General features: G+C 43.5%; 1 protein-coding gene across 6 annotated transcripts; it reads left to right on the forward strand.

Annotated features, from left to right (window-relative positions):
* Positions 1–17,511: 17,511 nt before the first annotated feature.
* On the forward strand, positions 17,512–56,660 carry SFXN1 (sideroflexin 1). 6 transcript variants are annotated; one of them, XM_041748984.1, is made up of 13 exons: positions 17,558–17,575; positions 25,792–25,893; positions 31,418–31,592; positions 36,093–36,263; positions 37,004–37,102; positions 38,593–38,668; positions 39,235–39,320; positions 40,699–40,826; positions 43,079–43,128; positions 48,603–48,675; positions 49,574–49,623; positions 49,956–50,003; positions 54,506–56,660. In XM_041748984.1, exons 3-13 carry the CDS (start codon positions 31,429–31,431, stop codon positions 54,533–54,535), a joined length of 975 nt encoding a protein of 324 aa, XP_041604918.1. In that variant the 5' UTR covers positions 17,558–17,575; positions 25,792–25,893; positions 31,418–31,428; the 3' UTR covers positions 54,536–56,660. The 6 variants fall into 6 exon arrangements, with proteins under 6 accessions (XP_041604919.1, XP_041604917.1, XP_041604918.1 ...); XM_041748985.1 differs by lacking the exon at positions 25,792–25,893 and having other exon boundaries at positions 17,512–17,566; XM_041748983.1 differs by lacking the exon at positions 25,792–25,893 and having other exon boundaries at positions 17,521–17,575.
* The last annotated feature ends 15,429 nt before the right edge of the window (positions 56,661–72,089 follow it).

Raw genomic sequence — 72,089 nt, forward strand, 5'->3', positions numbered from 1 at the left:
CTCTCTCTCCTCCCCCGCCCCTTTCTTTTTCTCTGCAGGTCTCTCCTCTCCAGTAGTCTGTTTTGCAACCTCTAGATGGCTTGGTGTCCCTGAACTTGCAATTTTATCTCTTCAACTTGATGAGTCCACCAGATTCCACCTGTGTTCTTCTCCCCTGTACCATGGCCTGGAAATCCTCTCAAGTCAGTAAGCTAAGGTGGTTGTAAGGCTCACTTCATTTGTTTCCCATCTCTCCATAATCACTGTCCTTTGTTGCCTGATGTCTGGTATCTTGAAAACCAGTGTTTTGTATATTTTGCCCATTTTATTAATTCTTTCAAATGAGTGGATTGATCCAGGCCGTTACTCCATCTTATTTGGAAATAGAAATACTGACTGTTTTTTTCATTGACCCTCTTCTCTCAGGAGTCTTTTATTTTATTTATTTCTGTTTTATTTTTTTTTAATATTTATTTATTTGACAGAGAACATAAGCAGGCAGAGGGAGAGGCAGACTAGACTCCCTGCTGAGCAGAGAGCCCAACGTGGGGCTCTGATCTCAGGCCCCTGGGATCATGACCTAAGGAGAAGGCAGTTGCTTAACTGATTGAGCCACACAGGTGCTCTTACTAGCAAAATCATAAACTAAAGCAAAGATGAAAGACAGGCTAATTCAAGAAAATTGTTTATAGTGTGTAAATATAGAATCTCTTTGAGCCACCTTAAAGAGCCTTCTGTAGGCCATTTACAGAAAACATGAAGCCCAGGGGAGCCGCTTAGCAGAGAAAATGCCTCAACAGGCTCTTGAGGCTCTAAACCAACACTGTGTAGAGAAACAGAAGCTGCGGATTTGTCTGTTGGGTCCATGAGACAATACATGATTGGAAGGCCTCAGAGAATCCTTCACAAGAGAATTCATGGGCTGAGGCCCTTCTCCCAGCCTCCTGGGAGGTGGCACATTCAAGTGCCCCACCTGGGTGAGAAGACAGCACGGGTTATAGTGGGAGCGATAAGTCAAATAGGCCTGGTTTTGAATCTTGGCTCTGCTAATATCTAGCTGTGGGACCTTAGTCAAGTTTCTACATTTTTCTGGCCTCCTATTTTCACCTCCCTGAAGATGCAAATACTACCATTTACCATACCAAGTTGTTGAGATGAACCAAGATCCTGGTATGTAGGCAGAGATCAGGAAATGTTACCTCACTTCACGTTCTGTCCTCCCAAAAACTGTTTGTCAAGTGTCATTTGTCAGGGTTTGCTGGCACTGCATCTGTTTCACCTTCTCTCGTAAGGAGCATCCCAGATTTTGAGGAGGGACTTGCCTGTCCTTTACTGACTACATTCTTCTGACATGATAAGGTAACTTGCCCCTCTGCAACTAAGCAGATGGACGATGATCTGAGGATGCTTCCTTCCTAAGATCTGAATGTTAAGCAGAAGGATGGAGAGGCTGAAAACATCTGGCAGTCATTCATCCCATTGGTATCACCATGACTGGACTATTTCTGTGCTGAGACTCTGTGCAACTCTTGCTCCCAGATAGCACTTTGCTCCCCATCTACTCCAGGCCTGTCTTGCATTCTCATCCCTGTCAAGTGTTACCTTTCCAGCAAATTTCCTTTCATTTAGGTTAGCCATAGTGAATTTCTCTTGCTTACCACCAGAGAGCTCTATCTAATGAGCAAAACAAAAAGCAAAAAACAAACGAAAACCCATATTTCATGTTTTATTCAGATTTAAGTCAACTAGAGTCAGCACTTTTACATACCTGGCCAACAAGGAGGAACATTAGATTCAGGAAGTGTCAGCGTTTTCCCTAATTAACAGAAGAGCCTATATATTCCATATAGCAGTAGGTCTTCCCAATGACATATTTCATTGAAAGCCACCCTTCCCTATAACAAACATATCCAATAGATTAAGTGAATGATGTAGTCTATTTACTTGCTTGCAGCAATCCTTAGAGTTGCTCCAGCTACCTCCACCTGGAATCCTTAGAGCTAATATGCACTGAAGCCCCACATTTTGGACACTGGAACTTAGCTGATTGACTGCTTCTACAGAGTGGAAGCACCCATTCCAGCTTTGGGAGGCTGGTTTGAGATTAAGGGAGACTTCCCAGAGAAGACAACATCCAATCTCATTATAAAATAAAGGTGGGAATTATCCAGATGAAGAAGGAGGGAAAAGTATATATGGCAGAGGGAACAATATATGCAAAGACTTGGAGGAAGTGAGGAGGGATGGGAGAGGAGGGGAAAATGACAGATGAAGTTGGAAGATTGGAAGACGTGTAAAAGGGCCCACCCTGGCATTCAAAACCCAAAGCATTTTTAAGGTCGCTGTGTTTTTACTCAGAGGCCTATGGGGGTCTCAACATATCCAACAGGTCTTGTGTTCATGAGGTAGAGAGCTAGAGCAGAAGCCCCCATACACCTCAGTGGCTCCAGTTTGGAAGAGATGGAGAACTTTGAGAAGTATTGAGAGAATGGCCAACAACCTTACAGACAGAATCCTAGGGGCCTCAAAAGCAGGTTTCCTTTCCATATGGTCATGAGTTGTGCAGGCCCAGTCTTCAGCCACCCACGTCTTCAAAACTCTTATGTCGCCAGCTATCTACTCAACATCTCTACCAGGTCATACAGTTATGTTCTTTGTTAAATTTATCATTCTCCTTCAAAATCTGCTGTTCTTCTTGTGATTCCTCTCTTGATGGAAGGTAGTTCTACTTTCCCAGGCACCACAGCACAGAATCTATGCATTATCAGATGTCTTCTCGAACCTGCTCCCACGTTCAAAGTCATATACTCCTGCCTGTCCTTCTGGGATTCATGGAGACATCTGCCCCCTTTTCTCTACTTCTACAACTACTCTTCTGATCCAATCTCAATATCTCCCACTTGGTAACCACAGCTAGCCTCTCAATCATCATCCCAACCTATGCCTAGGACACCAGTTACTAGGTCATGGGTTCTATAGCTTTAATCCTCAGACACACCTTGTAAAGTGGGATTAGCAGAGATGAGCAGAATCTTTCATTGATCCCTCCATGGTGCTACCTGAGGCTACCAGAAATTGTAGCAAGTATTATTCACCACTTAACCCTTTTTAAAAAAATCTATTACTTCCTTATGCATTCTTGTATTAGTCCTTATATTTCTTTAGGCATCACCCTGTTGGATTTAATTCTAGGAAAAGGAATTTGATCTGCAGCCTTGCAAAAGAATCTCTCTTGATTAAAGGTAAAGGAACAAAAACAGCTGGCACAGTTGTGCTCAGGGAAAAAACTCTAAACGATACAAACTTTTGCAAAACAAGTTTAAATATAGTTGGAGGCAAGAAATATTTACAAGAATCTAACTCAATTTACTGTTTAAAAACCACACAAGGGGCCTCAAATATCTCTAAAATCTCTTTGGAGATGCCTGGACCCAGTGTCTTTCTGGTGTAATGTAACTTTATTCACACAAGGCCTTTTGTAATGATTGGTCATCACAGGAAACACTAGTCGAATTTGCATCTATCATTCTTGGAAGGTTTATAAACTGCAATTTTTCTTAGCCAGATGTCATTTTTTAAAAGTTAGCAGGTTAACTAGAGAATATGAGACACGGGCAGAACCACATATCTCTAAGATCCACTTGAGTCAAATTATTGCAAAGCACAGTCAATGCAAAATCAATGGGGTTTCTGAATCAAAGCAGTATATTTAAAAAAGTATTTTATATTTACTGTGATATAATAAAGGTTGCGTTGATGCTCCTCTGCTAAATCAGAACGATAGCTACTAAAGCAACAAGGTAGGAAAGAAACTGATGTCTCTAGCGCCATCTTGAGGCCAGCTTTGGTGGAAGTTTTACTGTCCTTTTAAATAGAAAGAAGCAAGCTCAGTGATTATTTGTCAATTTGCCTGACATCCGTAGAGACAGGTCTGGGCTTCACACCTGATTCTATCGATTAAACAGACTGGGATCTTTCCAGCTTCTTCACATTTTTGTGTTCATTCATTCCATAATAATTTACCAAAAATCTACCCTGAGTCAGGCCTCTCTCTCTCTCTCTCTCTCTCTCTCTCTCTCTCTCTCTGTGTGTGTGTGTGTGTCAAACACACACAGTTTCTAAATAAGTGTGGATGTATTTAAAATTTACAACATAACTTGTTATGAAAGAAAGAAAAAATAGGAAATAATACAGGCTTTTTGGTAGGTTATATTATCATATAAAATATTTGCCCTTCCCTAGGAAAATATTGTACTTCCCCAGCTCATTGACTTCATGCTAGGCCATAGGACTCATGCCCTCCATATAGGAGCATTAAGCAACCACGCCTTGTTGCACTAAGGAGTGTCCATGTGACTTATTTTGGCCAATAGAATATAGCTGGAAGTGATCAGCATTTTTGTCAGGAAGATGCCTTAAAACCAGCTCACAGTTTACCATCTCTCTTCTCTCTGCCCACAATGTCCCAGGTAGAAGCTGTCCACCAGTTGGTCCCAGAATGAAACCATTGTGGATCAAGCTGATCCTTGATGGACATGCGGCTGCTGTAAGCCACTGAGATCTGGGGGTCATTTGTTAATGCAGCATCACAGAACCTATCCTGACTTATGCACTTTCTTAATTGAGAGTTGGTCAGTGAAGAGTCCTTTGAGGAAGTAACATATGAGCTGAGACCCAAATGAAGGATCCTGCTAGATAAAGAGCAGGAGAGGACAACTTTCCAGAAAGGACAAAATAGCCAGGGCACCTGCCTTAAGGTGAGAAAGAACTTGGCACATTTGAGGAAACAAGGCTTTGGTGTCTGGAATGGACAAGAATGGTGAGAGATGAAGCTGGAGAGATGTCTTGGCTTTAGCATAGGGACCTTGAGAACCAAGTGAGAAGGCTGGATTTCATTCCATGTATGACAGGAAGCCACTGAAGGTTTCCAAACAGTGGGATGAAGTGATCAGATTCAAGTATTTATAGTTTCATATATTAGGTTTATTTTAAATATACTGATACAAAGGATGTATAAAACAAAATTTATAAATGATAATACATTATATAATATTTGTATAAGTTTCACAGAGTTGCTTCTCCCTCGGTCTTGGTCTCTCTTTCTGTGTCTCTCATGAATAAATAAATAAAATCTTTAAAAAAAAAAAGTTTCACAGAGGTAACTGATTTTTTTAAGATGCTTCATTGATTTTTGCCAAATTATTGTATTCTTAGCCTAATTATGATGCAATTGATCAACAGATTTAGTTCTGATATATTGGTTGACATGGTAAAACAAATGTGAACTAATTGCGATATATGTTTGAGCTTTACTTAGGTAAGAATGTAAGCAATTTCCATAATTGAATTAAATATCTATTTCAAGCTCCTGTTCCAGTGAGGTGATTGAATGTTTATCTTCATTAAAATTTTACCTACCTTCCCATTTTCTTGGGATTGCATCTAAATTCCAAGGCCCATTGAGCGGGAGGGCCCATTGAGCCTTCATTATTTCAAAGAAGCCACTATTCACACATTTATACACCTCATTGCAAATGTCAACATTTACATATCCTCATTCCTGTCTTCCAGGACTCTTGAGGTTAGAGCTGTTTCCACCACTCATCCTCAAGAGCTTGACAATCTCTACAAAACAAAGATTCTATCTCCCTATATTCATTACAGAGTCTTCCAGGAAAGCAGGAGACAGGTTCCTCTCCCTGGAACATATTAATATCTAGATTTTCAATGCTTTCCCTCTTCTTTCCTCCACTTTCAGCCTGATGAAATCATTCCCAGTCTTGGGGAGAAGTAAATCCCCACACTCCTTAAATATCCTGACCCTATCCCAATTCTATCCTACTAGATAGAATTGTAAAACCTGGCTCATTCTTTGGAGAAAATAAGATTGAATTCCTACCTCACACTATATTCAAAAGTAGAATCTAGATGGATTCAAGACCTAAAAGTGAAGCATAAAACTACACAACTAAGAATTAAATATTGAAGAATATCTTCATGACTTAGCATCTGGGGAGACCTTCTATATGAAGAAACTCAAAAACTCAAAACATAAGGCAAGTTGATGGATATAATTACATTGACATTAAAAATTTCTGCTCAGAAAAACACACTATGGACAAAGAGAAAGATGACAAATTGGGAGAACAGTCATGGAACACCTGCAAAGTAACAAAAACAGGAAATGAATTTTTAAAAAAATAGGCAGAAAATATGACCAAACAAGTGCTAATAACAAGCAGATGAGAAGACTCTCAAATTCATTAATAATTAAAGAAATACAAATTAAAACAGCAATATAGCACTTTATTCTCATCAGAGAGGCAAAAATCAGAGAGAAGAATAACATTAGTTCTTGGTGAGGTGTGGAGAACCATAAGTACTCTCGCACATTGCTGGAGCCACCATTCTGGAGAGTTCTTTGGTAACGTTTATCTAAATTAAGCATGTTTGTATGTGCGGAAATCTTACCCTTGGGCATGTTTCCCAGAGTCTTTATTAAACAGGATTATCACTAGACATATGAGAAGGTATTCATCACAGAGTTGTTTATAGTATTGAGAAGTGGAAGGCACCCTGGGTATTCATAATGGGTAGTGGATAAATAAAATATAGTGGCTCTACATCAAAGATTTTATCAGCAAGACATATATAAAATAATATAAACATACAAATAAGGACATGTACAAAATAAGACATGTCCAAGAAAGAACAGACAAGACATGTACAAGACAATATAAACAGATCCCAAATACTTAGGGATGAGTGAAAAACAGAAACCAAATGAGATCTACAGTAGAACATCATTTGTACAATTTAAAAACCATGCAGCCAAAACATTACATGTTTTACAGGATATTGGGACGCTTGGGTGACTCAGTGGTTGAGCATCTGCCTGCGGCTCAGGGCGTGATCCTGGGGTCCTGGGATCGAGTTCCACATCGGGCTCCCTGCATGGAGCCTGCTTCGCCCTCTGCCAGTGTCTCTGCCTCTCTCCGTGTCTCTCATGAATAAATAAATAGAATCTTTTAAATAATAAAAAAAAAAAGGATATAGAGTAACTTGTCAGAGTTGTTGCCTATGGAAGTGAAGAATGCGGATAGTGAATAAATATAAGGAGAGTATTTAATTCAAACACAGTGTGTCCACTCAACCTCTCTCCATCCCACTAAGGGCTCAAGTTTGTTGAAGACCAGAGTCTAAAAACTTCCTTTCTGCCTTGTAGCAACTTTCCACTGAGGAAACTAATCTAGAACGGCCTAGTTATTTGAAGAGAAATGGTGGGGGTGGAGGGAATACTTGAGTGACTCAGTGGTTGAGCACCTGTTTTCGGCTCAGGTCATGATCCTGGGGTCCTAGGATCAAGTCTCACATTGGGCTCCCCATGGGGAGCCTGCTTCTCCCTCTCCCTATGTCTCTGCCTCTCTCTGTGTCTCTTGTGAATAAATAAATAAATAATCTAAAAAGAAAAAGAAGAGGAATGAGGGAGACTGTATAGAGGGTTGAGGATAGAGATCAATTAATTAGCTAACTAGCTAATCTCTCAAAGTATTATCCTACTTCACTGTTTCAGGCTTCTCAGTGAGAGATTTAAAACCCATAAAAAAGAATCAGAAAAAGAAAGTCTATTCCATCCTGCCATATTCCTATAACTTAGGTTAGTCAGTTTTTTTGTTTGTTTGGTTTTTTTTTATAGATTAGTCAGTTTTAAATGAACCTCAGTGAGAGTGGCTATATACAGTTGTATAGTCTGTGCACTGCACAGATACGCCCCCAACCAAGGGAATACGGAAGAGCTAGAATCGAGCAGGGGCTCTGTTTATGAGCCAGGTGACCTGGGGTTGCTTCAGTCACAAGTATGAGTGGCTTTTTGTAACTCATTTGCCAAAGAGGGTGACCACAAAGGCACTGTATGTGCCAGCTGGAGCCCCAACTCCGTCTCATCCATATTCTTCTCAGAAATTCCCATACCAACAACTCAAAGGTTTCTTTGCAGCCTCAGCTTTCAGTTCAGTTCTGAGGCTTTTTCACATGGCTTTACCTCTGTCTGGATGCTCTTCTGATCTCTGCAAGGCTCCTTCTCTCCCTTCATTCGATTCTCTGTTCCAACATCACCTCCAAAGAAAAGCCTTCCCTGAACACCCCCTCTGATTTACTACCCCCATCCTCACCTTGCTCTGTCCTCTTAACCAGCTTTCTTCATTCCACTTATTACTCTCGGAAATCCCCTATGTCTTCGTTGTATGCCAACTCCCCCATGGGGGATGTAAGCCCCACAAAGGGAGGGACTCAGCCTTACTGGTGCCTGTCTGTGCTGTCACAGAGTTTAGGTGCTCAGTGAACAGGTGTTGGGTGAATGAATGTGTTGGATCTAAAGAGCAAGCCGGATATGGAATTCTTGAGTTTAAAAAAATGGAACAGTGAGTACTTAACCAGAGCAAAAAGAAATGTAAAGTATTATTTCTTCCTCATTTCTGCCCTATTATGTTAAGATTAATTTGACTAATGAACCAGTTCTTTAAAACTCATAATGGAGTGAGTCAGCTTTCTCAGAATAATCAACATTGTGTTTAGCCTCCAGGACCTATTTAAAGACATAATTGGCTTTCAAGTGATATTTAGTGTTGCTTTATTTTTGAACAAAGAGCCAATTCATGATGTGTTTTTCAGATGCTTTGTGTGTGAGACACACTGAACTTTCACTCCCAAACAGGAATGCTTTTAGGATTATTGTCTGCATATTTGAGGAACAAAAGTCTAAGGCCTGTCTACCTGCTGACCAGAGTCTGGCCCTATTAATGGGCAGACGTCAGGTCAACTCTACAGTTGCCACTAGGATCCTGAGGCAAACCCCCCTGTGTCTCAAGAATGGACAGGCCACTTTATATCAACTGAAGGATGATTTTGTTGATTCTTTGGTGTTTGGTCCATCCTGTGAAAGCAGCAATTTCCATCCTTGACTGCACATTAAAACTTTAAGAATCCAGATTTCAGGTCCCACCTTTCAAGATTCTGATTTAATTTGTCTGGGGAATAGGAAGAAAATACGAGAATTTCCAAAAGCTCCCAGGTGATTCTAAGCTGGCACTAGGGTTGAAAGTCATTGTTTTAAAAGATTCCTCCATAGGACTTGGGCAAAACAGCATGAAATCTCACTGCCATCTTCATTCTGCCTGGAGAAATACCCTTGGTTTCCCATTTGTCCATTTTTCTGCTCATGCCTCTCTTATTTGCTGGCCCTTCCTGGTCCTGACCTCTGGCCTTGACCCCATTCTCTCCCTAACCTCCTTGGCAAAGGAACCTCAGGAGGATACTTCTTCCAGCTTTGACCTCAACCCCAGGCCTGGTCAGACTTCCTGCATGTCACCCAGCTATACAACCTCTATCTGATGGGGAAGGGCTCCCCCTGTCTCTTCTCCACCCCCCCCCTCACCAACCCCCTCCAACCCTGCCCTTTGAGACCCACCACCAGGCCTACTCCACATTCCCCACAGGAGTCACAGCTCTCCCATTAACAGCTGATTTGGCCTTTCTGCTATTGCATATGCTACTCCCTCTGCAAAGAATGTCCTTTTGAGCCTCTTCACCTCACTTTCTCTTACTTATCCTTTGAGCCCTTACTTATCCTTTGAGTCCATCTCTCACCTCGGCCAGGAGCCCTTCCCTGACGCGGACCCATAACAGGCCAGTTGTTCCTCCTTCTGGACTCTGGGTTTACCGCTTAGACTACCTGGCCCCTGCCTGTGTTGTGCTCACTGCCTCACTGGACCCTGAGGTCTCACCAGCAAGACTGTGTCTAACTTGCCTCAGGGCCCAGAGGACCACTTGGGCTCTAACTCAACACACCGTCAGAGAGCATGGAGAGTGAACCGCTAAGCTAATGGGGCATCAGGGAGAACTAGGAGATTTGGTTTGGTTTACAGGTGAATCTGTGTTTGGGCCACAAGCAGTAATTTATCATTTTTATTTTTGACCTTCTAAAGGTAAGAATTATCAGAATGCAGGCTTCATGCAATAAAGCTTTTGTGCAAGGAGCATATTAGTGAGCAGTGGCATTAATACAGTCCACAGATGTCTTTTGATTATCTTACCCAGTATTTAAAATAATAACTGAGTTGTTAATATTCAAAAATTAGGAAATTTTACAGATTTTACAGATTTTTGGCTTCTCAGAAAAGGAGGCCCCACAGAGCCCATATTCCCATGGTGACAATTTGCTGGGCTGGGCGGACTCCGCCCCGTCTGATGGGTGTGCCCTGTTCCCTTGGCTCAGCTCCATGCTCTCTGCTGCTCTCATGACCAGGACCCAGCTGACCCTCGAGGGCCTTTGAGCTTGAGCCCCCAGTTTCCATGAACTTTGTGCATGGCGACTGGCATGCACTCACCCTGTGCCACAGAGTTAACAGCTCTGAGCCTAGAGTCACAGTGGCTGTGTGGCATTAAGTAGGTGACTTCTCAGCTCTGAGCACCCTCTCTGTCTTCCAGCAGCTCAAAGAGGAGAAGACAGCCCAGGATCACAGAAATGTATATGATGAAATAAATACTTTAACAGTATTAATGCCAAAGCAAGATTAATGCCAAAGATTCACACCAAAGCACCCAGTGGAAAATACAATAAAGCACCTGGCAAATTGAAGTGAAGATTCCTGGAGGAGATATCTTTTGAGCCAAGCTTTTGAATGTTGTACATCAGTTCGTCCAAGAATCAAAACTCCCTGGGAGAGAGGCATTCCAGGCAAAGTGTGTGCAAAAACAGGAGGAAGAAAACAACCTGGCATATTCTGGAAACAGTAAGCTGGTAGATGTGCCTGCAGCAGGTGTAAGGCAGGAGGTGAAACTTACTAGAGGTTGAGGTCAGTAACAGAAAGCCTTGAATGCCATATCAAGGAGGGTGGGCTTTATCTGGAGGGCAAGAACAGGCTTCTAGTTGCAGAGTAACATGAGCTTCGTATCTTGGAAAGATCACTCTGGAAACAGAACTTACAGTTCAAACCACATCCACCAAACATTGAGAACGAAATGCAAAAAAAGACAAAATTCTGCTCTCATATCTATAAGAAGTTTGTATATGAATGTTCATAGCAAATTTATTCATAACCCTGAACTAGAAACAGTGTAAACTACCCAGAAATTGTAAATTCTTATGAAACCGAGTTCTACACCATGAGAAAAACAAACCACAACTAAATCCAATAACATGGATAAATCTAAAAAACATACTGAGTGAAAGAAGCCAGACACACACACGCGCGCACACACACACACACACACACACACAAGCATACACTGTACAATGTCATTTAGATGAAGTTTCAGAACAGGCAAACCTAGTTAGAAATGAGTGATAGAAATCATAGAAAGCAGGTAATAAGATATCAGGATAGTGTTACACCTGGAGTAGGAGAGTATTAACAGTGAAAGGGCATGAAGGAACTTTCTGGAGTGATTCAGTTTCCCATGATATGTGTGACTGGGGGGCAGACAGCATCTGCCCTTCAGGTTTTTGCTTCAGATTCTGTTGGCACATGACCTCAGGTCAGCCAGTCAGTGGCACCTGCCTAGACGGCGGGGCATTCCTTCCAGTGGTGACTGGGGCAAGCAGTTCCCAGAGCAGGAGTTACTCTTGTGTAACCTGCAGTATCCAGTGGTCAGGGTGAAGGCCACAGGGTCCTTACCACAGTGGTGCTGTGGCATGATTTGGGTAGGTTACTGGGGCAGACACTGTTCAAGGAACTGAGAATACAGTGGAGGATACAGCAGAAAGAATCCTTGCCCTTAGTAGAATGCTAGCTGAAGACACAGAGAAGAAACAAGTCAACAATAAACAAGGTAATTTTGGATAGTCACAATGTAGTAAAAGAAGTAAAAGAATGAATGAGCTCCAATGTCAGTGGGGAGGCTACTCAGATAGGTGGTCAAAGAAGGCTTCTCTGAGGATGTGACATTTGACCTGAAAGCATTCCAGGCAGTGAGAACAGCATATGCAAATACCCTGAGATAAGAATAAGTTGGCCCTGTTCAGGTTCAGAAAGTGATATTAATATGAACAAGGGGGAGAGCGGCATATGGTCAAACCGGAGAAATAGGACAAGACAGAGAATGAGGTTTCATAAGCGATGGTGAAGAGTTCAAATTGTATTGTTAGCAAAATTGGGAGATCCTGAGGATTTTAAAACCGGAGATGACACGATCTGATTCACTTTTTCAAAAGATCAGGGAATGGATTACTAGAAGCAAGAGTGGAAGCAGAGATGTAAAATCAGGTGAAGAGTAGTGTGATATTTAGTTTTATGTGTCAACTGGGCTAGGTTACCGTCCCAGGGACTCAACAAAACTGCCAAAACAGAACTCAACAAAACTGCTAGGTACTGCAGCGAAGGTACTTTGTAGATGTGATTAACACCTACCATCAGTTGACTTTATATAAAGATTGGCCTTCTTAAGGAGAGTGGGCCTCATTCAATCAGTTTGAAGGCCTTAAAAGCAAAAACTGATTTTCCCAGAGAAGTTCAGCTTCTCAAGACTGCAGCATCAGTTCCTGTTGGGGTTTCCAGCCTACTGTCCTGTCCCACAAATGTCAGACTTGCCAGCACCCCACCCCCGAATCATGCAAGCTAATTTCTTACCAGAAATTTCTCCACAGATAGATAGATAGATAGATGGATAGATAGATAGATAGAAATAGAGATCTATCCTATGGGCTCTAATTCTCTCATGAACCATAACTGACACAAGTAGTTCGCCCCTCAGGGTTTCTGTGCCAACTAGAGAAGAGGATTGTGAAAAAGACTTCTATGTGCCCTGCTCACAGGGGCACACAAATACTGTTATTCCCTACCTCCTTTTAATAAAGTTCTGCTGAGTTGCTGAACAAAGGATCTCCAGATCCTTCCCTCTCCTGAGGAAAAAAAAAAAAGCCCACAAGATCAAATACACCTGAATGGATAGTGTCCCCTATCCATAGAAGAGTTGCCTCACCAGCTTGAGGGAATGAGGATACAATTGCTCAATGGAATGTTCTACTGTCATTCAAATAACTAAGGGCCCTTTCCCCAGAGGTCTGCCCCATGACACTCCCTGCCACCTCTCCCTGCTTTATTTATCCATGGCACTTCCCATCACTATACACTGTACTCATTCACTGTTTATTGTCTGTCTCCTCTTTCCAGAATGTCAGTTGCCTGAGGACAGGAGGTTAAGTTGATTCCTTTCAATATAGAATCCCCAGCCACTGAAACAATTACTAATATACGATTGGTTTTCAATAAGTATTGAATGAATAAAAGCATAAATGAATGAATAATGAAGATTATAATGCAATCTGAGAAAAATGTTTATACTCTAAATGAAGTCAGCAGATCATAAAATATGCACATCATGATCTAACCACATATTCAGCAGACACATACTAAATCCACCACATGCCCTGCATTGTGCTGGACTCTGGAGATAGGACTTTGAGTAAGATCATGTGTTTTTGTTGATGGTGTTTTTTTTTTTTATTTTAAAGGGGTTCATGGGCTAGAGAGAAGACAGGACATTAAGACTATGATGGAAGTTTGGCAGGTAAGTGCCCACATGAAATTTATGATGTGCTGACAGAGTCATGAAACTGGGACCCTTATGACAACAACTCTAAAGTGTTGAGCCTCACTGAGGCCAGGCACCCTGATAAGCTCTGCATATACATCATCTCATGTCATCTCCACAAGAGCACCTTCAAGGCTTTATAGACAGAGAAGCTAAGGCACAGAGAAGTTAAGGAGTTCTTTGGTCCAGGGTCTCATAAGCAATCAGGGCAGAGATGGAACCAGAAGCCAGGTTGGTCTGCATGCAGAGCCCGTGTTCTTAAGCACTGGGCTTCATGCTTCCGTCATATGTACAGAGAATGAAAATTCAAACAAAGGATAAACTGAAATTCTATGGGTCAGAAAACAAAACAAGTGCTAGAAGAAAACTTACTCAAAAAACATCTATCAGGGAGAGTGCTGGGGAAGAGCATGGAGTATATGCATGAACTTTTCCATTCTTTTCAAATTCAAACAATTGTGTATTTATTTTATCATCATAAATACCTGCCTAGTAAAATCTGGAACTTAAAGTTTTCACTAGATTGTTAATATAAAAGAAAATGATTCTCATCAAATTCCCTGTGCTATCATGAGGAAAACTTCATCTTGTGATATACTCAGTAAGATCTTTCTTCAGCTCACTGAACTTTTACTATGCTCAGAAATGTATCTCCTTCTTTGCTGACTTAAGCATTGTTTTATTTTTGCCATGGCCTGACCGGTTCAAAGTCCATATTAAAATGTAAGGGTTTTGCAATCTTTGTTGATGCAACCCTAGCAAGAATTCCCAAGCACTCAGTCTCCTCATCCACAAAGCTGAAAAACCCTATCTTAGCTTCCATTTGAAGCTGTTTCGGAAGGCTGTTTATTTGAAACAACAGTAAGAACACATGTAGACACTTTTCATTCTTGCATCCTCAGCTCCTTTCTACTTCCTTCCTCTGACTCCTTTTCCTTCTTTTCCAATTCAGTTGCATTCAGCTCAAATGTCAGATCTGTGAAACCCCACCCCAAGTCAATCAAGGAATAGAAATCTAACTCAAAATACCTTTGTGATCTAAGAGAGAGAGAGAGAAAGAGAGAGAGAGAGAGAGAGAGAGAGAGATGCTTTATTGGTTCCCATAGCTGGAAGCCCAGGAGCCCAGAGTTCATGTCATCTGAGCTCTGTTTCTTTTGCATCTTTCAACTTAGTTTCTTTTCTGCAGAGTGGCAGAAAGTCCACCCTGACAGATGGCCCCTGATCCACATTATCCCAGCTCAGTAACCCCATTAGGGGCAGCAGAGAGGAGATGAGTCCACATGCAAATTCAGGACGGGATTCTGTTTGGTCCAGCTTGGGTCTGGTACCCAGGACTATGGCAGGTCCAAGAAGATAGATGATTGACAATCTGACCAGGATCAAACAAAGTGAGACTAGGGAGCTCTCCCCAAATAAACTGGGACTCTGGGAAGGCTAAGAAGCACACATAACAGAATTTTTGAAAAAGGATGTCCCCAATTCTCCACCTGCCTGTATATCTATACCTATTTGCAATGTCACTTTACAGCTCCTCCCATCAAGAGATAAAAATCTATTTTCCCTTGAATCTGCACCGGACTTGTAATTTGGTTTGACCAATAGGATGAAGTGGAAGTGAAGGTGTGTCAGTCCCAAGCCTTGGCCTCAAGGGGCCTTGGGTTTCCTTCCCCTATTTCTCTCTCCTTCCCTCTCTTTCTCCTCCACCCCCTTTTGGGTTCACTTGCTCCAGCTGAGGCCCAAGACAAGTGAGAGCCCTGCTAAGATCCACAAAGTCACTCACAGCCCATAGCTGACCAGACATATGAGTAAGCCTCGCTAAGCCCAGCTTCATCAGCACAACTGCCAGTCAACATAGACTGCAGAACAATAATTAAGTTCCTTGTTGTATACTCCTGAGGTTTTGTGGTTGTGCTGTGACATTACTGTAGCAACAGATAACTGATACATTCTGCATCTGCTATCCCTCTCTTGCAGCCTGATTCTGCAGGCAAGCTAGGCAGTCCTTCCTCCAAGCTCTCTAGCACTTAGCTATACAGCCGACATTATACTGTTGCAGCTTTTACATTGAATTGTAATCATTTCTTGTAATTACTTGTTTACATGTATATCTCCTTGCCAAACAGCTCGCGAGGGAGTGACTTTTTTAATCTTTTTGCGACAAACAGTTGGCACAGGGTATGGTAGGTAAAGAACAAAAAGTGGTTCAACATTCATAGGAATTCTGAGGATAAAGAGTGTCACCAGAAAGCTGTTGGTGAAACCTAGACTGAGTGCCCAAATGACTGACCAGTTTGAATATCTTTACTTATGTATGGGGTCCATTTGTTTTTCCTTCTCTGTGAATTGTATATTCATGATTTTTGTATGTCTTATATTCATGATTTTTGTATGTCTTTCCATTGGGTTATTTCGTCTTCCTAGTTTGTAAATGGTTTTTTGTAGTATTTTCTGGAGAGGCATTCTTTGCCATATCCATGCATTGAAAATATTTCCTCCCAGTCCGTGAACTTTTCATTTTTCTTTACTACCATCAGTGAGTATAATTTTTGAGTTTTAATGAGGTCTAACTTTTCAATCTTTCCTTTATATTTTGTACTTTGTGTTTATTTAAGAATGCCTCCTTATGTAACAAAACATGAGAGACACCTAACTCTGGGAAATGAACAAGAGGTACTGGTGGGGGGGTTGGGGTGACTGGGTGATGGGCACTGAGGGGGGCACTTGGTGGGATGAGCACTGGGTGTTATGCTGTATGTTGGCAAATTGAACTCCAATAAAAAAATAAAAATAAAAAATTAAAAAAAAAAAAAAGAATGCCTCCTTATCCCAGGGTCATAAATATACCCTCCAACAGAGTCTGTTAAAAACTTGGGAGTTTTGTTTTTCACACTTCAGTCTTTAATCCATCCAGAGCTGTTTTGTATGATATAAGGTAGGGATTCAGTTGCCCCAGCATTACTTAGTGAATATTTATCCTTGCCCCGTCACTTGGGATGCCAGCTCAGAGCACATTTCTGATTCTGGGTCCATGTCAGGTATCTCTATGTGGCTGCACTAAGCTCTTTGTTCATGCCTGCACAAACTCACTACCTCCCTGTGTTTGTAGGATGCGTCACCTTAACCTTGCTCTTTTTCTTCAAAATTGTTTTGGCTATTTCTGGTTCTTTATTTTTCCGTATAACACTTTAAAGTCATCTTATCAAGTTGTACCCTTATCACGTTGTACACACTCATACACGCTAGATTTGTTAGAATTTTGTTTGGAGTTGATTTGTTTTTATAGGTTATTTGGGGAAGAATTTATGACTTTACAAATGGAATCTTCTCCATGAGCATGATGTTTTTCACCACACAGTAGATTTCACCTGCCCGCAGGATACCCGCAGAACGCAGCAGTTCTCACCACCCTACCAGGCCGGTCCAGCCCCCATCCCATTATATCCTGGTTAACCAGAGTAGCCTCCGTCCTGGCCTCCTTGGGCCTCCACATGGCCTCCCCAGGAGCCTGTTCTGCACCCCGGAGTCGGAGCCATAAATCAGTTGGGGGCACTCGCACGGCCTACAGTCGTCTCGTGGCCCCACGGGGCCAAGCTGCACACTTCGGGAAACACGGGTCTAAACGCACGAGTGAGCGAGCGAGTGAGCGGCTGCGGGCGGTCTGCAAGGGCCCGGCAACAAAGAAACGTGGAGCAGGGCGCAGCGCCGTCGGGGAAGCCGCGGCCCGCGGGGCTGCGGGGAGCGCGGGGCGGGGCGGGGGCGGGGCGGGGCGGGGCCGGGGAGCCAGCGGCCGCGGCGCGGGCACGGGGGCGCGCTCCGAGGGCGCGCGGGGCCGGGCGGGGCGCAGAGCGCGGCGACTCGGGGGCGGGCCCGGGGCTCCACGCGGCCGCCGCGCTCCGCACGGGGGCGCGCTCCGAGGGCGCGCGCGGGGCCGCTCCGGCGGGAGGAGCCTTCCGGCGGCGGCGGGGAGCGGCGGGGAGCGGCGGGAGCGGCGGGAGCGGCGGGAGCGGTGAGTCGCGGGCGCCGGGCCGCGTGGCGAGCGCGCGGGGAGCCCGCGGAGGGGCGGGGGGGGCCGGGGCACGCGCGCCCGCGGGGACCCCGTGCCGGCGGCCCTGGGGCGGGGGCGGGGCCCCCGCATCCCGCGGACCCCTGGTCGCCCGCGCCTGGCAGCCCCCGCCTGCAGCAGCCCGGCCTGCGGCGGAGGGCCCCCGAGCGCGGCCGGTGCAGCGCGCCCTGCCCGGGCCGGGAGGGGGCTCGTGCCCCCGCCGCGCCCCGCCCGCCCCGCCGCCGCGTGACCGCGGTCCCCGCCGTGAGGGCCCAAAATGGCTGCCGCGGGGACCGGCCCCGCGCTACGGGCGCGAGTGACCGCGGCGACCGGCGCTGCCGCCCCCCGGCCCCCGCCTTCCGGGCCCGCGGCCGCCGCGCCTGGTGGGAGAGCCCCCGGCCCCGCCCCGGAACTCGCAACTTTGTGGGAGAGAGAGGGGAGCCCGCGGTCCCAGACGAGCCCGCGCCCCCTCGACCTTGCCCACGGGGCACAGGCCTCAGCCTTCCAGAAGGACCGCGGTGGCAGCGACTGAGGTCCCTTTACCTTTGCATCCTCCCAGCCCTGAGGCTCTGGTTCAACCTCCATCATCCTGATGCAAAAGGTCACACGGCCGGCGTCTGTAGAGCAAGGCCAGGTCTCAGCTTCAGCGCCACTTGCTCAAAGATGCTTTTCTTTGTGCCTCCTGTGGGCTCCTGAGACTATCCCTGTGATGTTCCTTTATTAGCGTTTCTCATCAGTTGAAGAACTAACTGTGTCCTTGCTCCTTTTATTATCGTCCTGTGATCGGGGCCTGCGTTTGTCTTGCTCACTTACCTGTCCCTGCGTCCAGCAGTTGCCTGTACCAGGTAGGCCCTCGGTGAATATTTGTCGAGTGCTTGAATGAAAAAGGCTACTTCTGAGTGACTTCAGAGCTCAGGAGGCACTTAGCCACCTCAGGGACAACTGCCTTCTGGACCCCCACTGCATTTTGTTTGTACTTTTCCCAAACTCATCATCTCTCTTCTGCCTTGCCCTCTAGATTCTGACTTGGGCACCTCTTGATTTTCTCTTTCATTCTCCTACCCCCAGGTAGGACAGTTTTCAGTATCATGCCAGCTTCCAGGTATTATAATAGGTGGAAAGTGGGTATGCAGGTAAATAAAGAGGCTTTGCCGCACTTACGCTGCCAGACTCAGACTTGACGTACAAGATATTTGAGAGAGGAACTCCTTGGGAGGATGGGTGGAGACTATCAAGAAGTCCTGGGACCTTAAGCAGGTTCCTTTCTCCCCTTAGGACTGCAAGTGTCTGGCTTGCAAAAATGACAGTTTGGAAGGAAAGGTCTATCAGTTCCTATCTAGCCTAACCCTGTGTATAATTGCTCAAAGTATGCATTCAAGTATCAGATTGAGTGTGCAGGTTTTAAGCCCCATGGGTCCTCAGGAAAGGGACAGTATCCATGGTTGTAGGTGTCAAAGAGGAGTCTGTGTAGCAGCAGAGGTTGGCTGTATTTCATGATCAGTCAGATATTAGGATCCTCTGAATACCCTGTAGAAATTTTAGGAAATCTCATACAGATGGGTATAGAGAGGTGCCAACTGGGAAGAAGCATCCCTCTCCTTCCTTACTTCCTGGGGAGAACGCTTACAGGACAGCCAGAGCAGCAGTGACCTTAAAAGCATGTCTATCATCCAACGTTTTTGCTGTCCAGTACCTTAGAATAAAATAGGGCATCTATGTCCATCCTCCTGTGCAAACAGTGATCAGATATATTTAGTTGGAATATAATCATGGGTGCAACTGACCTTTGGTGTGAGGTTAAAGGTAAGAAATCAGTAGCAAGAAGTCATTAAAAAAAAAGGCTGACTTATTTAGAACGTGAAAAATTGTTAAGTTAAAATAAGTATCAAACCTATACTTAATTATACAAAGTTCAAAGTTATGTTTAGTTAACTATTTGTCAGATGTTTTCAGAGACAGTATATGTAATTTGATTTGAGTCTTTTTTTTTTTTTAAACATTTTTTTAAATCATTATTTATTTATGATAGTCACAGAGAGAGAGAGAGAGGCAGAGACACAGGCAGAGGGAGAAGCAGGCTCCATGCACCGGGAGCCCGACGTGGGATTCGATCCCGGGTCTCCAGGATCGCGCCCTGGGCCAAAGGCAGGCGCCAAACCGCTGCGCCACCCAGGGATCCCGAGTCTTTATTTTTTTTAAAGATTTTATTTATTTGTTCATGAGAGACACAGAGAGAGAGGCAGAGACACAGCAGAGGGAGAAGCAGGCTCCCTCTGCGGGGAACCCAATGTGGGACTCGAACCTAGAACCCCAGGGTCACGCCCTGAACCAAAGGCAGATGCTCAACCCTTAAGCCACCAGGTGTCCATGATTTGACTATTTAAAGTGGGTGGTAAAACACTCAACTGAATAATCCAAAATACTACAGTCTGGCAGTATTTTAACATTTTTATAAGCCGATGCCACCATCTCAAGTAAAAACCAATAGAATTAAAAAAAAAAAAAAAGATTAGAACATCATTCATCCTAAGGAATTCACCCAAGCCCAAAATTGATCTTGTGGACTGGAATACAGCCGATGATTGCATTGTCATTAGGATGTCTTCAAACCAATCCAAGAGTGGGATCTACATTGTGGAATGGGAGATAGGGGGTGAGGAGGATGCTGGCAGGGAGACAGGTAGAAGGCAATAATTCTCCATGTCTTCTTGATTCTAGAAAAGCCCCCTGGAATAGAGGAGAGTATGTGCCACAAAGCCATTGATAAGTGGAAACTTGCTTTGCAGGAGTCTAGTTCTTTGCCTAGGATTCAACTTTCTGGTCTAGAGTTTGATCTCCTGTGTGGCCACGCCCATGAGAAAGGAATGCTGTGTGTGGACAACCAGCCCAAAGCCAAACAAATTAATAAATGTGGCATTTACTAATGCTCCTTGAGTTAGGATAATTGCCCTTGATAGCCACATCACCTCTGGCCTCCTATGGGTCAGAAGCATGGCAGAAAGTCAGGCAGAAGGACCACTTCCTGGCTCTGCCATCTTGGATGTGATGCTTGATTTTTCTGAGCAGCTCTACAAAACAAGAGATGTTTTCTTGGAGGACTGAAATGAGGATTTGGCATATAATAATGCCAGGAAAACCTAGTGTCTGGCACATAATGGGCACTCAGTCATGTCCCCCAGATAGCGACTTTGGCAGGGTGTTTCACACCTGCCTGGCTCTAACTAAACAAACCAGGGCAACCAGACTTTCTTTCAAACCTCTTTCAAAGTTGTTTTAATCACCAGCAAGATTCCAGTTTAATAATTTAATTTCCATTGTTAATCTTTAGCCAGGGTTAAAGGTCTTTATTACTAAGACCCTGATGAAAAGCACATTCTGTGCTAATATTCCCTGCAAAAGTTTGGGAGAATTTTTTTCCAGTTTAAGCATTTACTCGGCATGTAGCTAAAAGTTGGAGAATAAAGTTTATCTTGGTGAAAAGTTATTTTTGTTAGACATATCATCTTCTTCAGGCAGCCAGGCGCCAGTCCATTTCTACCCCAACCACATCACCACCACTGCCACCAGTGACTGTATTTATGGGCGGGACTTTAGCCAGTGAGGACAAGAGCTTCCACTTATGGGCAAGTGGCTTCTTAGAAATGTTCCCTACCTTTGGTTAGCATTTTACAATTAATAAAGGTTTAAAAGTTGTCTTGTACACCTCAGCTTACTAATCTTACTCACTCTGTGAGCCAACTCTCTCCTCCATTTTATTAGACAAAAATTTTGAGGCTCAGAGATGTGAAGTGACTCACATGGTGACATGCCTAGAAAGGAAGTGACAGAGCCAGGACTCCAGTCCACACTGCATTTGATCCAGTCCAGTTCTGATTCCATATGCCATCAGGGTAGGTGCTCACAGGACCAGGCAGCTCCTCTCAACAGGAACCTGCCAGAAAGAACAGGTCCAGCAACCAGCATTAATGTCCAGGGAGTCATTTAAATATCCATACTGGCCCTGCAAGAGAGTAAGCATCTTCCCTCAACTGGCAGGGTATTTGGTCATTATTTATTTATTTATTTTATGCAGTTCTCTCCAGCATAATTTCCCCAAACTTACCTGATTATAGGATACCCCTGGTGTACTTCTTAAAAATCTAATTCCTAGGCCACCATAGATCTCCTGAATCGGAATCTCTAGGGAAATACTTTCCTGGTCACAGCTACCTCTCCAGGGAGCAGAGTTCTGGAGCTAGACAACTAAGGTTCACATTCAGGCATCCCTTACTTACTTCAGTAAGTTAGCTACCCACCCTTGGAAACTGAACTATTACGAGGGTTAGATGAGATAAATATATAAGGGAAGGTCTTAGAATAAATGGTTATTAAATTAGTGGTTATTACTAAGTAGTATCCTAATTTTGGTGATAAAGATACAGAAACTTGGAGCTGTAGGCCAATATGTACAAGGTTATAGAGTCATTGTGTGGAGCTGGGATGTGAACTTGGATCTGTTGTCTCCATAAACACAGTCACCTGACCAGTATACACCGCTTCTCTCAGTCCCTCCATCCAGGAATCCCCAGTTACAGGACAGTTAGGAAGGTACAGCTTGGAGCCAGGAATTCAAGCTCAGCTAACCAATCATCCAATGAACTTATCTGGAAATGAAACTGATCCCCATTTCCTAATTCATGTAGACTCCACAAGCCATGAAGCTTGTATATGTGGTGGGAGGTGGTCCTGGGCCTAGGAACCAGGGTGGCCTTCACCCTTGCATAGCTGTGCACTGACTGTGTGACATCTAACCTACAAGGAAGGCAGAAATGCCCTCCCAGAATTGTTCATAAAGATCGTGATGTAGTTTAAATAATGACTTGGGTAAATATGGAGTTCATTAACATTGACAGTAGGCCTGTAATAAGTGATATATTAGTGTATTACGAGTAGAAGATCTTTATCATGCCACTCGTTGTTTTAAAAGCTCAAAAAGTCAGAGCACCTGGGTGGCACAGCTGGTTGAGCAGCCAACTCTTGTTTTTAGCTCAGGTCATGATCTCAGGGTCATGAGATCGAGCCCTGTATTGGGCTCTACACTCAGTGAGGAGTCTGCTTAGGACTACCCTCTCCCTCTACCCCTCACCCTACATGTATGCTATGTCTCTCAAAATAAATCTTAAAAAGCTTATAAACTCTATGACTTAGTTATTGTGGATTTCAGAGCAGGCTTACTGCTATTTTTTTGAAAAGTATTTTTGAAAACTGTGTATGGATTTGGATACCAGAGACATTCTGCAAGATTAGTGATCTGATAACTCAGTTGAAAACTTTATCAACAGAGTTGGATGATGTCCATACACAATGAGCTTTATGTGTGAAGCATGTCTACAAGTTTTTTTGGGGGAAATACAGATTGTATTTATTAAAATATGTTTGTTTTTCAACTTATTGTTTACTGTGTGTTGGGTCTTTCCAAACCCAGGATCAAGCCAGTGTTGGGTACAAGAGAGGTCTTCAGTGAATATTGAATGTATAAAGTAATTTTGTTTATGAATGAATGAATAAAAAGACTTGGAGAAATTTATTTTGATGAGGCTCCATGAGATTGTATTTATACAAAACTTTAGCCACAAAAAAAAACAAAAAAAAAACAAACAAAAAAAACAAAAACTTTAGCCAAAAGATTGAATTTTAAGTTATTTTCTTCCTAAAAGATTATTTCTGTCCTCTTCCGGGGGTTAAGGAATCAACATACATAATATGTAAAATAATCTCTTCAGAAATGACTTTTTAATTTTTTAATTTTTATTTTTTTAAAGATTTTACTTATTCCTTTGACAGAGAGAGACAGTGCACAAGTAGGGCGAGGGGCAGAGGGAGAGGGAGAAGCAGACTTCCTCTTGAACAGGGAGCCCAATGCCAGGCTCTGAGGCTCCATCCTGGGACCCTGGGACCATGACCTGAGCCAAAGGCAGACACCCAACCAACTGAACCACTGAGGCACCCTGAAATGATTCCTTTTTTTTTTTTTTTTAAAGATTTATTTATTTATTTATTCATGATAGACACACAGAGAGAGAGAGAGAGAGGCAGAGACACAGGCAGAGGGAGAAGCAGGCTCCATGTTGGGAGCCCGACGCGGGACTCGATCCCGGGACTCCAGGATCGTGCTCTGGGCCAAAGGCAGGTGCCAAACCGCTGAGCCACCCAGGGATCCCTGAAATGATTCATTTAAATGCAGTCTAAATCTCTAATAGTTAATGGTCCCAGATAGCTACATCCTGAGTTCATTGTAAGTGATTTTGTCTTTAAACAATAAGGCCTTGGCTTTCTTCTGATAGCAAAGTATTGTTAGTCAACCACAGAAAACTTTATTAAATCTCACATTTTTTCTGCAAAAAATATTTTAATACCTTTAAAATATAAATTTTTCTTTAAAATTACTCACGGACAAGATTCTTTTTTAAAGGACACCTCGGTGGCTCAGCAGTTGAGCATCTGCTCAGAGCACTTGGCTCAGGGCATGATCCCAGAGTCCCGAGATCGAGTCCCACATCAGGCTTCCTGCCTGGAGCCTGCTTCTCCCTCTGCCTATGTCTCTGCCTCTCTCCCTCTCTCTCACTCTCTGTGTCTCTCATGAATAAATAAATAAAACCTTAAAAAAAAAAGATTCTTTTTTAAAAATTTGACTTAAATTCAATTAATTAACATATAATGTATTATTGGTTTCAGAGGTAGAAGTCAGTGATTCATCCGTCTTATGTAATACCCAGTGCTCATTACATCATGTGCCAGCACGGAGCCTAACGAGAGGCTCCATCTCACAACCCTGAGATCATGACCTGAGCCGAAATCAAGAGCTGGATGCTTAACTGACTGAGTCACTCGGGCACTGCTCTGAAGCTTTCTTTTGAACCATTTTGGCTTCTTGGTCATTCCTCCTGTCCCCAATATCATCATAAAGTCATACAACGTAATGACTTCGTCCAATGTTCTCTGCAGAAATTCCTAGTTGATAAGTACCTGTTATAAAACTGCCAGAACCATGTGCTCAGCTGTGTTTGAGAACAACTTTATAGAGGTGTCTGATCTTTGACCAAGTTCAATGTGGGCGGGTTGAGGGAACAAGCCCAGGAACCAGAAACCTCTAGAAGGCTGCGCACTTTATGGATGAACCAGACTGCGAGGAAACCAAGGTTCCTTCCCCTTCCTCCCCTGGGGACTTGGCTTCCCTCCCACAGAGGTGCCCGAGGTGGCCTTGGCACCCCCAACCCTCTGACCCAAAAGCTGCTCAGTACCCAGTACACTGCCCACCAGCCAATGGGCACCTAGGACATGGTGGTTTGACCAAGCAGTCAGACCCTGCCACTGCCCAGCCAGCAGATGGAAAGGGCATGCCCAGGGACCCCACCACCACCACCATGTGGTGGTAAAGGCCATGCAGGCACATTCGCCCTGGAGGTGGCTGCAGAGTCAGGGGAGCCTCAGTCCTCTCCCTTAGCACCTTAACTCAGTGCAGAGAGCTGCTGTTTGGTCTCCAATCAGAGCACCCAGGCCTGGGGGTGGACAGGAGGGAGATGAGTGCCCCAGAACTGTGGCAGGACCATTCCTGGCCCCACTATTTCATGTGGAATAGAAAATGGACCATTAAAAAGAAAAAAGTAAAGTAGGACTCCTGATTCTAGAAATGAGTTGATTTATTTAGAGTTGTGAAAGTGAAATGTGCTTGAAGGTTCATGCATGAAAAGGCTGTCTAATTGAAACATGGGAGTCACAGTTAATAATTAAAATTTTACGTGGTTTGAGATCAGCTGCCTTTGTAAGAATGTTACTATCACATTCCTGACTAGGCTTTATGTTTTTGAAATTTGTAGGAGCAGAGACCGGTTCTTGAGGCTGGTTGGTATTTCTTATGCCAGTATATAGTGCTATCTGAAATCCTTTCTAAGTAAGAAAAATGGTGCTGTATTTGTTTTCTATTGCTGCTATAACAACCACACAGTTAATAGTTGGAAACAGCATGTTACAGTTCTGGAGGTCAGAGGTCTGAAATGAGTCTGGGTTACTTCTGGAGGCTCTTTGCCTTTTCCAGCTTCTGGAGGCCGCCCACATTGCTTGGCTCACCGCCCTACATCACCCCAATCTCTGCTTGTCTCATCTGTTCTTCATACTCTACCCCTCCTGCTCTTCTCTTGTAGGAGCTCTTGTGATTACATGAGGCCCACCTGAACAAGCCAGGCTCATTTCCCAGTCTCAAGATCCTTAACTTACACACCAGCAAAGTCCTTTTGCCACAGAAGGTAACATATCCATGGTCTGTGGGGGTAGGATGTGCACGTCTTGGGGAAGAGGCATTATTCTGCCTACCACAAGTCCACACAAGGCCCATCGCTTTTAGTGTGGGGCTTTCATGGGCTCGGCCAGGAGTCCGAAGATCAGCCTCCTTCCTGTCTTGCTGGATAGACAAGGGTTAGTGTGAGTAGCATCTCAGATTCCTCCTTTCCTCTTCCATAAAATGCGTGTAGTATTCATAGAACACAGTGTCGTGAGAGCTGAGGTGGAATCTTCTGCGGTGGGCGCAGAGTAGGGGCTCACACTCCAGGCGGGCATCCAGCCCAGTTCCTTGCCTGCACGAGAAACTCCAAACGTGTCGAGGTTCCTTTCCCCATCTCTCTCCTTTTTCTTTGTTAAACAAAGACTAAGGCTGCGGCCCCCACAGCCTTCTTGTTCACACGTTCTAGAGTCACCACTGGGTCCTTGTAGTTGTAGGACTTCGCAGTGTCAGTAGAAACCTTTGCATGTAAAGGACTTAAAAGGAGGGCCTCAAAGATACCAGTTCTGTGCAGGCATTAGTTGGTATACTTCGAGGGGAAAAATAGCTAAAAGAGAGTGGTAGAGAGGGTGAGCTGACAGACCAGTGCCCAGGAATGCCTGCTTTGGGTCCTCCAGCTTTACTTCTGCCACCAGCACCAGTCATACAACCTGGTCAAGTTATTTGCCCCTCTGGACCTCTGATTCCTCATCTATATGGTGCAGTTAAAAATGGTGTGTCTTATAAAAGATCTTATCTAGCTCTTATGCAGTTAGGACGTCTTTATTTTATAGAGTAACCATGTTTTAAACCTAGCTCATGTTTGTGCCAACTTGACCGAAATGTTGCTATTTCACAAATTGGAAGTGGTTTGTGAGTAAGAACCAGAATTCTGTGAAAGCAGTGTGTTAATTTGGGGGATTATGTATGTTATGTATAAAGGACAAATAGGATTATACCTGAAGACAGATTACTTGGTACTCAGTTTTATGAGAATAATCCATATCAGATATCCATCCGCTGGGGAACACGGTGATTGCTCAGGCCTGAGGGACAGCATAGGCAGCTCAGAGAAACACAGGGAAGGAGACTGCTCAGACTGCATGTACAGCCACAGCTTGGTGCCCAGATTGCTTGAGGGCCGGGCCGAGCGCTGGCAAATCACATGCCTGGCCTTGTGCTTGACCTACTGAATCAGAATTTCCAGACAGGAGATAGTAATTGTCTTTGCAGGAATAAACAGTTCCCCAGGAGGGACACTTAATGTGTGTGTGCAGTCTCTCCCTACTTGATACCACCATGGCTCAGAATTTTTAGAATTTGCCAAGATGACTGTCTCTGCAGTGTTCCCCAACCTCTAGAGGGGATCGTATTCTCCTTTCTTTATGATTGTTTCCTTCTTGGCATTGTATCCTTCTCTCTTCACAATCCCAAAGTAGAAGTAACCACCTACCAAGGTGTTCTTCCTTTTGGCCAGTTGGACTACGGAGAGGCTGTCTTACAGGACACTGCACTCTCCTTGCTTTCTCTCCTGCTGGTCCCTCTTAGTCAGCCTCCTTTGCCATAACCCCACCTGCTGAATCCCCTCCATTTCCTGGGGTGCACTGAGGTATCTCAGCAGGGCCCCAGGTCTCTGCAGACAAGTCTGAAAACTACTGCTCTCCTGGATGTGAATTGGAGTTTTTGTTTTGCTTTTTGTACATTTTGGAAATAACACATGTGATGTATTCTAATTCAAAATTTAGACATTTCTCACACAGTGGCACAGCTCTTTGATGTACATTTTATTTCTTGTATCCCCAGACTTAATGCCCATGATTTGATGTGTTCTAATGTGAAATGTAGACATTTCTCTTCCCACAGCTAAGTCAGCCAAAACCCAGCAGGAATAAACCTATAGTTTAACAAAGTCACACTCGTTGGCTTCTTGCATTGAGGGAGACCACACAACAGAGGAACAGAGTGCTCACCAACATGGGAGGAGATAGATCTGTTAGAGCATCTTGGAGAATAGTGGACTTTTGGTGAAGTTTAATGAAGCTTTGATTGACTTAAACCAGGACTGGGTTTTAAGGTCTAGACTGTGAAGTGGCCCCACTGCCCTGTTTCCTTGGAAATTACCAAGTTAAGAAAAACAGGGAAAGTCATGTCCAGAAACTCTGTAATCTGAAACTCCACATCTAAGCTAGAAATCCAGGTTCCTTTTCTTTGTAAGAGTGGGACATTTCATTCTTTCTATTTTGGTTTCAAATAGCAAAGTTTCTAACAGTTTGTGATTACAGAAGATAAAATGTCTTGATGAGATAAGAGAGCAGGAGTCACTCAGAGAAGGATGGTGTTATGACACTTGATAGCCATGACCTTGGGAGAAATATGGTGTCCCATTAACTTTGCACCTGGCTTTATCTGTGCTTGTTATTCCAGCTGGCTTTCTGAGTAGCAGGGCTGATTGTTACTTTCTCAGTCTCACTGACCAGCTATTTCACATGCTGGATTCTTTGCTTCTGTTTTCCTAATGTGCTTGATTTAGATCCAGTGGGCTGTGATATGTATTAATTTGAGATTTTGATCAAGAGGACAAGTATGCCTAGCATTCTGGCACCTGGCATCTTAACGTACCTAAGAACTTATGAAGTACAAAAATATAACTTTATGAAAAATGACCTGGAAAAGAAAGCTTCTATTCAAACTAGTATTAGAAATATAGGGAAAGGAAACAAATAAAAAAGCCGTGGTTTGAAGTCTGCATGGTAGGGATGCCTGGGTGGCTCAGCGCTTGAGCATCTGCCTTTGACCCAGGGTGTGATTCCCAGCATTCAGAATCAAGTCCCATTTGCAGGCTTGCAGGGAGCCTGCTTCTCCCTCTGCCTGTGTCTCTGCCTCTCTCTCTCTCTCTCTCTGTGTCTCTCATGAATAAATAGATAAAATATTTTTTTAAAAAAACCTTTTGAAGCCTGCATGGTGATTCGATCCTTCAGTCTGCTAATGTCACACAGAGAGATCTAGTCTGAGGAGATCACCAGCTTTGAGGATAAAGATCAGAGACAAAAAGAAACAGTCAACAAAACTAAAAGACAACCTACAGAATGGGAAGAGATATTTGCAAATGACTTATCAGATAAAGGACTAGTATCCAAGATTTATAAAGAACTTATTAAACTCAACAGCAAAGAAACAAACAATCCAATCATGAAATGGACAAAAGACATGAACAGAAATCTCACAGAGGAAGACATAGACATGGCCAACAAGCACATGAGAAAATGCTCCGCATCACTGGCCATCAGGGAAATACACATCAAAACCACAATGAGATACCACCTCACACCAGTGAGAATGGGGAAAATTAATAAGACAGGAAACAACAAATGTTGGAGAGGATGTGGAGAAAGGGGAAGCCTCTTGCCCTGTTGGTGGGAATGTGAACTGGTGCAGCCACTCTGGAAAACTGTGTGGAGGTTCCTCAAAGAGTTAAAAATAGACTTGCCCTACAATCCAGCAATTGCACTGCTGGGGATTTACCCCAAAGATGCAGATGCAGTGAAACGCCAGGACACCTGCACCCGATGTTAATAGCAGCAATGTCCACAATAGCCAAACTGTGGAAGGAGACTCGGTGTCCATCGACAGATGAATGGATAAAGAAGATGTGGTCTATGTATACAATGGAATATTACTCAGCCATTAGAAACAACAAATACCCACCATTTGCTTTGACATGGATGGAACTGGAGGGTATTATGCTGAGTGAAATAAGTCAGTTGGAGAAGGACAAACATTATATGGTCTTATTCATTTGGGGAATATAAAAAATAGTGAAAGGGAATAAAGGGGAAAGGAGAAAAAATGAGTAGGAAATATCAGAAAGGGAGACAGAACATGAGAGACTCCTAACTCTGGGAAATGAACAAGGGGTGGTAGAAAGGGAGGTGGGTGGGGGATGGGGGTGTCTGGGTGATGGGCACTGAGGGGGGCACTTGATGGGATGAGCACTGGGTGTTATGCTATATGTTGGCAAATTGAGCTCCAATAAAATAAAAAATAAAAAGATCAGAGACAAGGCTACAACATTATTTATTATGGTGAAAAGCTGAAAATAATTTAAAAATTAAAGGTGTTGTATATACCCAAAATGAATATTTAGCACTGTGGGGAATGCTCCTTAGGTAAGCGCCTCTCCCCAAATATCAGGAACTTGAAATAGAGAGTATGCTATCAACTTTATTTTTTTATTTCTATGATATGAATAAAAAAATGTCTGCAAGGAATTGCCAAAACATTAAGGATGGTCATCTCAGTGTGGTTAAATTAGCAAAGATTTGTTTCTTTATTCTGTTTTTTAAAATTTGTGTATTTGTGGAGAAAGAGCACAAGCAGGTAGAGCAGCAGGCAGAGGGAGAGGAGAAGCAGGCTCCAGCTGAGCAGGGACCCCTCCCCCCCCCCCCCCCCCCCCCCCGCCCCAATGTGAGGTTCTGTCCCAGGACCCTGGGATCATTACCTGAGCCAGAGAGCAGACGCTTAACCAACTGACCAACTGAGACACCCAGGCGCCCCATTCTGTATTTCCTACAACAAACTTATATTATTCAGAACACTACCATAAGCATGCATTACAGTAATACGCTGCAGTTCTAAAAATAAGTATATCGCTTAGAGAAAGAAATCAGTTACTTTTGGGAAAACAGTAGTGGTTCTTAGCCATGAAATAGGTATTCTATGAGGGAAATGATATGCTACAGTGTGACTTGTATTCACGGGCTTGTCTAAATGTGTTTTACCCACTATGTTCCTGTTAGATTGAGGAATATAACTTTGCATTTTTTTTTAAAGATTTTATTTATTTATTCATGAGAGACACAGAGAGAGAGGCAGGCTCCATGCAGGGAGCCCGATGTGGGACTTGATCCCGGGACTCCAGGACCATGCCCTGGGCCAAAGGCAGGCATTAAACCGCTGAGCCATCCAGGGATCCCCCAACTTTGCATTTTTGATTGGTGGTTTTTTATGCTGAACAGGGCTGACTGAATCTCAGTCTTTTTCCAATTGTAAAATTTTTAGCATATAATCCTTTTTTGCATAATTAGTCACTTCTATCAGTAGAAATCACAAATTTAGTAGACTAGAATGAAGCAGTAGTTTTGGCTCTGGTTGTTGCACCCAGAAAAGGGGTTGCAAACTTCAGACCTTGTTACTACTAATGTTATTTTTAACTTTTTCTATTTCTGTTTTTTCTAGAGTATTTCTGGGCTTCCAAATGTTAAGGAATGATGAAATACTGTGTATTTATAAAGAGAAATATGTGGGAAATTATTGAAATTTGGTTAGGATCAGTTGGGATTTATTGACAAAGTAAACTTTGGATTTAGATTGTCTTTCTGCCATTCATAGCAAAGTTATTTTTGTAAAAAGGAACTTATATAAATCTTTACCAGGAAATTAATGTGACTATAAACTTTCTAAAATGTATGGCAGCATTGTAAGTCTTAACTAGACTTGTCTTTTTGACCCTCTAGAGTCCAGGACGATGTCTGGAGAACTTCCACCAAACATTAACATCAAGGAACCTCGATGGGATCAAAGCACTTTTGTTGGACGAGCCAATCATTTCTTCACTGTAACGGATCCCAGGAATATTCTGTTAACCAACGAACAACTAGAGAATGCAAGAAAAATAGTCCATGATTACAGGTAACATTTATGATTATGCTTTCTGATTAATACAGGAATAGGTCACCATGTTCGCCTGTTGTCTTTAAACCTTCACTTAGTGATTTTACAACTTTTTTTTTTTGCAATGGAATCCTTTTTACCAGAAAAAGAGGAAATAGGAAGACATGTTCTATCCCCTGAGGCTGAGCCTTAATGCAGAGATCTGGGGTTCACAGTAACCTGAAAGTAAGATAGCTGTCCTTCCAACTCCTAGGTACCAATCTTGAGGTCCCCTTTCCCAACACTCTGCCTCCTATTCTCCAGTACGTCCCTGCATCTATAGCACCCCCCTGTGTATCTCTCTGATGGAGATCACATCATGCAGAAAGCAAGTTGTCAAGAATTAGAGAAAGTTGGTTGCTTGGAGATAAAACCTCAGTGAATAAACCTCACAGGTAGGAGCTCAGATGGAAAGATGCTGGTGGCAGGTTTGTAGGTTTGGGCTGCAGTTTGTCAATTCAAAGAGCCAGTCATGAAGTCAGAGAAGAGAGATGCTCTGATAAGGCAGAGTCACAACCGTCTAAAAGACCACATAAGAAATATTTCAGGCTTTGTGGGCCACAAAGGGTTTCTGTTCACTGTTTTTCTTATTTTATTTTTTTAACATCCTTTTAAAAAATTAAAAGCTACTTTTGGCTAGTGAGGCAGACAGGCCACGACAGTAGTTTACACACTCCTGCTCTAAGGGAGAGTCAGTCAGAAGCTGGGAATTAGAACAGTGGATGCTACACACCTGAACATGCCGTGAGCAGGGCACACAAGGTGGGTATTTGATGGACACATGGGTGGTTAGGGAAGGACCCAAGGGCAGTCTGTAAAGTTTGTTGCCAAACACTGAGACTGGCCCAATCTTAGCACACGCCAGTGCATCAAGAGAGAATAGCCAGACAACAGAACACCTCGGAACCTCGTGTGAGAATACTGAAGAACAAGGCAGAACACAAGCAGAAGCACATGTCAGGAGTTCAGGAAAGCAGATGCTCTGTGAATCTGGAAGAAAAGCCATAAAAAGGAGAGGTGGAGAGGAAAAAAGCTAGAGTCGTTGAAAAGATGACATACAAACATTGCAGAGAAACTGTCGCTGTAAGAGCAAGAGGAGGGAGCAGTGCTAGAGGTGGAGCTGGGCGCTAGAGACAGACAACAGTGGCTACATCACTGCACATTTTCTAAAACTCATTAAATCATACACTTAAGATGGGTGACTTTTGTTGCATTTAAATTATTCCTCAATAAAATTGATTTAATTTTTCAAAAAAGGCGATGCTTCCCAATTCATTTGCAACACTGATCCTGTAAATGACAGAAGCACACTAAAAGAATACAGTGGCCCATCTTGCAAATAATGTAAAAATCCAAAATAAAATACTAGCATGTTAAATCTGTTTCGTTAAATTATGAACAAGTCGGATTTGTTCCAGGAATACAAAGGTTATTTATTTTAGGACATCTATTAATGTAATTACACATCAAAGCAGGAAAGCATCTTGATAGATGCCTGAAAGAAGGTAAAATTATCCATGTTTTTCTCAGAAAATAATCAGCGAGGAATAATGTACGGTATTTCTTACATATGATGAAGAATACACATCCCACATTAGCAGCCAGCATCACACTGAATAATGAAACAGTAGGGCTGAACTTTCCAGACAGTTCTGCAGAAAAGCAATCCTGTGGAATATTCCCCCCCCCTCCATACCAGAAAAGAGAGAGAGAAAGAAAGACAGAAAGAAAGGCAGAAGGACAAATAGAAAAAGAAAGAAAAGAAAAGAAAAAGAGGCTTCCAGAGTCAAATTTCGAAAGATTTATATCCCATCTTTTTTTTTTCCCTTAAATTTTTATTTTTAAGTAATCTCCACACCCAACACAGGGCTGGAACTTAACAACCCCGAGATCAGGAGTTGCATGCCTCACTGAGCCAGCCAGACGCCCCTACATCCCTTTCTTCAGGATGTCACATCCTGTTGACTTTTGAAGGATTCCAGGAAGTATTAAAGTAAAGAAAGCTGCCAGTCTGTTTCCCAAACTTGAACATGGGACTGTTTTCTTTCCTTTAACACCTAATAACATCTAAGAGAATACACTCCTAAAAATCTTGTATTACAAGACATTCTCTTAAAGTCAGGAGCAAGTCAGAATGCCTCCATCTTCACTATTGTATAACATTGTTCTGGAAGCCCTAATCAGTTCAGTAAGGCATAAAGAAATAAGGGCACCTGGCCGACTTACCGGTGGGGTCCTAAATTTGAGCCGCACATTGGGTATAGAGATTGCTTAAATAGGAGGGAAAGGAGATCTTACAAACAAGAGACAATCTCTTTTTTTCCTCTCTCTTTTTTTTCGCAAATGATGGTATTCTCACCAATCAACTAAAAAAACCAGTAGAACAAATAAGAGAATACAAGTGGGCTATACAGTTTCTTATACAACAGCAATAATCAGACAATATTTTTCAGATTTCATTCATGAGATTAAAAATATATATATACCTATATATAAAATATCTGGGAATACACTTACCCGGAAGTGTGAAGCAGTTCCAAGACTGCTGGGGGTGGGGAGGGGTCATTAAAAGAAGCCTTTGGTAACTGGAGAAACATGCAGTAAGTCTGGATAGAAAGTCTTAATACAGTAGAGGTGTCAGCTCTCTCCAAATCAATACAGTTTCAGTCCAAATACAATTGTGCTCACCTGTAAAATTGACAGAAGAATTCTGAGCATTGTCCAGAAAATTAATGAGTATAACTCAGGCACTTTTGAAAGAGGAAAGGAGTCTTCCTGGCGGGAGAGACTACTATTCTACTGGGCACAGAATGGACTGTCAGAGGGTGGGCACGGGCCCCACAAGGTGAAAATAGTGGAAATTATAGAAAGCCCCAAAACCAAGCCCAGCATTCAGAGAATCTCAACTGATGATGACTATAGCATTTAAATCTTGGGTGTTAGGATGGCAGAGCAGCTAATGGGAAAGGCAAGTTAAGCAAGTTTCACATGTTCATATCTTCACATAAATTCCAAATAAATTAAGAACTTCAGAGACAATTAAAAAAAAAAACAACTGGTGGGTAGCTCTGGTGGCGCAGTGGTTTAGCGCCGCCTGCAGCCCGGGGTGTGATCCTGGAGACCCTGGATCGAGTCCCACGTTGGGCTTCCTGCATGGAGCGTGCTTCTCCCTCTGCCCATGTCTCTGCCTCTCTCTCGCTCTCTCTGAAGCGATAAATAAATAAATCTTAAAAAAAAAAAAAACTGGTAACAAAAGTGCAAGACATAGAGGTGAATATTTGTATAACCCTGAAGCAGGTCGAAACTTTCTAGGTAGAGACTTTATTTGTTCCTACCTGACTACATAAGATAAAAATGTTCAGGGGAGCAGATTACACAGCTAACAAGATTACCCACAGTGAGTCAAGTTCACATGTGAGCCGCTTAAACAGTGAGGATGCTGCCGCCGCTGACGATCAACAGACATACTCGAGTACAGAAAAAGGACAAAAGGCGTATTCACAGCCTCAGTATTTTACACTTTTGTCTCAGCCAGTGTACTCATTTCTTCCTGATTAACCTTGGATGTGAGGCAAGATTTATTAATAAGGAGATTGACTTCCTCATCCTTTACAAACGGAAAAGATTAGAAGCAATTAAAGTGTCCACCAATAGGGATTGGGATAATCTACTATCTTATAATCGTACCGTGGGAACTGGAGCATTTAAAAGGATGATGTGTTACTTTTAAACTATTACTTCCACAAAGACCCTGATTCCAAATAAGGTCACAGTCTGAGGTTCTGGGTAGATATGAATTTGGGGGGATACTGTTCAACCCAGTATAGATGATATAGAAGAAGATCTGAAGAAACAGAAAAGTGTTTAAAAAATACTATTCATTTTAAAAAGGTCATAAAGCGATGGTATGGGGTTTATAGAGATCCTAAGTGGCTTATACAGATCCTGCAAGACAGTGGCAGTGTCTTCACAAAACAGTATAAGTACAAATGAGTAGTCAAAGGCTTGAATGGTTTTAATTGCACTAAGAGTGTCTATATTTTCTAAATTTTTAGCAATGAACATGTGTTTCTTTGATAACAAGATAAAATAATGAGCCTTTCTAATTAGGATTTCAAACTATAGGTATAAAAATGAATTCATGTTCTTAATTGCCTAACACAATTATCTATCTAATTGGTTGAAAATATTACAAGGTTTGCAAAGTTCAAAAAATGTTTTTAAATATATCATTTAAAACAATATTTCAAAGTTGAATACTTCAAGATACAAGATAAGTTTTGTTTTTCAAAATTACAAAATTTGAGATACATGGGTTTGAAATGTTTTGTGTTACTATCTTTTGTGTTACTAAAATTTCACTGCAGGCATAGTTGTTTTAGGTAAGGGTAAACTTAAAAACTTTCTAGCTATACGTCTCTAGAGCACTGGTGAGATATTTGAAATGAATGGTTCTCTTGCTATTTCTTATTTCCCTAGGCAAGGAATTATTCCTCCAGGTCTTACAGAAAATGAATTATGGAGAGCAAAGTACATCTATGATTCAGCTTTTCATCCCGACACAGGTGAAAAGATGATTTTGATAGGAAGAATGTCGGCTCAGGTTCCAATGAACATGACCATCACAGGTTGTATGATGACATTTTATAGGTAAGTTATTAAGTGTAATAACAGCAATTCATTTTATAGTACAGAAGCTTAAAGTACATTTGTATATGTAAATAGTTTTATTGAAATGAATGTCATTTCACATTGAGTTCCATTTTATATAAATGTCACAACTCTAGGGTTTTTTTTTAAACTTTTCCCTGTGCTAAATGAATAGTATTCTCTTTGTTATTCAAAAGGAGACTGAATTTTTCCCTAACTCTTACATCCAAAAGAAAATGAGATGGAGAAAGAAAATTAAAAAGTCGCTAAGCAAATTCTCTTTTTAATCCATTCATAAGATACAAATATAAGTGTAGGTGTGGCCATAGACAGACATTTAGGCTTGCATGTGCCATTAGGAGGGATCAGGGCTACTTCACCTACAGATGCCTTGTTTTTTCCCCAAGAGAAGGCACCTGATATTTGTTGAGTGCCTACTGTATGCCAGGCTCTCTACAGAGTTAAGATCAAATTTAAGGAAGGTAACTTGATCCTCACTGTTAACCTTTTGAGGTTAGTGTTAACCCTCTCTAAAGAAGGATACTGAGAATCAGAGGATGGACACCTGCCCCACCACACAGGTCCAAAGCCTTCGACGCAGAACGCAGGGTCTTTGACCTAGCGTACTCCCTCGTCAGTCCATCTCCTCTGTGGTTACTGGTGTTCACATTTTCTGTCCTGCACAGCGGCTAGATAGATCACAGGCGATGACCAGTATGTGATGGATCACTCTGTTTTAGGACCACCCCGGCGGTGCTGTTTTGGCAGTGGATCAACCAGTCCTTCAATGCCGTGGTCAATTACACCAACAGAAGTGGAGACGCTCCCCTCACTGTAAAGTAAGACTGGACCAGTTAATGGTTCTCTGTTCCTCAGGGTGCATTTGGTTCAGTGGTATATAAGCTGTTGATTTGTTCAGAATATCATGGGGCATATTGTACAGTAATGTTTCTTCTCCTCCCTTCTTATCAAGATGATTGTTCTCAGCCTGCCTTCTCAGACATAACTCATGCTGTTAGGCAGATTTGTCTCCCACATCCTCAGGCTCCCCCTGCAGAACACATTTCTGGGAGTTCAGGACCCGCCTGTGGCAAATGATAAGCTGTGTCCTCATCTACCCTGAGCCTGTGGCCAGATAACAGCATCAAAAGTAGCAGCGTCCATAGTGTAATTTCTGCAGAAACCAAGGAGATTTGTCTTTACATAAGCCAAGTATAGAGCCAAACAGAAGGTGAATAAGTTTAAAATGTTACCTCCTGTAAAAAACTGTTTGAACAGGCTTAAGTGATTAGTGAACCAAAACTTTTAGCTCAATTTGGAGAATACTTCAAAAGTGTTTTTTTTATTTGTCACCTTTAAATGGCTTTGGACAGTCCATTGTCTTCCCTTGTCACCATATGAAACAAAGGCTATGGAAATCTGCCATTGGCAGTGTTTATCAAACCTTCATTTCTTGCAACCCCTTGAATTAAAACTTATTTTATTTATATATTTTTCTTATACAGCATACAAGGGGGCGGGGTGTGGACAGAGGGAGAAGGTTAGACAATCTTAAGTAGGCTCCGTGCCCAGCAGGGAGCCCAGCATGGGGTTCGATCTTACAGCACTGAGGTCATGACCTGAGCCGAAACCAAAAGTTTTAAGATTTTATTTATTTATTTATGAGAGACACCGAGAGAAAGACAGAGACACAGGCAGAGGAAGAAGCAGATTCCCCTCAGGGAGCCCATTGAGGGACTCGATCCTAGGACTCCAGAATCTCAACCTGAGCCAAAGGCAGATGCTCAACCGCTGAGCCACCCAGGTGCCCCAAGAGTCAGACACTTAACTGACTGAGCCACCCAGGTGCCCCTAAAAGTTACTTTAAAATAGAAGGGAAGAGCAGTGCCTAACTGCCTGTTGAAGATGGGACTTTTAGTACTTCTATACCATAACTTATAATTTTAAGAACAGCATTGTACTTTTACTTCCAGTATGTATATTTATAATTTTGAGAAGTACTTTTTATTTAAGCAGATGCTGCCCACACTTAGGCCAAGATGCTTTTTCCTGCTCGCTCACAGCCCCCTCTGTCCGCCCCCAGGACCTGTTCCCTAGGGCCGCTTGCCGTAGGTGGTGGTGGGCTTGTCTGCAAAAAATGCCACTCTTCCAGGGTCTGCTTGCTTCCCTACTATATGTGTCTGTTTGTGAAGTGATCATGAGTGTTGTTTTGTGGGATCTTCCTTCATAATCATGCTCTTTCACTTTCCCCCTCATTTCTTCCAAAAAATGTCAAACCCGGGTTTCTTGACATGCAACTTGTTTTTCACACACTGCTCTTTCTTTTCAGTGAATTGGGAACAGCTTATGTTTCCGCGACAACTGGTGCCGTAGCAACAGCTCTAGGCCTCAATGCATTAACCAAGGTACTTGGATTTTTATTTCCCTAGTAAGACTTCTTAATTTGTCCTCACCTGCCTGGCTCCAAGTCTCTCGATTATTTCCCAAAATAGTTCAAGTCCTGGGACTTTCTTATTACCATCATTGTCTTCACCTATGTATCTCAACTGGGCCTTCCAATGAACTGGGGAAGGGCTGTCACTGGCGACGTCTGCCAAGCCCCTGCTCCATCCTTGGTACTGGGTCACACATGCTCAGTGTTCCCTGACCCTAACTGCCCACTAGAGGCTGTGTGCCAATGAGTGTGCCAGCACCCGCACCTCTGGAGAAGAGCAGATGCCAGCACCTGAACTCAAGACCCTAGTCCATTAGGCAGGCCAATCTGGCCAGTGTCTCGGAAGTGTGCCTTATCCCAGTTGCCCATACTGGAAATAGACAAACGCCACCAGGAAACAAATTTTCAAAGTACTCCTGGCCTGAGCTTCCGTATAAAGAAGACTGTTTTTAGCAGATTTCAAGAAGAAATAAGTATTTTGCATTTGGTCATACGGGCAAAAGTAAGATAATGCTTTTGGGATTTTTCTTTCTGCAGCATGTCTCACCTCTCATAGGACGGTTTGTTCCCTTCGCTGCAGTAGCTGCTGCTAATTGCATTAATATCCCCTTAATGAGGCAAAGGTAAGGGTCATATGTAGTCTTAGAAAAGACTGGTGCTTGACAAGAGAGCGTTGTAATAAGTTTTGTTGAAACTTTTAACAATTTGTTTTAATTTTTATAGATGGAATTATATGGGACCTGGGGTTGCTTCAGAGTAATGTGTCATGGGCACAGGGATGGGTCCATTTGTGAAACAAGCTTAGCCATCAGTTGCTAATTATTGAAGTAGGCTGATGAGTGTAGGGAGGGTGGTTAGAAGACTCTCCCTGCTTCTGTGTAATAAAAAGTTTAAAACATATATCTCAAACTAACATGTAGCTGTTCTAGAGCTAGGCAAAGAAGGTCTATATACAGAAAGTTTATTTCCTAAAATAGGTTCTCCCCTTCCTACCCTAGAACTGTCCTATTGGGTTTAAAGTAATATTAATCCATATTTTTGGAAGTATTCTATAGAACTGGCAAAAATTAAATGAGAAGAAAGAATAAGAAAAAGCATAATGAAAAACAGGGTAGCAATAGGAGCTATAATTTTAGTGTTAGTAACTAGAATTAAATATCTAGTAGTGCCATATATTAGTGATTCCTATGTCAGGATAGTTAGTTTACTTAATAATATATTTATCTCTCATTTGGAAAGTTGTTCAGATTTGCACATGAGCATAAAAATTAGCCTTATCTTTAAGTTAGCATATCCACCCTTTAAGTTATATTGTTACTAAAAAGGTGTAACACCTTTTAAAAAATAAATAAATAAATTTTTTAAAAGTAACATTTTTTTTAAATGGAGTTTACTAGTGTTATTTTACTTTTTTTTTTAAGATTTTATTTATTTATTTATTTATTTATTTATTTATTTATTAGAATGCACGTGCAGGGAAAGGGGCAGAGTGAGAGGGAGAGAATCTCAAGCAGACTCCTTGCTGAGTGGAGCCTGACACCAGGCTTGATCCCACAAACCCTGAAATCATGACCTGAACTAAAATCAAGAGTTGGATGCTCAACCGACTGAGCCACCCAGGTGCCCTGTGTTATTTTACTTTTATGCCTATCACATAAGGATTAGACTTGTTCATGGTATTAAAAATAGACCTATTAGGGCAGCCCCAGTGGCTCAGTGGTTTAGCGCCGCCTTTAGTCAAGGGCCTGATCCTGGAGACCCGGGATCAAGTCCCGCGTCGGGCTCCCTCTTCTCCCTCTGCCTGTGTCTCTGCCTCTCTCTCTCTATCTCTCATGAATAAATAAATAAAATCTTTAAAAAAAATAGACCTATTAGTGCTAAAAATGACACTTGAGTGGGTATTAGGATTAAGTAAGGACTTGATCTTCCATGACCCAGTGCTCTTTCCAACCGTTTCATGAAGGCATCTGTGAACTTCTTTGCATGTGTTTTACTCGGCAGGGAACTCAAAATTGGCATTCCTGTCACAGATGAGAACGGGAACCGCTTGGGCGAGTCGGCCAATGCTGCAAAACAAGCCATCACACAAGTAGTCATCTCCAGGATTCTCATGGCAGCCCCGGGCATGGGTTAGTAACTCTTTGTCAGCGAGCCCTGGCTGTAGTCTGAGGGGCAGGAAGCCACAAAACAGTTTAAGCGGGGGAGTGGTGTAATTCGTAGGCTTTAGCTGCCTGACATTGGGTGCTGTGTCAGGAGCAGAGTGAAGAGGGCCAGTCGTGATGGTTGGAGACTGGCCAGGAACCTGGCTCACTAGAGCAGGCGAGTGATAGAGCTGGTGTGGATCAGGGTAGTGACAGTACGGGTCAGGAGAACCTGAAGGCAAAGACTTGGATTTTTGTAAATTGTAAGAAACTTCTAAAAGTTCTTGAATCAGAATAATTTTTACTGAAGATTTATTTGTATTGATGAGAAACTCTTAGAATACAAACCAAGTTGGGTTGGTTAGAGCAGCTATTAAGATGTATGCCAAGTTTCTACTCAGTTTTGTCAATAGAGCTTGGAGTTAGCATAATCCACAGCCAAAATCTACACTGTATATAGTTCCTCTAAGACTCTGAGCCCACTCTTAGGGCTTCCCACAGGTACCCTCAGACCAAAGGCTAAGAAAAGATTCTCAGACTTACCCAGAAACCAGAAAGCCTTGGAAGTCTAATGCTCTTTCCAGAAAAAGGTTGAAATTAATATGATTGATTTTATCATCTAAATACAAAAAGCACCTGGCTATTAACCAAGCTCTCACAGGACGCATACTTAATCAGTTGCCATCAGGTTGTCCTGCTAGTATCTCTTCTTGTCTTTGAGTTCCTTTTGTCATTATGAATCTCATCAGTGGACCAAAGTTGAAGGAAAGAGCCTGAAGGAAAACTTCAAGGAACTGTATAATGGCATCAGTTACAATCACAGATAATTGGGATGATCTGTTTGAGCCACCATTAATTGATGGAACAGAGGAACCCTTTGGCACCCTCATGAGACAGCAGTGTGCACTATGGGGGGGTGAGTGCCCTGTGGGAACCACAGTCGTGAAATAGACCAGGTCCCCTGAGTCTGGCACCAGCACACGGTCGCTAACCTATGAGGAGCTGCAGCGCCTGCCCCAGCATGCCTGCTGAGCCCAGATTTCCAGATCCTCCTAAATCAAGCTTGCAACTCCAGCTTCTACCCTGCATTTGCTTTTGGTTTTGGTTTTGGTTTTGTTCTTTCCCATTTTGAAAGATAAGGTTCCCCTTTGGAGTTCAGCCAGCCCAATGGATCTATTTCTAGAGGCTTGGTTATTTTATTTAAAAAATTTTTATTTTATTTTATTTATCTTTTTACAATTTTATTTATTTATTCATGAGAGACACAGAGAGAGAGAAGGGCAGAGACACAGGCAGAAGGAGAAGCAGGCTCCATGGAGGGAGCTTGATGTGGGGCTTGATCCCAGGATTCCAGGATCATGACCTGGGCCAAGGCAGATGCTCAACCACTGACTGACCCAGGCATCTCGAGTCTTGGTTATTTTAAACATAATTTAGTCCCTGGAGAAGAAACACAACTTTTGGGTCCCAGTAAAATCTATGGAGGTAGTTGCCATATTGAAGTGGTTGCTGTGACAGTCTGATAGAAATTGTGAGTAAATAATAAATGAATTACCAGTACCCAAAGTGCATTACTGTCTCTAACCATCACAGCCAGTGTAATAGAATTCTCCCCATTTTATAGATGAGGAAAACAGAAAACTCAGGCTCAGAGAAGTTAGATAACTTTTCTAGGATCACTCAAGGCAGAAATATTTTTTCTTTTTTTTAAGGCAGAATCTTTATATGGAATGCCACGTGGGATGGATGCCTGGGGGAGGTTGCATTTGTTTTATTAGTACAGGAGGGAGAAGTTCCTGATGTTTGTACTGTTGTATATTTAAAGTTAAATGTAAAGTTCTCTACAAGATTATAAAATTATCTGGCTGGTAAAGAGCATTACATTGTTTTTAATTTTTTTTTAAGATTTTATTTACTTATTCATGAGAGACACAGAGAGAGGCAGAGAGAGAGGCAGAGACAGGAGAAGCAGGCTCCATGCAGGGAAGCCTGATATGGGACTTGATCCTGGGACTCTGGGATCACTCCCTGAGGTGAAGGCAGAAGCTCCACTACTGAACCACCCAGGCGTCCCAATTTTTTTTAAATACTCGAGTATTTTAAAGACTTATTGCAAATAATTTCACTCTGCCAGTGTGAAAATAGCCCAAAAGTGACGTGAGTCTTTTATAAAACTGTTGAAAAAGATGTGAGCTGAAAATAAATATTAAAGACTTAAGCAGATCTATCTTTACTTACAGCCATCCCTCCATTTATCATGAACACTTTGGAGAAGAAAGCCTTCCTAAAGGTAAGCCCTGCTTCTATTAATCTTTGTCTCAATCCTTTCAGTTCCTTTTCAGACTTCAAACTATACAGAATATTTCCTACCCAGTGAATAAAGAATTTGAAGGCCATTGGCACTTGGGCACCCACGTAAATAAAAAGATGTTTCCAGGAACATTTTACTTCTGATACCAGAAATTTGAAAAAGCTTTCATAAATGAAAGTGGCTGCCCACTCCTCTTGAGGGGTTATACTCAGTTACACACTTACCTTAGTCATCACCTAGGTACCTAGTTAGGTGATAATGAAGAGATAGTGTAAATTTGGAATGATGTGTTTATAAGTCATTGTAGATACTATTAGAAATGGAAAGAGAGTTTGGAGTGGTAGCTTTGTAGAACCCTGTATATATTTCCAGTGTATTTTTGTTTGGTGATCATGTCTAGTAATTCATTGATCTATCAGCCACCTCCTTCCAAGGTCTGAAAGTACTACAGGATGAAACTCACCAGGGACTCTCAATGCTTGGCATTGCTTTTGTGGCTTCCACAGCTTAAAGCAATAGTGTTCATGCATCCCTTATATTTTCCAATTCTTTAACAAGTGGGATACAGTAGAATAGGGTGACTCACTTGGCTCATGTTGTTGGAAAGCGGCATTGTTAGATCTGATAGGAGAAAGGAGCCAGCCTCTTCGCTGGAGGAGCAGGTGTGTTGTGGGGAGGACCATAGCTCTCTTGAGGTGAATTGTTTCGGGTCTTAGAAACAGAACTGTGACACTGAGGGGACACTATAAAGCTTCAAAAAAGGACATAGTTCACAGGCCAAACACTTCCTGAATGATTTCATTCATTAGGAGTATTCTAAATGTGCAACAGGTATGTTCACTGACCCATATACTCCCACTGGGCCCCAGAAGGAAAGCTACAGTCAGTACTAAGGGAACACTTCATAACCACTTACAATATAATGATGTTCTTAGATAAGTAGGCCAGAAAGTCTGCTATGAGGAACCAGTAATGCTGAGTGCCTCATTTGACCCATGTATCCAGGTTGTTACCTGTCAATGCACCAACCGCATGTTAGCAAAAGGGGACCCTCTCTCTAGCACCTTTTCTCATAATCTTTCTTGGGAGCTTTGGGCACATGGAAGAGTTCTCTTCCCTGAGTGCATCCTCCTCTAGCAATCATAGACATCAGTGTGAATTGTGCAATTGAGTGTCATAGTGACTCTGTAGGGACTGATCTGTCCCCCAATACAAAATGGTTATGTATATGTATGTGCACCCAACACCTCTTTAGCAAAAGGATCTCTGCAACCTGGCTCTGGAGCTCAGAATTTTGCCACCTGCCCCTGCGTATGGCACTTTATTCTACAGACTCTGGCTCTGCCCTTTGGGCACCGAGCACACTCTAGCTGCTAATATGTGTCCTGATCATGGCTGGATTCCATTCTAGAAGAAAGTCTGCATTTGAAGCTCTATTAATGCTGAAAAGTTAGGTCACTGGGGAAAACACAAAATGACGTTTGTTATATTATTATTCTCCTAATGTAGTCATACCTTGGTGCTCCTGAGGTCTCAGCATTGTTGGAAAAGTTGCTCTGGTTACTCTGACCTCTGAGTGACAACATTGGACAGGAGACCTAGTTGGGCATCCTGCATCATTTTCTTGCTATGACAGATAGAAATTGCTTGGAGATGCAGTCTAATAGCATTTCCTGTGTGAAGGAGCCAGCAAATGATACAAGCAGTGAGCCACCCATTGCCACTCTGTTGTGGGCTTTTTCACATTAATAAATGAATTTAGATTGTTTTCCTTCCTCATCTGTTTGCAGTTTTTGGCTTTGTTTGATACTGCTTGATACTTCAGTAGTAACTTGGAGGCGTGCCACCTCACCTGTCCTTCACGAAGAAGTGCTCCGCCTTCCCCACTCTCCTCCAGTGAAGAGCCTCCCCCAAAGCTGGGAGAGGAGGCTGCCAGCCTCAGAACCCCTGTGGCCAAGGCCAGAGCGGTGGTCAGAGTAGCTCATGAATCAGTCCCAGTGTCCTGCTAGTTGCAGGGGGTTCGGTTGTAGCTGTGCTGCTTTATACCTCAGTGGAGAATGTTGCTTTGAAAAAGAAATGGCTGAATGTTGAGCTATTCTTACACACATACCACTCCCAAGTGCAGCATTGCCTTACAGTACTGCCTTTCATTGCCTGAAATACTGCATTTTGCCCTTGGAGAGAATTCCATAATAGGACTTAACTGTTAGCATAGCTGTTACTAAGACACAGGTAGAGGTGGCTTGTGTTAATATCCATACATTTCCATCTTCAGAGCACTTTCACATGCATCTTGAAAGGCAGGCTTTACCGTGTGCCTTTGACAGAAGCTCCAGGGATCATTTTTCCGGCAGTTCATAATGTCCACGTGGGTGGTGTTGGCCTCACTTGGCCCCCTGGTTGTCCCACAGCTCAGCGGCTAGATGTGCGCCTCCGTAAGGATGTACTTATCTGGCTTTTACCTTGGACGTGACCAAACTCCTCTGCAAACATGAAACAATTTGAATATTCTTGGCTTTTTTAACAGTAAGCTTGGGGAGCATTCAGGATGACTCATCCCTCCCCCTGTGCCGTATCTTTTCCCAAGTGGAGTGCTGGAAAAAAGCCTCAGCGGTGGGCAGGTGACTCACAGAAATCTTTGCAATGAACTAAAAAGCTCACTGCCTAAAATTTGGCGCTTCAAAGAATGGTGTTCTTGAAGAATAACTCCTGTGGCCTCTTCACCTTGTTGGCACTTTCATTGGGAATAAGTAAAGTTAATATGGTTTGGGTCAGATGATAGTTCCTCATTCCTTAAGTTCTTCTACTTCCATATTCCCTTTAATAAAGGTGGACTGCTCTGTCTACTCAGTAGATTTTCAGGACTTTCCATTAGTTAAATGTGAGTGTAGCATTTATTTGTCCATTCACTCATTTATTTACTCAGCTGTCTTTCGCTGAGTGCCTATTATGTGCCAAGCAATGTGCTAGGTGCTTGAGTTGTAGAAATAGGGCTTGAGCCCTGCTCACGGGGACCTGATAGCACAGTGATGGGAAGAGGCACAGGGCAGTGGTTCTAATACTTGATGATTGCAGCACAAAGGGAATAGAAGAGGTGTCTCCCTCAACTACAGGGGGCGGCAGAGACTTGAAGAGGACAGGTCAAGGGTACATGCTTTGCAGAAGCTCAGAGAGGAGGACACACAGCATGGCTTACTGGGAGACTTGTGGATGGCCAGTTGCCTGGCATGTGGGCCATGTATAGGGAATTGACTATGCCATATATAAAAGTTAATTCACCATGATTCCTAGACTCTAAATATAAAAATCTACAACTATAAAACTTCTGGCAAAAAATAAAATAGATCATTTCTGAGATCAAGAGTTAGGCCAACATCAGAAAGGATGAATATCCACCATTTGCTTCAATGTGGATAGAACTGGAGGGTATTATGCTGAGGTATTATGCTAAATAAGTCAGCTGGAGAAAGACAGTCATCATATGGTTGCACTCATATGTGGAATATAAGAAATAGTAAAAGGGACTATAAGGGTAAGGAGGGAAACTGAGTGGGGAAAAATTAGGCAGGAAGACAAACTATGAGAGACTCCTAACTCTGGGAAGCAAACAACTGGTTACTGAAGGGGAGGTGGGTGGAGGGGATGGGGTCACTGGGTGACAGGTACTAAGGAGGGCACTTGATGGAATGAGCACTGGGTGTTATACTCTATGTTGGCAAGTTGAATTTAAGTAGAATATTTTTTAAAAAAAGAGGCCAAGATTTCTTAGACATAACAGCAAAGGCAGTCCATAAAAGAAAACTCAATAAATTGGACTTCATCAAAATGGTAAAATTCTGTTTTTTGAAAACCATGATGATGAAGAGACAAAAAGAGTGGGAGAAAATCTATACAAAGCTTGTATTTGATAAAGGATTTATACCCAGAAGATATAAAGAACTCTCAACACTCATTTAAGAAAAACAGCCAGCTTAAAAAATAGGCAGAATGAATATTTTACCAAATACATATCTATATCAAATAAACACATGGAAGAATGCTCAGTATCTTTATTTGCTGGAGAAATTCACCTTAAAACTACACGAGCTACCACTAAACACCTATAGGAATGGCTAAAATCAAAAGGACTGACCATAGCACGTGTTGGTGAGGATATGGAGAACTGAAACTCTCATATCCTGCTGGTAGGAATGAAAAGTGGTACAACTTTGGAAGATAGTTTGGTAAGTGTAACAGACACTTACCATCTGATCGAGCCATTTTACTCCTAGCTGTTTACCTAGGAGAAATGAAAGTGTATGTCCATAAAAAACGAAGGGTTCACAGCAGCTTTATTTGCAATAGCGAGACTCTGGCAACAATCCAGATGTTCATCAGCCAGAGGATAGATTATCAAATTGCACTGTGCCCATGCAACAGACTACTTCGTTCAGCAAGGAGCTGTTGATACATTCAACAACCCAAATGAATCTCAAAATGATTATACAAAAGAATAGATACCGTATATAAAATGCTAGAAAAATATAACCTGTTATATAGTGACAAACAGGAGAGCAGAGATTGCCAGGGCCCCATTCCTGGGGGGTAGGGTTTAGGAAAGAGCAGAATTGCCAAGAGCACAAGGAACAAGAATTAAGAGTGACAGATACGTTCTTACCTTGATCATGGAGATGGCTTCACAGCTGAATACATATATAAAAACTCATGCTGTACACATCAAATATGTGTGCAGTTTACTGTCAGTAAAGTTATTAGAAAAAAAATCATGGCAGAAGGAAGACTTTAGTCATAGTAAACTTTTTAAGCTTTTATCTCATTAAATTTAGATCTTTTTAACTTAGATTACTGTCTTTAATTCATTGGAACTTTTATTTACAATTTCCTGTTTGCACAATTCTAAGTTTGTGAGTATGTAGGGGAAGATCAGACAACCACAGCTCACTCACTGAGTCTCAGGCTAAGTGGTATTTAAGAAGTAGGGATGAATTAAGTGGATGGGGTGCCGGAGAGGAGTCGGGAGATGGGATGAGGTCGAGCTTACGTTAAGTCAGAATTCTCTAGGATCCTTGTCGTTACTGAGAGCCTTTCCATCGAAACTATTGGCCTCGTTTTCTCTTTATACATTCTTCTTTGAGATTACTTGCAGCTGTTCCCTGGGATAACAGGTGAACCCTGTTTGCTTTAGACAAGAGTCCACTTGAAATAAGAAGGCCACCCTCAGGGGCTCAAGTTCATCCTCTACAAAATCTCCTTCAGTACTTAGTTGGCTTTCCCATCACCCACGGCAGATGTCACATGTCGGAGAGGTGCCAGGACAAGGATTTACATCTCCTTATGAAAATCCACCATCATCACGTGAAGCCAGTTGGCCAAAATACAATATGATTTTTTCTTGCTGTCCTTTGAGGGGTGGGTCTGTCCCCTCTTGATGATGTTTCTCCCTTCCTCTCTAGTATATGCCTCTCTCCCCTCATGTTAACCTGTGTGACGTACCTTTTCGCCAGAGGAGTCTTCTCAGGGACCAGGGTACGCCTCTCATGCAAGCTTCTTTGGGATCATGATATTTTAACAGCTTGAGTTGACTCTGCGCTAAGTTGGCTGATTTCATAACAACCAGTTCATAACTCAGATACCACTGTTTCAGGGGCCTTGTTTCTAGAACCATCTATCCCAACATTCTCCATATTGCATGTTCTGGTACCACTCTTTTTTGAAAACTAAAAATCTAACAATGCTTATTCTCCAAAAGACCAATCAACTCTTTCATTTCCATTTTTAAAAAAGTGACAGGCAACATTTTTCTGTGCCAGCAATAGTTTTAGCCATATTGATAGCAACTAAAACCAAGAAAGGGAAGCTGCAGGGGAGGAGGGAAGTGTTTTGCTGGGTTTCTGCTACGCTTCTGGCAACGTCCTAGGTGCTTTACGAATGTTACCTGGCATATGTCCCACACACTTTAGGCAACTGCTGGGATCCTCGTTTTTCAGATAAGGAAACCAAAGCTTGGAGAGGTTGAGCTCTACCTGCCTCTGTCCCCACAGTCTGGAATGAGATGGCAGGGCAGAAAGTTGAGTTCAGGTTTGTCTGTCTTCAAGCCCTGGCATCGAGCTATACTGCCTCCTCAGCCAGGAGGTGAGTTACAACTAAATGGTAATGATTTCTCTACCTGTTTAGAGCCCTGCATCTCCAGACAGTATGTGTAAGAGACAAAAACTGAGAAGCCACTTGATCTTTGCATGTGCATTCATTGACAGATCAAGGAGGCTATAGGAGTCAGGACTAACATGCTTGTTGCAGTGTGACCCCCAAATTTCACTAATCTGGATCTTGTAACATGAAAATTTCCTTCCTATTAAACAGTAAAAGAAATGATCTTTAAGAGCCTGTATAAAAAATAATCAAAATGATATATTTCTCAATACAGAGGTTCCCATGGATGAGCGCACCTATTCAAGTTGGATTAGTTGGCTTTTGGTAAGTGGGATTACTTTTATATAATTAATTTCTTTTTTTAAAGGTAAATAAACAGCATATGAAAGGTGAAGGAACGGGTGGATAGGGTTTTGAATGTGAGACTATCCCAGAACATCTGGAACGTATGGTTCCAACAATTAGATAGAGGTAAAGAAAAACCTTTTTAAAAATTATTTTGACAGTCCTTGGTAATAAAAGTATACAAACAGGACATTTTTTATAAGGAAATAAAATGCTTAAAAGAAAGGGGATTGTTAGAAAAGTAAAAAAGGAATCTGAAAGTCATCCATTTGAAAAGGCTCTGATTTGCTCTTTTCTTTTCTTTTTTCCAGTTTGGTATTTGCTACACCTCTCTGTTGTGCTTTGTTTCCTCAGAAAAGGTATGTACTTGCTGTTCTTTGGAATGATCACCAGGTTTCTTCATCCTAAAAACCAGTTGAAGATGCAGGTGCTGTTACTGTTTCATTTGTAGGGAAGTCAAGATACAAAAAGATGAATGAAGCCAAGTCTCTAAAAGGAAGAGATGGAGGTGGAAAAATCAAACACACATCTGTTTAATTTCAAAACTCTCTTTATCCAGCTCCACCATGACATTTGAAAATGTTTTATTCTTTTGGAAGAGTCAGGTTAACTCTGGCACAGATTCACTTTTATAAAAAATTTGAATATGACCTGTTGTCATCCAATCCATTGGCAAATGCAGCTTGTAACACAGAAATATCAGAATTTAAGATCCGCCCCAAGGACAGTAGTTATACACTTACTCTCAGTGCTTGGTTTATTTGCTGTCCTTCTTCCTACAGTTTTTTGCCTGCCAATCCTTACTGTGTATTTCTATCATAAGTCACCCTTAAATCCCGCTTTTGATGGAAGAATGAGATCGATGGGCATTAAATCAGCATGGGATAATTCTAGGTCTCCAGCCTCTTCCTGATCTGACATGAAAGCACCAAGAGCAGCATTTTGTTTTGCTTTTGTTGAAGGGTTCCCAGGGTCCTGCCTTGGTCATACCCCCATGTGCCAACAGGCCCCAAACATATGGTCCATAAGGCCTAGGGTTTCAAAGGACAATGAAGTGTGTTGGAACTAACTTTATTAGGTCCGCTCCACCTGACAGAGAACTCCACCTTTTATCTGCTCTTTCACTTCAGTCTTTGACTCCTACTGGTCTTAAATAGGGCATTGAATCTCAAGGAGAGGAAGCCTCGGATCCCCTTGCTGCCTAGAGCCATACCTCTCTGGGAGGGGGCAGGGCCTTTGCAACCTATTCTCTAAACCCAATACAGACATGTTTCCTCAAATCCAAAAAGGAGGAATTATACTTATTTACTTGTTCAAACCCCATAATCTCAGGCCTTAACATAAGAAAAATTTATTTCTCTAGTATATAACAGTATCCAATAGTTGACCTTTTACTCCGTGACTTAGAAAAAGTGTATGTGAAATGTTGAGAACACCTAATACAAGGTAAGCCCTTAATAAATATAGCTGTTATAATGTTGAGATTAAAGGATTTGAAAATCCATAAAGGAGCTTCCTACATAGGCCTCAGTTTAAGTGAAGTTTATTCCTGATTTCTTGCTTATACATATGTTTATTTTTCTTTTTGTTTCTTACTCATCAGTTGCATCAAATAGAATTACTCTTAATCCTTGGTTCATTACACGCTGTCCTTTTTGGTCCAAGAATGACCCTACTTTGTTTACTTTAATGATACCATGAACATCCATGAACCCACTGCCCATTCATGAATAAAAATTCTATGTTTTTGTAGGTTCTACCCAGCCCATACCCCTCCCTCCTGCAGATTTAACCATTATGCTGAGTTTCATATTTATCATACAATTTCATTTAAAATTTATTTATTTATTTATTTATTTATTTATTTAAAGATTGTATTTATTTATTCATGAGAGACAGAGAGAGAGAAGCAGAGACATAGGCAGAGGGAGAAGCAGGCTCCACGCAGGGAGCCCGATGAAGGACTTGATCCCGGAACTCCAGGATCATGCCCTGAGTTGAAGGCAGGCGCTTAACCACTGAGCCACCCAGGGGTCCCATATTACATATATATATTTATTTCTCATGTAGTTTAGTTGTGCCTCCTTGGGAACTTTTTAAGGCAATGGGGTCCTACCATATATAATCTTCTTCCACTCGTTCTTTTTTATTCAATATCATGTAGCTAAGATTCATCCATGTTATTGTATGCAAGCTAGGTTCATTCACTGTTTACTGCTGTATAATAGTCCGTTGTACAAATATGCCACAATCATCCATTCTCCTGCACACATGGGAAATAATAAAAAAAAACTCTCCTTATCAGAATTTGTGGGAATCAGCAAAAGTGTTGCTTTGAGAGACATTTATAGCTTTAAATATTAGAAAGGAAGAATGGCTAAAAATCAGTGCACTAAATGTCCAACTTAAGGTCAAAAAGTAACAAAAAGGGGATCCCTGGGTGGCGCAGCGGTTCGGTGCCTGCCTTTGGCCCAGGGCGCGATCCTGGAGACCCGGGATCGAATCCCACATCGGGCTCCCGGTGCATGGAGCCTGCTTCTCCCTCTGCCTGTGTCTCTGCCTCTCTCTCTCTCTCTCTCTCTCTCTGTGACTATCATAAATTAAAAAAAAAAAAAGTAACAAAAAGAATAAATTGCAGAGAAAGAGAAAGGAAGGAGATAAGACCAGAAATAAGAAAACATAGAAGATCCAGGAAGTCAAAAGTTGGTTCTTTGAAAATAGTAACAAATAGTAACAAAATCATCTTGTGATGTCTGTCACAACAAAAGAAACAATATTATGAATGAAAAAAAGGTGTAACTACAGATACAGCAGAGTTAAAAAGAGAAGTGAGTATTATCAGCATCATTATTCCAGTAGATTTGAAAAGAGGCAATGGGGGCACCTGGGTGGCTCAGTGGTTGAGCATCTGCCTTTGGCTCAGGTCATAATCCTGGGGTTCTGGAATCAAGTCCCGCATTGGGCTCCTGGGAAGAGCCTGCTTCTCTCTCTGCCAGTGTCTCTGCCTCTCTCTCTGTCTCTCATGAATAAATAAATAAAATCTTTAAAAAAACACAAAAAACAGCCAAATGGACAAATTCCTGGAAAAATACTAACAATGCTGAAAAATTAAAAGGTCTGAATTGGCATATCATTAAGGAAGTTGAAGTATTATTTAAACTTATATTTGGGGCACCCCGGTGGCTCGGTGGTTTAGCGCTGCCTTTGGCCCAGGGTGTGATCCTGGAGACCTGGGATTGAGTCCCACGTCGGGCTTCCTCCATGGAGCCTGCTTCTCCCTCTGCCTGTGTCTCTGCCCCTCTCTCTCTCTCCTCTGTGTATTCTCATGAATAAATAAATAAAATATTTTTAAAAAATAAACTTAAATTTGTACAAAGCAAACACAAGAACCAGGTGGTTTTACAGGTGGAGTTTACTCAACTGTCAGGAAACAGATTACTCCAGTTTTTAAAGAAACTCTCCCAGAAGATTTAAAAAAGAGAGAAAGAGTGTCTCTCCATCATCCAGGAAGGTTTGAATAACTGTAATTCCAAAATCAGAGTTGGTCTTTATAATATATTTAGTAATTATGAGTACTTCTAGATCAATGGAAAAATAGGACCAAGAGGGAATATAAGGTGTTGCTTAGAAGCATGGCTTTTGAGTTGAGAAAGCATGGCTTTTGAGTCAAATCTCAGGTGTCCTTCCAGTTTCCTTATCTATAAAACTAGGATAATAGCTGACTTTCAGGGTTCTCATGAGGATGAAAATGCATAATATCTGGCCCAAGAAACGATCAGTGTGTCATAGCATCATCATTATCTTTGGCATTATTTTAATACTACCCTTCATCCCACTATGTAGAACATAACCATGGTGATACTTTTTTTTTCTTTTTTAAAAAAATTTTATTTATTTATTCATGAGAGACACGCACAGAGAAGCAGAGACACAGGCAGAGAAAGAGAAGCAGGCTCCGTGCAGGGAGCCCGATGCGGGACTCAGTCCCAGGACCCCAGGATCATACCCTGGGCCGAAGGCAGACGCTCAACCACTAAGCCACCCAGGCATCCCGATACTTGTTTTTTATATATTCACAATTTTTCTTTTATTTTTTTACATATGTTTATAAGTCTGTATCCTATTTTTAACTTCATATTTTCTCACATCTGAACTATATTACAGACCAATTCTTTTTAAAAGACTAATTACATATGAAAATGTTACCAGGTTTTCTGGTAGTAAACAATATTTCTTCATACTTTTATATAAGTGTGTATCTATAACAAAAAAGCAAGCTTAAAAATATAGAACAAGTACTTTTTTTAGATGCATAAAGCAAAGACTATAACAGGTCATCTGTCAGTGTTGTATCACTAGGAGTATTGGATTTTTCTTGTACAGTTTAGTATTTTCTAAAAGGTTTGCAATAAGCATATAGTATGATACAGTGGAGACAAACATATTAGTGCAAGTGCATTTTTAGTGTTAAAAATTCCGCTAAATGTGTCTTTTTTGTTAATGGTGAATGTCTATATTGTTTTCCTTGAGGAAGCAGCACTACCATACATTATTTCCTAACACCAGTAGGGTCTGAGAGTGTCCTTGCTTGCCTTCTTCCCAGCGATGAACAGTTTTTAAGCTTTTAATAATTGTTGAGTTCTTAAGGTGCATTTCTTTGATTATCAGCAACAGTGAATTTTCTAAAAGGAACTGAGCACTCATTTTGAAGGCACAGAAAGTGTTTTTCAAACAGGACTCTGTCTTAGAATCTCAATCATGATTGGAGGTGGGTGGGGGGGTAGTCCCTTCTCTGCTGTGTCCAGATTCTAGTTCCCTGCTCTGCCCATGTAATAATCTTATCATTTCTCCCTTATCCCAGTTCCATGTCTGTGACGAGCTTGGAGGCTGAATTGCAAGCCAAGATCCAAGAGACCTATCCTGAATTACGACGCATATACTTTAACAAAGGATTGTAAAGTAGCAGAAGAAACTCTACAGCTTATCATGTCCACTGCAAATCTGGTGAGGAAAAGCCTGTTCGACCTGGGTTCTCCCAGTTACAGAAAGCTATTTTAAAGATCCACATTAGCCTTTTAGAGTCAAGCTGCTACTTACAGCACAGTCCCTGGTATGGTATGGGCCAGGCATCCGACACCTGTTTTGGCTCCCTTATATTTGAATCACGATGTGATTTACAGAAATATCCTTCCTCTAGCTTTTATAGTAATTGTTTTTCAAAGATAATATACCAGCCCTCACCCAGAGTTTTAAAAAGCACTGCTAGGCATAGAGTAGATGTTTAGTATACAGTCAATAAATATGTCTTGATTATCAGTGAGTGAAAAGGAAATCTGTTTGAAATACTGGATTGTTATCCTGTTCTTGTTTTGAATCACTCAGCAATGATTGGGAAAAACACAAAAGCTCTTGAAGCTAAGCTATAAGAAATTATTGTAAATATTAAGGACATTTGCTTCCATTTTGGGCAGTGGGCAACCCAAAGTAGATGGTAAGTCTTTTGAATTTATAAGATAAAAGCTCCTCCATCTACTTCCTGAAAGTCACAAAAATAATAGACAAGTGTGATGAGCTATTCCTGCTATCAACAACTGTATGCATTCATATTGCTGGTAGATTTCTTTGGTTGACCTTTAAGCTTATTGTTTTACATTCTTATGAAGTTAATCTTACCTTGCATTTGTTGACTTTATATTCAGTTATTTACATCAAATAATCAAATAACTGAAATGTACAAATGTCAAATTTTGGAAGTAATATTCAATACCAGTGCTGTATGACTGGATCGAATCTGGTTTGTTTGATTTTTTTAGAAATGAGAGCACAGTTCCAGCCAGCTACCTGTCTTTTCTCATCATTCTAATAGATCTCTGGCTTTCAGAAAGAAAAGGAAATAATGTGTACGTGAATCAGTGACTGATGAATTTTACTTGAATATTGTGTATTACATTCCACCCTGTTTAAAAATAAGGAATCCATGGACCACTGTTTACATCGTCTGTAGTAGCTTCACATATATTTAATGTAACAGATTATGGTTTCAAATTCAAAGATGTTCAAGGTATATGCTAGGTGATTGTTCTGTTGAGTGAAGACCACTCAGTTCAATTGTTAATTCAGAGACTTATAAGTGAAAAAAAATGTAGTAGCTAGTTTTGACAGATTTTTCCAGATAATGTGACCAGACTGAATTTCCTCATAAAGAAAAAATGGTGTGCCTTGTGTCCGTGTTTCTCTTTTCTCTGAAAGGATTAATGGATCTGAAGCTTGGGACCACTCTGAGTCTTCCTTTGTGCCACCAGAATTTTCTCATTTAGATTTTCTGTCTTAAACCATTTGAGGCAAAATAGCTTCCCCATGACAGTCTTGCCTTGGATGTATTTTGTTGCCATAGATGCTTCTCTTTAAAAAAGTGGTAAGAGACTGAAATTCAAGTCAGATCTCCATGAGGTGCTGAAAGGGTGCTATTAATGTGAAAATGAAGCACTTGAGCCCCCCCACCACACTCCTGCCCCAGCTAATCTCAGAATTCTTACCACCTCACCCTCATTAACTGGTAGCTGCATCTTAGAATCTTTACCTTCATTGAGAAATTAATTAGCAACTGGCTTGAAGATTGATGAACTAATTGAAATTTTATATGTACGAGGAAGGGATAATGAATATGGAGATATGTCTTTTTAAACATATTTATTGAAGCTTCCAACTCTTGCTGCTTTTATATAGAAATATTAACTGTATTGTTTAATCATGATTTATAAAAAGGAACAAATGAACCAAGATTGGCAGTCTTGCTGATCTCTTAGAAATACCTTTTTTGGAGAAAAGTCCACAGGAAGTGCTTATAAGGGTAGTTATTCATATTTCTATTAACATTATAAAGAATTACGATTGTGCGTGTTTACTGACTGGCAGTTTTTATTTCAGTATTAGCACAGTGTCTCGCCAGTGTTGGAATCGATGTATTATTTCAGTTCAACTGGATGAAATGTTAATAAACTCAGAATGAAAATAAATTCTCTCTTTTATTTGTATGTAAAGGGTAATTCAGTTTTTGTCACAGCCGATGGTATCTTTCATTCAGACTTAATATCTGGGTACCATCATAACTCCTAACGAATGATAGTTTTGTATTATGCCTTCAGCAGGAAGCAGTTTCCTGTTCGTGGCTACCAGTCTTCCACCTTCGTGAACACTGTATGTGCAGAGCACACACCCCCTCACAGCCCCACGCAGTGTAATTCCAGGAATGTTTATTATGAGCACAGGGGGAAGTGTGACTCTGCTTTTGGTCCTGATAACGAACACCGCTGCACATGGTGGTGAGGTAAATTTGCTCTCATATTGTTTGTCCGATTCTACTGTGGAACTAGCATTTGACATAGTTCATGGAGAAAAATCTCAATTAACTCAAGATTGGAGAGTGCCTTATTACCAGACTTAATAAAGGATGAGCATTTTAACCTGGTTGTCCATGTCGCTGCATCTGTTTTGTGACTGTAACTTGTCAAGTTACAAATGAGTTAACCGTATTCCAGGGCTTGGGTCTAGCAGTCAGACAGAGCTGGTATAATCTTGGTTGTACTCGCTTTTAAAATATATGTTTGGGCGACTGACATTCCCCATGACCTTCAGTTTTGTCTGCTTTGGTTTGGGAGAAAGTAATCGAATGTACCTCATAGAGTCGTTATAAAGATGAAAAAGAATCCCTGTACAGCAGTTAGCATATTGCCCGGCACAGAGTAAACACCCAGTGAATGGTTGCCCAGCATATATTTATGTGTTCCAGACATACTCGTTGTACATTTTAAGAACACCAGTTTAGGGGCACCTGGGTGGCTCAGTGGTTGAACATCTGCCTTCAGCTCATGTTGTGATCCTGGGGTCCTGGGATCAAGTCCCACGTCGGGTTCCCTGCATGGAGCCTGCTTCTCCTTCTGCCTGTGTCTCTGCCTCTGTGTGTCTCTCATGAATAAAGAAATAAAATCTTTAAAAAAAAAAAAAAAACACCAGTTTATCAGTGTTAATGGTAAGATTTAGAACCCCAGCAACTTCCCCAGAGATAACCCACAACCTAATTAAAAATAACAGATTAAAATGGTTAAATGGAGACACTCGAATCACTCCTGTTTAAAATGTCTAACAATTAAGATTTTGCCTAAGTGAGACAGAGGTAGGATAAGTCTTTGCTCACAGATGAGACAACTAGGGCTTCCAGTGGTGAAGTACAAGCTCAAGGCTACTCCCTGTCACTTGAAAACTTCAGTGGGAACCAAGCTCTGACACCCAGACCTTCAGCCCTCTCCAAAAATGTGAACAGCTGGAATACTCAAATGAAATTAGTTTTTCCTTAGTGTATGCAGAATTTCACTGAAAGCTGAAGAGAAGTAAGGTTATGCTTGGTAGTGATGAATATAAGGTCTCATTTAAAACATAGATACTCCAAGTGTGGTCCACGGACCAGAACATCCAAATTTGTTAGAAATGCAAGTCTTTGGGCCCCACCCCCAGACTTACTGAACCAGAACCCACAGGATAGCTGGCGCCCTGGGGAGCCCTGTGGACATCACAGTGTGAGCAATTCTGGCTGTAGCTATGTCCGGATGGTCCCAGAGGTCTGAGCATCACTGAGCGCATTTCAAAAGATCAATTTAACAATTTTCTGTGAATTAGCATATTTTGCCCCGACCAGATTCGCAGAAAGTATCAAGGCTCAGTGTTGACACACTGAGGGACACAGTATCAAGAAGCTTATAAGGGCAGGGATGTCTTTTGTCCTCTGATCTATCTCCAGCACCTAGAACAGTTGGTACCAGCCAAAGGGCCACATGATCACTGAGATCACACTAGACTCTTTCCAGGAGTCTCAAAGAGCATCTTCCCATTTCCTTGCAGAAAAGAACCTAGTTTGTGTCACAAAGAGGAGGTCTTCACAGGATGTGAAAAGAACAGGGAATATGAGAATTTCTGGGAACGGAGCCCGAAATGAACATCGTCCCTGGACAGACATAGAGGGGATGGCTTTCAGGGGCCAAGCTGCAACCGTTGTTACAGAGGCACCCCCTTGTCACCCCCTTGCCACTGCCCCTAAAGCTTTAGGAGCAGAAAGAGCACTTGGGGCAATTTAATCCTCAAGAAGCCTGTCATATCCCCATCTCTGAAAAGGGAAGGAATTTGAGGCTCAGCGAAGTGCACTAACTTGTGTCACACAGTGGCCCAACCACCATCTCAATCCAGACCTGTCAAACTCCGCTATTTCCCCACTGATCTGATCCCCACAGATCCGAAGTGGCCAGCCTTTTTTTTTTTTTTTTTTTTTTTGCATACATCACTCCTTCTCATCCCAAGGGTTTCCTCTCCATTCAAAGGTGGGAGAACAGACTTGAAGACGTGGAATCACTTGCCACAAACCTAACTTGGTTCATTCAAAGGACTATGGAAGATGACTCTCATTCCCACATACACACCCACACACATAAGGTAGGTCAGCGAGGTCATTTCCATCCAGATAAGAGTCCCAGGTTAAAGTAAGAGTGAGAACCAGTGGCTCTCAAAATGTAGCCGCCAGCAGCAACAGCAGCATCACTGGAAACTAGAAATCTATGTTCTCAGGCCCTTTCTGTAAGCGCTGAATCAGAAGCTCAGTGAGGGGGTGCTAGGGGAAAGCCCAGACAGTTCTTAGCAAGCCCTCTGAGTGATTCTGATACAGACTGGGTGGCTCTTCTGATGCTTGCTGCAGTTGAATTCAGCTCCATTCCATGAATTGAGCAGGCAAAGCAATGTCAACCTCAGCCTCCTCATCTGGAGAATGAAAATAACCCTCCTTCCCACACTGGGTACCCGTGAGGATCCGGGGAGTATTAATAAATAGCACCTAGCCTGGTGCCCTGCGCCGTGCACGTTGACTCAGCACATTGTAGCTTAACTTCAAATGTGTGATCCCCAGGGCTGAAAGTTTGGCAACACTGTTGGTGATCTCGCTGGGAAACAGGCACTCTCATGACTGCGGGTGGGTGTGCAAGTTGCTGTGATTTCTCCGCAAGACAGTTTGGCAGTATCTATCAAAACTTACAAAAGCACATGCCCCCTCTTAAGCAAATCCGCTTCTAAGAATTAATCCCACAGACGAGCACAGTCGGGTTCATGGAAGGCCTGGCTACTCCCATGGGAGCCATATGGAGGCAATGTGTCAGGCAGGAGTTGGAAGAAGGGGGAGGTTGGAGGGTGTTTCCAAAGAAATTGCTAGGCAGGAAAAAAAGAAAGTATGCTCTACTGTGGGGTAGTCTAAAATACAAGAATATATTTTCCCTTGGGAACTCAAAAAAAAAAAAAGATTTTGTTTATTTACTTGACAGAACACAAGCAGGGGGAGCGGTAGGAGAAGCAGAGTCCCTGCTGAGCGGGAAGCCTGATGTGGGGCTCGATCCCAGGACCTTGGGATCATGACCCAAGCAGAAGGCAGCCGCTTAACTGAGTCACTCAGCCCCCCCCCCCCCGCTTGGGAACTTTTTCTTTTTTTAAGATTATTTATTTATTTATTACAGACAGACAGACAGAGGGAGAAGCAGGATCCATGCAGGGAGCCTGATACAGGACTCAATCCCAGGTCTCCAGGATCACACCCTGGGCTGAAGGTAGCGCTAAACTGCTAAGCCACAGGGGCTGCCCACCCTCTTGGGGACTTTACAGTTTTTTTCAGATTTGTATTCTTGTGAGATAGATTAATAGCAGCCGATTGTCACAAGCATAAAGTTGAGAAGAAAGGCTATCTCTGGATGGTGGGATTATGAGGGATTTTTACATTTTTATGCTTTTCTGATTTTTTTTCAGCCTTCTGTTTCAGAACTCAGGACATATTAAATAGTATTTTTCAAACCTCTGTGTATGATAATCCCAATTTTCTAATAAATGCACTGATATGTATACAATATGTATTAGAGGGCAGCCCCGGTGCCTCAGCAGTTTGGCACCGCCTGCAACCCAGGGCGTGATCCTGGAGACCTGGGATCGAATCCCACGTTGGGCTCCCTGCATGGAGCCTGCTTCTCCCTCTGCCTGTGTCTCTGCCTCTCTCTCTCTCTCTCTCTCTCTCTCTCATGAATAAATAAATAAATAAAATCTTAAAAAAAATAAAAAAGATGTATTAGAAGGATACCAAAATGGTTAACAGTTGTCGTCTCTGGGTTTAGATGTAACCTGTATTTTGTTTACAGTTTCCTATGTCTCAGATTTTCTGGAATGCGTCTGTATTCATTTTATAATCAGAAAAACATCAAGTTCAGGCTGTAGAGTAGTAATGCAGTAGCCTGATCTGCCTCACGGGATCATTGCCAGCCCCAAGCAGGCTCCCTGGGGTCCTGAGCTCCCGTGGGGAGGGAGCAGGGGTGCTGAGAGGTGCCGCTAGGGTGCAGCATTGCCTGCAAGATCGAGCGCTGAGCCTCCCGTCACCCCCAGCCTACCGCAGGTGTCCCGGGGCAGCCCAGGACAGGCAGCCGGAGAACAGGGAGACCGTGGATCTCTGCATTTCCAAGACCACCTCAGGAAGAGTGTAGAAAAACCTGGGGGAAGGACGATCTCTCCAGCTGCTGGACAGATAGTCTGCTTTGGCACCCAACAGGCAGGAATGGATTCAGCCATTGAAACACCTGACCCCAGCGGGCGGGGGTGGAGCAGAACACAAAAGAATGAGTGATTGACCCAGTCCATACCCTCAAGGCCATAAGGACTGTGACACCGCTGGTGACCCCAGGCCCCAGGATGATGAACCCTGAACCCAGCTGGGGGAGGCGAGCTGGAAATCAAGGAGGTCTTTAGGGAGCGGCACATCAGCAAGAGGAGTAGGAAGTACTGAAGGGGAGGGGAGAGAGGGCAGGAAGAAACCAGTGCTTCTGGTTGGAAGGAACAGTCAGGGGAGGACCTGGAGACCCGAGAAAGTGTGGCTAAGTATTGTGTGCAAGGGAGGGAGCTTTCAGAAAGATGCCCCCAGGTGTCAGGGGCCAGGTGTTCAGTGCCCAGAGAAGGAGCACAGTCTTCAACCTAAAGCCCCGGCTCGTGCCAAAGGGTTCTGTGCAGGGCAGGAGGAGTAGTCAAATCCTAGCTCTGCCACGTACTATTTCCATGATAATGCGAAAAGCCAGTTCCCCATTCTGAGCCTCAGTTTTCTCATCTGTAAAATGGAGATAGTAAAATCCACTTTATGGTCTTGTGAAGCTTAAAAGGGGTAGGTGGAGAACCCGAAGTCATGACTTTCCTTCCCTGTCTTTTTACTTTACTGCTATTTGGGGGGGAACCCCGGGTGGCTCAGCGGTTTAGCGCTGCCTTTCACCCAGGGTGTGATCCTGGAGTCCCTGGATCGAGTCCCACGTTGGGCTCCCTGCATGGAGCCTGCTTCTCCCTCTGCCTGTGTCTCTGCCTCTCTCTCTCTCTCTCTCTCTTTCTATCATGAATAAATAAGTAAAATCTTTTTTAAAAAAATTTTTAAAATACTGCTATTTGGGCAATAGTATTCAAATGGAAAAGTCAGACAAACAGGCCATTCCTAGTTTGTCCATGGTGTCAGCTTGGCAAACATTAGTAGTCCAGGGGAGTCATCCCGGCTAGCTTCTAGGGGCCAGGAACTCATTTTATCATGTGTGATTGCAATCAAGAACATGTTCTGCCCTCGTTCCCATTTATAATGAAAACTTATTTTAATCATGTGCAATCTCCAGGAAAAATGGTAACACAAGGAACAGTTAAAAAAAAAATAAAAAGCTAAAAAGCTTATCTCTATAAGACCATCTACTCTATTGAAATGTTAAAGGAAAAAAAAAAAAAAAGAAATGTTAAAGGACACAACCTCCTAACACAGACTGAATACTAAATGTGGCTTTAGAATGCAGGGGTGAGGCGCCAGGACCCCATCACCACCACCACTCCACCCCCCCACCCCCCCACCCCCAGCCCAGAGCCTTGTCAGGACAACGTTGTGGGGTGAGTGCAGATGCTGACAGAGGCAGGAAGCACAGAAGCACAGCAGATGACGTCTTCCTCTAGCCAGGGCTCCTCACCAGAAGAATGAGTCCCACTGATATCTATTGATAATCAATTGATAATACCCTAATGAAGAGGAAGAGAAGCTGGAACCAGATCCCACTTCCCAGGTGAACTTCCAGCTTTGCAAGGGCAAAATCTGTACAGTGGAGGAAAAAGGACATCCCAAGCTGCTAGGTAGAGCCTGACAGTAAAAAGTAGAGGGAGGAAGAGGAGGCAGAGGATAGAAAAGTGTGGAGAGCATCTCTAAGTCACGAGTGGAGAGTGGGGAAAGAGGATTTGGGGGGCAGGGGGCAGAGAGGGGCAGCTATGGGGAAATGCGTCCTTAAAAGTCAGCTAGGTATTAAGAGGGCATCCCATTTGAGTAGGGTTTCTTGCTCCTGATTTCACTCCAGAATCACCTGAAGACCATTTCCCAATTCCTATTGCTCAGGCATCATCGGGACCAATTCCATCAGCACCTGGATGGCCTGGGGACTGGCATTAAAATGGGAGCTCCCCAAGTCATTGTGAGGTGCAACCAGGTATTGAGAACTGCTGTTCTGAAGATGGATGAATACTTTCAAACAATTTAATGATTTTGGGGGTGCTGGCTGGGTTTTTTAATGTACTATGGTGTATGAATATCCCACACTGAGCTAACGATATGGATATATGTTACCATCCAAATCCACTTAATCACCAGTGAGCTCCCATTTACAGAGACGGCTAACATTCATTGAGCAGTTATTTTGCCCTTCACCACCTCAATCTCACAACACCCTGTGAAACAACCACTTCACAGATGAAATTGTGACATTTCAGGCACCGGCCCAAGAACAGCCAGCTGATACCCATGGCAGAGGCACACTGAGCTCAGGCATCTGGCTCTAGCCCTCTAGCTGGCCAGTACACCAGCTGCCCCTCCCATCCTGCCCAGGCTTACCCTCCCCTCAAGCCTGCCTTCCACCGGAGGGAGAGGACAAAACCAACCCCAAACACCTAGGATTCCATTCCTTCCAGGGGGAAGAAACCTGGAACAGCACCGAATGCAAACAGTAGATGGCCCCAACACTGCAACTTCCTAATTCTGGAGAGCAGGGCTCTAAATAGACTCCAGTAGGGATGGAGCTGGTGATTTGAAAAACGGTGAAGGACCTCTGCTCCTGCCTTATGTATGGTTCATGCTAGCTAGTTGGCTGGGACACCTTGGTGCTCCTCCTTATGGCCTCTCATCTTCCAACAGGGTAGACTTGCTTCCTTGCATTGGCCTCAGAAAGGTGTTCCAAGAAGAAAAAGTCCCAGTGCATAAGCACTTATGAAGCCTTTGTTTACACCGCATTTCTGGTATCCTGCTGGCCAAAGCAAGTCACTTGGCCAAGACCAGCGTCAGCTGTGGAGGGGGCTTGGCACCTGCTCCCCACGGGAGCAGTGGTAGAGGGTACAGAGTTGGATCCTCACTTAGCTGCTGGACCAGAGAGGTTAGAGAATGCACATAGATGGGGAGATGTCGAAGGGAGCAATTTGGATGACACCTGCATCTGCACTGGGGGAGCTGGAGCCCCAAGGCCACCCCTGTGTGTCCCCCAGTCCCCTGACTCTTTGAGGCTCAGCTCTAGACAGGATAGGACCTGAAGAAAAGCCACTGTGAGAGGAAGGAAGGTGGGTCCTGGGGAGAAGCCAGTCCCCATGGATGGGGCGGAGGCTCTGAAGGCTGGAGAGAGACCAGAAGAATGACCCTCTTTCTCAGGAAGCTGCAGACCAGCACCACTAGGAACCGGGTGTGCTTATGAGATCACCGGTGGCAGCCACGGGGTGCGTGCTCCCGGTTTTCCATCAGAAAACTTGCCTTTCAGTTACAAGAAGTGCATTTGGCTATGGGCCTCCTGCCACGACAGCCCTGGGGACCCAGCTCTAGCTGAGGCGTGCTGTCCCCGGGACGTCCCTGCCGGTGACTGGGCATGGCAGGGGCACCCTGTCCAGCCCAGGTCTTCTAAAACTGATCTTTGCTCTACAACTTCCTGCTGCGCTGGCCACACGTCAGATCTGTACCCCCGCTGAAGGCTTTCCTAGCTCCTGCCCTTACCTTCAGCTTTCATGGGCGTTGTGCCCAATGCACCCTTTGCTCTGCTACGATTATTGAGCATCATCATGCCTCAGCGTTTATCACTGTGCTAAGCCATCTGTGTGCATCGCCATTTATGAGGTAGGAACCGACACCGGCCCATTTTTGGGTTGAGCCAACAGAGGAGCCCAGAGCTTACATGGCTGGCCTGGAGGACCTCGGCCAGTGAGAGGCAGGGCCCAGCTTGGACGGAGACTTGGGGTCTGGGCCTCAGGAGGACAGAGCACTAAGCAGTGAATCATCATTCTCACTTCTCTGACCTCTCACCAGGAGGTTTTCCAGACTTTCATTCCTTCCAGATTAAAAACAAAAAAACCCCTACTTTCCTTCTTGGAATTTGTCTAATTTTGGAATGAAGTTTCCTGGTAATCTGGTCATACATTCATTATCAAGAGCTAAAATTAAAGGCTTCTCCTCAGTACCCTTGCATGAGCAGTGCCATGGTGGAGATTTGGACCTGATCACGGGAAGGAAAGCACTCCGTGCACGTGGAACCCAGGAAGGGCTCAGTTTCCCCACAGCTCAGCAGGTCCTCAAAGGCCAGAGACCTGATTTTGGTGGATGTCATAGGCTTGAGGAAGAGCAAGGTTTGCTGACCCCTCCCCGCACCAGAAATGTGCCCCCACGAATGACAGGGACAGTTTCCCGCGGGGTGCCCCCCTGGCTGCAGAGGCACAGGGACAGTTGCCCCTCTCGTCCCAGGCAGGACCACCCAGTTGCCAGGAGAATGGTCTCTGTGACACAGTCAAGCCCCGTGTGCCTCCCGGGATACATTAGCACACAATGGCAGCCTCTCCCTCAGGCCCACTAAACCTCAGGAGTGAGAACTCTTCTATGAGTGAGAACGCCTGACCCCATCTGTACGCCTGACCTCTCCAGCCTAGACATTCTCTAGCCCACACCAGCCCCAAGGAGGTAGTCTTCAAAATCTCCCAGAGATTTCTCACATCCAGTGAATGAAATAGACATACCAGAGCAAAACTGAAAGGGAGCAGAATACGCCACCCCTCCATTGTGCCGTTTTGCACATTTTGAGCTGAAGGCAATCAAGACCCAGCAGACTCAGGAAAACTTTCACTTCTCCCTTAAGTGCCTGAAAAAAATTTTTTTAAAGGATTTTTATTTATTTATTTATTTGAGAGAGAAAGAGAAAGCACGGGGGAGAGGCAGAGGGAGAGGGAGAAGCAGACCCCTGCCACCCCCCACTCCCCCCCCCCCCGCCCCACTCTGCTGAGCAGGGACCCATACGTGGGGCTCAATCCCAGGACCCTGGGATCCTGACCTAAGCCGCAGACGCTTCACTGACTGACCCACCCAGGTGCTCCCTGAAAAAATTTAGATAGGGGTCCTCTACCAGAGAGAGAGCTATTGTCAAGAAACTTTTATCTGGAAGGCTTACCTGCAGGGCAGGGCAAACATCTGATTACTGTAGCAGAAGCACCCTGAGTTGGGGGGGGGGGGGGGCCTGAGCGGCAGGCATGCCCTCTGCTGTCTGCTATACCACTGTTCCACTTCTATCCACCTCCTTGTCTTTTCTCGCCTGCGACTAAATGCTCCTGCGCAGTTACCAACAAACAAACAAACAAACAAAAAGATGGCTTAGAAGCCTCAGTTGCCTAATTGCCTTTGGGTCTCACATTGTTTGGGGGTGGGCTCCCGTATGTACAAATTAAATTTGTTTTTTTCCCCGTTAATCTGTCTCAGGTCGATTTATTAGATCAGTCGAAGAAAATAGAAGGGAGAAGGGAAAAATGTACCCCTAGACATCAACCAGTGCAGACTTGGCTTCTGGCCCAGGGAGCTCTGTCTTGGAAAATTACTAAGTCACTGTGTGAATGTGGGGAATCACCTACTTCTTTGAGCCTCGGTTTTCTCATCTGTAAAAGGAGCATAATAATAATAATATCTATCTCATAACACTTTTATGAGGATTGCACACAGTGGTGCTTGTAAAGTGCTCAGCACAGCACCGGGCCCAGGGCCAACACTTCTATGTAAGTTACTGTCTTGGTCTGTTGGGGCCACTATAACAATAGTATAGATTGGCCTATAAACAACAGAAATTTATTTCTTACAGGTCTGGAATCCAGGAACAAGGCGCAGGTAGCTTCGGTGTCTGGAGAGAGCATGCTTCATCATTGGTGGCCATCCTCACGTGGTATCCACATGTGGTAGCAGGGGCAAAGGGCTCTCTGAAGTCTCCTTTATAAGGGAGAGTATTCCAATCATCAGGGCTTCACTCTCATGACAGAATCACGTCCCAAAGGCCCCACCTCTTCGTATCATCACGTTGGAGTTAGGATTTCAACATATGAATTTGGAGGGCACATAAACACACAGACCCTAATGGTTACCAATTACCCTCTCACTTTCAGTTCCTCAAAGAATAGAATTGAATAGAATCCTGATTCATTTATAGATGACCCCAGGAAATGCAGTGGGGGACTGGGAGAATGAAGAGAGGCCAGTACGAGGTATTGTCCTGGGTGGGTTCCTGCTGCGAGCCCCTGGGGCTCAGGCTCTCACAAGGCCCTCTGAGAAACAGTGTAGAACCACATCAGAATCACTCCTCCAGAGGATGGGAGGCTGGGGCCTCTATCTGGACTCTCCTCCCCCATCGTGTAGGGGTTGTCCTGGTACAGCCCCTCTGTACCTCTGAGTGCACCAGAAGTCTCAGCTGAGAAGAGAGATGTGGGTCCCTGAGGAGGAAGTGGTCGGCCTGTGGGCCAACTCTGGAGGGCCACAGGGGTGTGGAATGGAGGAACATCCATCATTTCTGCTCTGGTTATATATTTTCACACAACCATGCAACCTAATTTCACTGTTCTCTTTGCTGCTGAAGTTTCAATCCTCAAACCAGCCCCACAGTCTGCTCAAAGAGAAGAATGGAAACTCCCAGTTACCGAGGGCTTCCATGTGCCAGGACTATGCTAAGCACCCAATCCTCATAGCACTCATAAGCTTAGGGACTAACATGCCCATTTTGTAGGGAGCAAAACTGAGGCAAAGCAAGGTTACATACCTTATCCGAGGTCATACAGCCTGTGAGAGGCAGGAATGGGACTCCAATACACAAAATGGAGCTGGCATCAATCATCTCAACTTCTGCTGAGTTAAAGTGAAACAACATTAAAAAAAAAAAAAAAAACAGAACAGAACAAAAAAAACCTCAAAACTGAAACAGTGTGATTCTATGAAGTGGCCCTGAGCCTGGTAAGTGGACAGAGCCAGGTACTCAAAGGCAGGTGCCAAGAAGACTGAGTTAATGAACTTATCGAACACGTCCTAAGGCTCCACCTCCTGAACCATTGCTCTTCTGTTCCTAGGGAAGGCAAAGTCACAATTTGTACATTTGGAAGGAGGATGGCCCTGCACTCAGGTTGATTAGGTGTTATTTTAATTTTTTAATTTTTAAAAAGATTTTATTTATTTATTTATGAGAGTGTGCGAGAAAGGCAGGGGCAAAGGCAGAGGGAGAAACAGGCTCCCTGTGGGGATCCCAATGCGGGACTCAATCGCGGGCCTCCAGGATCACGACCTGAGCAGAAGGCAGATGTTCAACCACTGAGCCACCCAGGCATCCGGACTAGGTGTCATTTTTAATAGAAACCCCTCCTGTTTCAGTCTCTCTGGTGTTTTGTTCCAAATGTGCTCAGAGACTGAGACTGTCTCTGTCAATAATTTAACACAGGTTCACTGTGGGAATTTTAATAATAATAATAATATTTCACAACCAATAGCATGCAGGATAAAGTCTCTTAATAAGTCAATGGAGAAATTACACACCCTAATGACAGATTAATTACACTATTGTTCCAAGCCAAAGGGGAGATGAGAGAAATACAGCCCAAGTTTAGCTGAGGTATACCTTTCTAAGAGGTAGTTCTTGGAAGAGCTGGCTTAGCCAACCAAGAGCTGGTGTCCAGCTGCCAGTATGAATTGAAAGCCCCTTGTTGCCAGAGCACGATGCCTTGGAGAAACTAAGGCATAAGTGTTGGCAGGCAAGATGATATCCTTCATGGGGCCACTGTATGGTTTTTACCACTTCCAGCAAAGAGGAGCCCTGCCGTAGCATAACCATTCGGATGACATCATCCTGACACGGCTTCCCCAGTGTCACCAAATTCACCCTCAGAACAAAACAACTCCACTGAAGCCATAAACGAGTGGATCCAAAATCACGGCAAACCAAAACACCACACCTGGTTTGAACAATACATCGTATGTCTCCCTGTACCTCATGCTATTAACAAGGCGCTTCCTGGTGGATTTTGACATTTTATCCTCCGCACATCCTTGAGATAGGGCTGTTTCTGGCACATTTGACAGATGGGCAAATTGAGACCTGGAGAGACTAGGTAATTGCATAAAACCACACTGGAAGCCTCTGCGCAGCTGGGACTAGAGCCCAGATGCGGGGCTCCCAAGCCCACGGTCTCTGCTCTCCTCTGTCCCGCACGGCTCTCAGGTTGGTATCCATTCCCTGGCTCGTTTACTCACTCCTTCATTCTCTCCTTCCCTTTTGAGAACTTTATGCCAGTGCTCCTGTTTGGCTCTGTTCCTGCCGGCTCCGTGTCCAAAATGACACAAAAACCCAGGCTTGCCCACCCCCCCTCCACCCCCGTCCCCATGCACATCGTGTAGTGGTGACAAATGTGCAAGCCTGCCCCTGGCTTCGATTCCAGACTGACTCCACCTGAGTAAGTCCTGGCTCCCCCTGCGTGGCAGGAGCTCCTCAGAGGACGTGCCACCTCCCACAGCTGTGGGGCGCGAACAGAGACGGGGATGAGAACGTGCTTGGCGCCGTGCCTGGCACCGGGAAGCACTCGGAGAAACCTAAGCCACGATGTCCTCTATCGGGCAGGAAACCGATCCGCACCTGGATGGTGGACACCAGGTGTCCCGGCCACCAGAGAAGGGGGCTCTGGGTTTTGTGTCAGCTCTGAGCCCGGAACAGTAATTCAACATTTATGTGCCCCGCGGGAGCAGAGGCCACAGCTGGGGCCATGGCAGGAGACTCCTAAGGAAAGGGGACCTGAGAAATGTGAAACCTTCATTTCTGCATCTGTGCCCCTCGCATCCAGAGTCTCCCCTGATCACAGGCGCCGAGGGCGGAATGGGGAAGGGCCATGTCTGCATCATAAAAGACGTGATGGAAGGCATCCGTGGGGAGTCTTTACCTCTCAGAGTCCCCAATCCTTTTGTTCTCCTTTCTAATCATTTCTGGCAGTTTTTTAAAAGGCTAAAAATGTGGCACAGGGAGATATCAATTCAGAAGGAAAAAATATGGTCATAAGAGGAGCTAATTTGAATCGTGGGCAGAAAGCCTTTTTCTTTTCCTGTGAGGGGCCCTGACTGGGGGGGGGGGGGGGCAGTGCATGAGCAAGGCAGAAGAAAAAGCATCTGAATTCCTGGTTTCCTTTCTCTTTCTTCTTCTTTTTTTTCTTCCCAACAGGGGATCTTTCTTCAAAGGGGAATTTTAAAACATTCTTGAATACACATCTGTTTTTAAAAACAAAACAAACCGTAAAACTATTTGATGAATGCAAGCAAGACACTTGGAAATGTCCTGGACCGGCAGGGCTCTGTCCAATGGGAGAGGCGCCGGCAAGGAATGAGGACAGACCCAGGAGCTTAATCTCCTCAGAGGCTTTGATGTGCATACGTTGTTTCCCGTTTCACAGATGAGGAAATTGATTCTAGAGAGAGCTCAAGAAAGTGCCTGGAAAGTGGCTGAGGGAAAGATTAAATCGCATCATTTTTAATACAAAGCAAAGCAAACAGTATAGAAAAAGAAGGGAAGAAGAAAGACACAGGGAGAGGTATGACTCCTTAGGTATTACAACAAAAAATATATATAAAATATTAAGATAGGGATGCCTGGATGGCTTAGTGGTTGAGCGTCTGCCTGTAGCTCATGGCAGGATCCCAGGGTCCTGGGATCAAGTCCCGCAGGGAGCCTGCTTCTCCCTCTGCCTGTTTCTCTGCCTCTCTCTGTGTCTCTCATGAATAAGTTTTTAAAAATATTAACAAATATAGGTTCTGGGACAATGTACTGAGCCAGAGGCTGTGTATAGGGAAACAAGCCCAGAGCAGATGGAGCTGTTTGGAAATGGACCTCCGGGGCCAGGGGGCCCTGTGCAGTACATCCGGAGTAAGGAAGTGAAGCCACCTGTCAAGGCCCCTGCCTGATGCTGGAGACAGTACCTGTCCTGCCTAAAAGGCGCTGCCACAGCTGGTAGAAACGGTGACAGTGTAGTTTCTCAGCATCCCCAGCTCCTCTGACAACCAGGTACAGAATAATTAGGGGAGCAAAAGGAAAGAAGCTGTAGACAGCATGTTTAACACAACTTGGTGACCGAGTACCCCAGGATGTGGGAGGCTGGAGCCAAGCTGCTGATGGTGGCAGAGGAGCCTGGGCGGCAGCTGTGTGGGAGTGGGTGGAGGAAGACAGGACTTCCAGAAGTCCTCAGAGCTGGAATGGCAAAGATTCTGGTTTGGCACCCCGAGAAGGTGGTCTGGAGGACTGGGGAGAAAATAGGAGCACAGGACTGGCAGGGACCTATACAGGCTGTGATTTGGGGATGTGTGCAAGGGGACAGAGGGAGCCTGGGGGCTGGGGCGACCTGGGTGCCCCTGGGAGCTCCCAAAATGCTGGAGGGGGAGAGACAGAGCCACACAGGGGGAAAACCACTGAGAACAACATGCGAAACTGCTGCACAGGAAGCTTGTGGGCAAAAGGTGGCAAAAGGTTTAGGTGCTTGTGGGGGAGGGGCCTGAGAGACTAGATCTCTCCAAGGTGGGGTTGCTGGCTGCACTGAGATTAGAGCTCTCAGTGCTTTGTGGGAACAACAGAAGAGAGCCCGGCAACAGCACTGGGCCCGGGTCAGGGATGGCAAGACAGATTTTGCTCAGACTGGGAAGGGGGGAGTGTCCTCTTGGGTATAAATGAAGCCCCTCCCCCCCAAGAAATAAAAATAATAAAATGATAAAAATAAAAATAAATAAATAAATAAAGCCCCACTTTGACTAGGAACGAAGGTGACCTGGGGTCTCAGAGGGAGAACAGAGGGGAAATTTAAAGGGGCCAAGAGGAAATGAATTCCGATGGTGGGGCAGTGTGGGCAGGTGGGTGGTGAAATGTACATTTCATGGTGTGGCCCTATTGTGTTTTCTTGAGTGAAGACTCAGCACAGAGCCTGGGGTCACTTGTGGTGACTCGGCCCAGTGTAGGGGGAAGCCAGGCCACATCTGGGTCAAGTCAAGTGTGGGCAAGTCCTCCAGGCTGGGCGGAGTCCACGGTTCTCAG

This window comes from Vulpes lagopus, chromosome 3 (genome assembly GCF_018345385.1).
Source record: "Vulpes lagopus strain Blue_001 chromosome 3, ASM1834538v1, whole genome shotgun sequence".
Classification (NCBI taxonomy): domain Eukaryota; kingdom Metazoa; phylum Chordata; class Mammalia; order Carnivora; family Canidae; genus Vulpes; species Vulpes lagopus.

Bases quoted from the DNA above. Each gene is read 5' to 3' on its own strand.
- SFXN1 (XM_041748985.1), top strand. From the start codon at position 31,429: ATGTCTGGAGAACTTCCACCAAACATTAACATCAAGGAACCTCGATGG. The intron at 38,669-39,234 runs GTACTTGGATTT...TTCTTTCTGCAG, and splicing joins GCCTCAATGCATTAACCAAG to CATGTCTCACCTCTCATAGG. The intron at 48,676-49,573 runs GTACGCCTCTCA...TTCTCAATACAG, and splicing joins GAGTCTTCTCAGGGACCAGG to AGGTTCCCATGGATGAGCGC.